This window comes from Eucyclogobius newberryi, unplaced genomic scaffold, assembly GCF_026437365.1.
Source record: "Eucyclogobius newberryi isolate DKJ021-1_F unplaced genomic scaffold, fEucNew1.0.hap1 SCAF_16, whole genome shotgun sequence".
Classification (NCBI taxonomy): Eukaryota; Metazoa; Chordata; class Actinopteri; order Gobiiformes; family Gobiidae; genus Eucyclogobius; species Eucyclogobius newberryi.
The window spans coordinates 15,844,431-15,916,243 of NW_027315790.1; the positions used below are offsets into that span (position 1 = coordinate 15,844,431).

Here is a 71,813-nt window from a genome sequence, read left to right on the forward strand (position 1 = left end):
CGAGTGTGGGACAAATAATCGATGCAAAATGTCGTTATGTTTTCTGCACACTTCGTCTTATAATCACAGAAGAATATAAAATCCTTTAGTGTGCATCTGGCCTTACATAATTGAGAATGTGTAGCTTGGAGGGCAAATGAAAAACAAACATGCATTATTCATTTGTTTACCATCCATGGGCAACAAAGAGAGTAACTGGAGAGGGAGATTATTACAAATATATGTGTGTGTTTGGGAATCCAGTCACACAAAGTGAAGAAATATGCAAATAAAGTACCTCATTCTGAAGCAAGCAGATGTTAGCATTCCCCAAAATGGCTGCAGTGCTCAAGGTCATCATGTGCCCACTCCAAGGCCAGTCTCCGAGGAGCTCTCTGTTGCCAAAAGCAAGGGTAAATTACAACATTACCTCAAATCTGAGAGCCAGTTTTACATCATTTTTACACAGTTGTTTCCAATGTCAGTACCTACATTCTTCTCGGAATTTGGGCTAATTTATTAACCAACCCCATCTGGGGACCTCGCCGATGGATGGTTTAGTGCGTCAGAATTCCCAGTGGACTCGAACACACCTATGTCAACAGCTGGAGTCCTGGTGGCGCATCTGCATCACCTGGCACCAGAAGAGTCAATAAACACGTGGGTCCAGAAGTCAAGGCTGGACCTGCAACGAAATAGAATGCAAATGTAGAACAGATGGTGGGAGCCATGACGTCCTCGAGTGTAAACAAATAAACCCTAATTAATTTGATGTGATATTTAATGTTAGGAATATATTTTGGTTTGTTATTCTTAAGTGTTTGCAATGTTTCCAACCCCAGGCCAATGCTGTTATTGCTTCAAATTATGGTTTAATACGTTGAGTTATTACCTAAACTAAAGAAGTCATCAAAGTGGCCTAGTTATTGGCATTTTATGTTTGCTGCATCATTCACATACTCTGGGATGCCATATATAGAGGAGACAAACACTTTTATTTGTACTTTGACTGATGTGATTTCATGGTAAATAAATGCACATATCAATCGTCATTGGTGAATCTATGTTTGGTTTGGTTAGATTTACTTCATATTTGAGGGCATAGAATGTTATTTGATAATGTCTTTGATGGTTTTTGAGTATCAGATTCTGCATGGATCATGATAAGGACCGAAAAGAAAGGTACAATTGAAGGAGTGGTTCAGGACAAGCTGGTTCATGTGTTCTTTAGAAAAACAGACGATAACTTCTGAAATGATTGCTTAAATCCTCCTGCATCCTGCAAGTGCGCATGTAACCGCAGCCAGTTTTGACCTTTTTATTTATGTATTTGATAGGGACAGTGCATATTAATGAACACATGTAAATCACAGCGTAAATTTGCCAGATTTGATGATCACTTCCATCTGTTGTCCCTTGGCGGGTTACATAGAAGACAATTACAAGCGTCACAAAATGAAAAGAACACAGGAAAACAGTTTGTTCACTCTTCAACTCAAAGCTTTAGTTGAGTTTTAATACACTAAAAGCTTTAGTTGAGTTTTAATTCACTAAATGACGAGAATTTTGTGAGTCAAAGAGCAAATGCACTAGCTCATCATCGCTCCATCAGGAGAGCCTCCCCATCCCTAACACCACGCAAGGCACACAGCCAGAATTACTGATATTTGACTATTTTGCTGATCTACTGTTTCATCTTTCTGTGTTGTTTGTTGCTTAATGTTTTTCTTTAAATTATTGTTATTTAAAGCATCTTGGATTGTGCCACTCAGAAGTGCTTGGTCCTCAAAAAATAGCTCACATGCGTACTTCCTGGTTAAACATTTTTGAATTATTGACAAGTGCGTCCGATATTTTCTAGAAATACAGACAACCTCAATTAAAGGCCATTTAAAAAAGAAAAAAGAAAGCTTCAGAATTCAGCAACATCATTACTTCAGACATTCAGACTTCCGTCAGACTCCTATTTGTCCACACCCAACTATCTTCTCATAATATCTCCTAAAACGTTCCTCAAAAACCTTTGGCGTGCCTTTTCTGTCCCCCGTCCCAGCCCTGTGGCGCTGTGTGTCCACGCCAAAGCCTCCTTTCCCCGCTTGACCCGGCGCTGCCTGCTCTGCCTGCCTTCCCCGGGCCTTAATCCTGATCAAGCATGTCTAGACCTCTTATTACAGTTCCATAATCAGAGGAGGGGATGGGCTGGAGAGAGGGAGAGACAGTGAGAGAGTGAGGATGAACGTCATGTGACCCTGACAGTGACCCGCGCACATTCATTCCACTGTTTACACCGTGCATAAACAGAGAGACGTGTCCCAAAGTCAATACGCAGAATGCAGCCGGGATGGAGGAGCGAGATATGAGGCAGGAGCTGACAGAGACCAGGCGTAAACTCGGGGATTAGACGGGGAAAGGCAATCCGCTGCAAAATGACTCTTGAATCCATCTCAAATTGTGCAAAATGGTCTTGAAGGAGGAAAGTCTAAGAACTAGGAAAGCAGAAACTGTGACTAAACTGTGTTGGCTCCCATAAACATTTCCTCTATGGTAAGAAAAGTCAGTTCATTGTCGAATTTCAAAATGACCGAAGACAACAGATCAAGAAATGTATAAATCTTTACTTTTCCCCCGTTTTGAGAGGTGAATTTTCTATACTAAAGTCAAAATGCCTCAAAAAGTCAAGCTTGATTCAACACTGTACTCTATAAGCTTAGATTAGTTAGTTGTGGGAGAAGGATGGTTTGTGGGACGGAAAATGAATAAATAATGTATACTGTACTGCTATAAGAATACATGCTCACACTTGTTATATGAGCACAAAAAAGCAATAAACATGAATAACAATAAAGTATAAGGCAGTATATATTGGAGACCCTAAACCCACTGTTTTTCTTTTATATTAACAGAAAAGAATGTACACCATTTTATAGCAAACATACATGTTCTAATATGGATTATTATCAGCCCCTATTTCTTTTATTCAGGTTTAGGGCTGGCAGAAAACAAGGTTTAAACAAGACATTTTCAAAGAGTCAATTTTCAGGTAATTAGACAAGTACTTCACTGTGTTATCCCATAAACCGACATTGTAATTGATGTGACAGGCAAGTATTCCTCTCAAAATATGCACCAAACTCGCCAGCATTGAGTATAAGAGGAGTTACTACCACTTGTGGAGGGATTATGTTTTGTTAAATATATTGGATATTACAGATTTGACCTGTTCAGAGGTTTTTCTTATCCAATCAGAATGTGAGTTTGAAAGTATTAAAGACAAGTACTGTTCAAGACTTGAATCTGCTATCGGCATAGATGTTTCTACATCCACATCGAACACGCTTGTAATTTAGAAAGACAAGACCTTATTCATTGACTAATGCAATTTGAATGGATTTCATTGCCGAAGGAATCTTGAGCATTTCAAACATCACTAGTAATGAACTGGAATATGTTACTAATTATGTTATAGGGGCCGCGTGTCTGGTTTTTAAGGGGACAGAGTGACTTAAACATGTATTTGCAGGGAAAAACAAAAAAACAGCAAAATACAATCATGAGACTGGATTTACTATAATGACTTAAATCCCATTACCGCTCATATCCTCAGTCTCCTCTAAGCCTGGGATTCAGTGTGATGAGTGACATGTCAGGATTATGGCTCAAGTCGATGTGATGGTGAAATGCATAAACTAATGAGCCATCATTCCCCAGTGAATCAAAAAGGACACTTTCAGTCAGTTCAGACAGATTAAAGCACGTGTCACTGACTTGACCCTTGCTTCCCCAGAAAGTAGTAAATCACATTCATAGTCGGCACCATTGACCATGCATGGATTTTAAGTTCATGGCTACTGCTCTGCCATTAAACTGCCTTTGTGTAAATGCTGCATGTTGTGTAACACTGAAGATGGCCTTTTATGATAACATTTTACACATCATTTCAACTTCTTGACCAACTATTAATTCTGCATACCTGCACTAAAATCTCATCCCTCTCACAGCAGCACTTTCCTGTGAATACTGCCAGTGCCTCCACCCTGAAATGGCTCCATCCAGAACTGCTGCAGAGGAAACCTCAGCTGGAACCTGAAAGCTCAATCTTATACGTTCCACAATGTGCGTCCCTGCAGAGAAAAGTCATTTCAGACACTCACGTCCTCCATATGAGGCTTTTGGCTCATGGGCATAGGTGAGCGGTACTGATCCAATAACGAGAGAGCTTAGTGCTTTACAGCTCGGCATCTTTTCACCTGACAACACTGTTCACATGGCCATTAAGTGGATGCCACAAATATTTACTTGTTATTGCTGCTTTACATCGAAGAAGTATAGTAGAGCCATATACACGGGCATTGCACATAAAAAAATACATTTAGCAACTGATGGTAATTGTATAGGGTTGATTTTTGCAGTGATTCTAAAAATCACCACCTAAAAAACATTCAGCCCAAAGTACCAGCAGGTTTAAACCAGGTTCATAACAGGATTATGCCAGGCCTGAATTTGGGCTAAGGAAATATTTAGCCTTCAGAGTACGGCCAGTTATAAATCACATCCTTATCTAGGTCTAAAACAGGGCTACATGCATTTAAACTTAAATAAATATTATATTGATGGCTTTATATATATTATATTGATGGCTCTCGCCACCCGTGCGACCGTCTTCCCGTGTTTTGATCGTGATTTCCCCGACACTGCATTCTCTTAGACTTTATTCTTTAGACTTTATTCTTTAAACCCCCTCCTCCCTGTACCTCCGTCACCTAGCAACAGAGACCTGTCGCTAATGCTGATGCTAACGCTAATGCTAAGACCACGGCACGAGAGGAAATGTTCCATCAAAATAAAAGAGGAAGAGGAAGTGAATGCATTCATTGCGCCTCTGCTGGCCAATTGTGAAAATACACAATATCTACAATGCACTTTTTTCATGGCGTCTCGAGGAGAATATAAACCATGAGTTTCAAACAAATCAGACAATGTTGAGTTTTTCACACAATGGGTAGGTATGATGTTAATTGTTCCCACTCAGACCATAAAAACGCATTAGTGAGTGAAATATGAGCTTCGTAGATCAATTCCATTAGGCGTGACTTGTCCTTGAAAAAACAGGAAATTAAGCCTTTTTTGAGGGCGTGTTACGCGGAGACCGTAAGGAATATCTTTTTTTTTTTTTTTGAATATTTACTAAATTTCAATGTCTTTATATGCGAAAAGTGTTGTTTTGAGCTCGATCGGACGAAAAACCTAGGACAAGTATGATTTTGAAAAAAAAAGTCAAACGTGGCGGTGCCACTTTGATTCAACATGGCTGACTTCCTGTTTATCATAGAGCGATGCTGCCAGGTGTGTTTACTCGTCAAGGGTAGCTCTATCACTGTCCCAAGTCTCATGTTTTTTCTTTTTTGAACTAGTCGGCACTGTTGCGACGGGCGTTCTCGCAACCTCCATTTTATTGGAGTTCGGCCTGAGCCGATCGCGTCTATGTCCCATGTGTGACATTCATCAATGTTCAGGGTCAAAAATGCCCGAGTTGTGGCAAAATGACCATGAATAATAATAAGAAGAAACCAGGCAATAACAAAGACTCGTCGTATTCCATTCCATGGAATGACTCGAGCCAATAACATTTAATTTTGAAATTGTCTCTTTACTCAAAACCGCACATGCTTTTACTGTAGCTCAATCAAATAAAAAGACCCAAGCTGATGATTGAAATTAGATGAATTACACAGCCCTAAACCATGCTTTAATGGATGTTTTCAGCCATTGTATTCTTGTATTGTGGTGAGTGTCTGAATCTTGGCTTTACAAGAGACAGTCAGGCAGATGGTGTATATATTTGTGCATCCTTTCAAGTGCTCTAGTGCATACTAAATTCACCACGGAGCGGGATTTTCATCAAGACTGAGGCGCAGAACTTTCTCCTCCCACGCCCGCACTCGATCCCTGCCTGGTGTAAGTGATCAAAAGGAGTCAGCCTGGGGTGTGCACCTGCATACAGTCCTCTGCTCCTGCCCCAGAAAAAATACATTCAGAGCTGTTAGTCTGCGGTGGAAGCTCTACCTATGTCTGCCAAACGTGAAGGACCGGAAATGCAAAATAAACATGGATTTTCATTTCACACAAAGCTCTCAAATATGTCAGAATCCTTGTAGATTTACCCTAAATGGTCATACTTCAGAACTTTCCTCAAGATTGTTCTAGAATGTACTTGAAGCCAGTAGAAGAGAATGAACTAGTTTCATACGTTTGGAAGCTGATGTTCCAGTGATTGCGAAGACTTGGACATGAAATTAAGTTTTAGAAGACTTTTCATATAGATTGAATTAAGTCATGATAAACTATAACCTGCTCCAGAAGTCAATACAGCTTCAGAGAAAACCGGTCAATTGCTCTTTAGTCTTGACTGATTTCATAGAAGAAATCATTAGCCCAATTGCTTGGAGTATTTTTGAATTTAGAAAAACAAAGGTTTTGATTAAATAAATCACCACAAAGGAATCATTACGATGGAACAGTTTGGGATACTGGGATTGTTTTGAATTAGGTGAGGAGCGATGTTCCTTCTAATTCTTCATGTCTCTGAGCAAACACACAAACTCCCTGAGCGGCCCCTTGGACCCGAGCAACATCAGACGTGTGCACTGTGGTCACGCCAGTATCACATCGGTCCAAGTTACATGCTGTGTTTAAAGAATCTAATTACAGCCGTCATTTCTGTTAGATTACTTCTGTTAGCGTGTACCTTTAAACATCAAACGGCCTCATTTCACCTGAGGAGCTTAATGTTCTGTGGGCCTATAGCCTATTCCAGGCATGTCCAAACCAGGGCTCGGGGGCCAAATGCGGCCCTCAAACCAATTTTTGTTGGCCCTCCAGCTTCCTGCTATATTGGCCCAAACAACAAAAAATAGTCCTTTTTACTGTGAAATTGGGAAAATTCAGGCATATTGATGTTATACCAACCTAATATTAATGTTCTAGGTCTAATTAAAGGTGCGGAGGCTCATCGCAATTACATCAAATGCTATTTTTTTAATGATTCACCTTCTCTTTCACAAATTCGACATTGTCAAGTTGTTTGTGGCCCTCTGCCCCGTTTAAAGGTGGTATGGACGATTTTTTTCAGCAAATTTTTTATCATATTTCCTCGTGGCGTGGATAAATCATTTGTCCTGCCACGTATAAATCATAAAACGCACCTACCGCTCACCTGCAGCCGCGTCAGGCTCGTCCCCATGTTTCCGCGTGCCTAAGCGCATGGATCTATCATAATATAGTTCCCTCAGTGTACGGGGCAAAACGAAGACGGAGAAAGACAGTTCGAGCTGACGCAGAAGTGGACAGAAATCTACGGGAGACGAGCGATGCGATGCGCTCCGTTGCGCTAATAAACAAACGCACGTGTGTGTTGTATCGGTCCGCATGGGGGAGTGGGCATGCGCACTTCCGCCTGCGTTCTCAAATCGCCGAAAAGTCGTCCATACCGCCTTTAAGTTTCAAAATGCGGCCCTTGGTGAAAAAGGTTTGGACACCCCTGGCCTACTCTCTGTGGCCCATTTGTGGACCCTCGTTTGAGAGCCACTGTTTTAAACCAACTTTGACATACACTAATGCAGAGGACAGCTACAAATAGGTCTTGTATTTGAGGGCTATGGCCCAGTCCGATCATTACTGCAAGGAGACAGTCCGTGAATGGCAAATGTTTAGACAGCTCTAAGCTTTAGACCTTCATGGGACGGTCTTTAGATACATAAACTTAACTAATCCCACAGACACAAAAAAATGTATGAGACCAAAAAGCTCATTCACAGACTCTGCTGCTGCCACGCCTCTTGCATTGCGCTCAGCATCATTCCTAAACAAGCATTATTATCTTTACTTAAATTGTATCTGTCAAGTTTTAAAGGTTTGCTGATGGTACAAATATGTATCCATTACGTGAGAACATACAGCTGCTCTTGTCAACTATCATCGAAGAATTGGTTTAAACAAAGTTTGACAATAGCTTTCATTTACCGGTAACTTAGAAATAAATTGAAACCATGTCATTTGGAAACTGCAACAAAAACTCTCAAATGGAAATACAAATTGACAGCGTAAGGTTTTTAAACTTTTATCATGACAAATACATACTATATTCACTGAAAACAAAAGAAAATATAACTGAAGTGAAGGTTACATTTTAAGGAAAGTTTTTCTATTTCCATCTGTGGAAATGGAACTCCTGGAACATAAAACATTACAATAAAATGTGTATTCTTAGATGTACAGGCAAGTTTATATTTGATGTGTACATATAAAATGTTTGGAAATGAGCACTTGTTACAGTTGTTTAATGCTTCAGTCATCTTATTTTGTGATTTAGAGTTGGTTCTGCTTACTTTGACTGTCCGTACGGTCTTTAGATTGAGAGTGTATTTTTACTGCCACAGATATCAAAGTACACATGAAAGAAGAGCTGGGTTTTACTCAGTTGCAAGTACTGCACTTGAGTACCTTTAAAAAATAAGAGGAAGAAGAATAAATTGTACTTTTCAGAGTCGTTTTCCGACAGCATACTTTGTACTTGAGTAACATTTTATTCGAAGTAACAACATTCTTACTTAAGAAAAAGTTTTGTTTGTCTTCCCACTGTGAATAAATCTAACTACAATAAGCTTTATTGTTTGTTTGAGTTTTGAATTTTTGTGCGTTTTGTGAGCTTTGAAGTTTTATGCCCGTTATTTAATGTTTTATCTGTCCGATTACATTAACCTATACATTATAAATCAGCTTTCTAATAGATGTTATTACTTAGGGCTCAAGTAGTACTTTACTTTACTACTCATTCTTATTTGTGACACATTATTTTACTTCTACTTTTCAAAGTAATATTACAATTTTTGGCTCCGCTACCCATTTCTTCTTGAGAGTGACAAGGTGACAAGTTGTCAAAAATATATTAACAATAACATTTCCAAATGATAAAGTTGTAGCTTTATTCAGCTTGGTTCTTTGGCAAAGTTGCAGACGATATTGACTTTCTTAGAAGCTTCTTTAAAACCACCTCATACCTCCCGAGCCACTTGCTGCTCGTACCTTTCCCCGTCAAGAATGACCTTTTAGAAACCCAAATTTTATTCCATTCTCTGCTGCTGCAGTGATTACTTCGACATGCTTTTATCTGTCAGCTTGGGTGCCAGTGCTTTGGCCATTTCTCCCCCAGCTTTCGAGTGCATTTCTTACAAATTCTTGGACCTAATTTACATATAGGAGGGTTTAGACTGCCCTGCTCTAATTGGCTGTCTGGTTTGTATTCTCTGTGTTAATAGCTTGTCTACAAAAGTATCCATACAAGATTTGACAAAACCCGAGGGAGGCGTTACTGCCTACTGCTGTCACTCATCATAGCCCACCCAGAAAACAAAGTAAATGCAAGACATTTCTGGCATTAAAAAGCTAAAACTGTTATCAACCCAAGTCAAATGATTTATTCTGCAGCGTTCCGTCATAGTGTCAGCGGTGTATGTGGATCCAGCCTGTGGTGTCTGTGCATACGGGGAAGGCATTTGCATATCTTTTCAAAACATATCAAAATGTAAACATGCCAGCGTGCCGGGCCAAGAGGCAAAACATTTAAAGATTAGATGTCAGTCTTTGTGTCGGCGTGATTGCAGCATCTGATAGTGGAAATGTGGAATGAATTTGTCAATCAAGCTGCCTGTTTTAAAGCACACGTTGCTTTTAAATGAACAATCATTTCCATTATAATCCGGAATAGGTTTTTATATCAGTTGTAGTAGCATAGGCAGTTACAATTTCAAATGTGTTTTAATTGAGGTTCTTATGTCATGTTCATTTTGTATGTAGCAATTGTAGAAAAGGATTCAGTTGTAGTCCTCTGGTGCACATAATAGAGCATAATAATACAGTACATTAGGTAGTCAAATAGATATAATTACATTTCTGCATTGAAAACACACATTGTCAGTTACACCTTCATTGGCCTTAATGAGGAATCCAGAAAGACTTAATTTATAATGAACAATCTGTTTATTCATAGTTTATTAAGAAAGATTAAGGCTTAGTAACTACTCATTCAAGAGGTTAGGAGTTGGGGTTAGGGTCTTAATTAAGTAGTTACTAAGCTTGAATTATTCTTAATCAAAAATGTTATTAAGGTGTAGTTATTACAGAGTTTTACCCAATTGCCACATTGGCCAGAAAACAAAAAAGCTACAAATGAAAAAATGAAAATTAATCGATAAGATATCTTTGCCTATTAGCAATTAAAATAACATAGGAAAATGAAACTTAAGAAAACTCTCACATTCCACCCCACTTGTGTGCAGTGTTATCTTGCTCTTTTTCATAATCAGCAGAATTATGCAAAAATATGGTTCTAATCAAACATAGGCCAAGGACAAAGCTATTACATTTTGGAGCAGATCCATAAAAAGTTCCAACTCTAAGATTTATGATGACACTAAGGGAACCTTTAATTTAATTCTACTGGCAAGTTTTGCAAATGCCAACCTGAACATCACTTCCCCTCGTGGCTCTTTCACCAAGTGAATAATTCTTTTCTTGCTCCATGACCCACAACTGCAATGCTTTTTTGTATTTAGGGAAGTGTTAGGAATTCTTTATCCTGCCTAGAGAAGAAGGTCTATTAATAAGCAATGACAAATATGAATAAATCTGTTTATAATGTTTTGCATTAGTGGAATTATTATATTCATATATTATGCTTACAACTCCGATAGGTGTTTGTATGTTGGTGATTTGATGGTGGTTACATAATTGTTTTATACTAAGCCATTTTGGTCTCGCTTATGACAAGGACAAAAAGTGACTATTAGAACATAAAATCTTAGAATACCACACAATTCAAACATTCTGAATTATACTGTAGATGCACTGGCATGCATTTAATGCTTTGTCAGGAATCTTCAACTGTTTTGAAAGTTATGCATTCTAATGTGGGGGTCACCCCTCCACAGATCTGACTTGTAACTGTTGAACATTTCAAGCAAAGTAATAACATATATAACATATGACACATATAACATATAGACAGAGAAAACTATATACCGGTAGTACTTTAAAGAAATATAATGCTTTTTCTGTATTTAGTTCTAAACTAATACATGGATCATTATTTAGCATTTTGTTCATTGTAAACCACATTATTGATCTAAAACAGCTTAATGATGGGAACAGGTCCATTGACTTCCTGTTCAAAACCACAGAACTGATCAGTTCACTTTTCAGCAGATTTTCATTTGTGTTTTTTTATTGTAGAAAAATGGCTTTGTGACATTTTTGAACCCTATATGCATGACACAGAGTTGGAATGTTTCAGAATAATTGTAGTACAGTGTAGTGGGCGGGGATAAGGGGTAGGTGATCCATACAGGATTACTCAAACATACATGAATGAATCAAAGCACAAATAATATGAAAGAACTCTTGAAAGACCATGTTGCATATTTTCCCCTTTAAAATGACTTTGCTATGGATGAAGTCCTAACTACCAGTACTTCATTCGATGCTTTGTCTTGGTGCACTACATTGTTAAAGAACAGGATTCAGCGAGGACGGGCACTAAATCCCGTTTGCTCATAGTGCACCAGGCGATAATGTAGTAGCAGGATGAATGCGCACAGCCATCGGAGCTCGGCGCGTCTGCTGTTTACCTTGCAGCCTAAAAAGCAAGTCATTATCATTCCCCTCACTGTTGTGCCGCTTCCCAGACACGAGCCCTGAATCTCAATGGGCTTTTCATTGAGACAGTCGGAGAGTTAATTAGCTTATCTTGCTATTGGCGATATCTGCTTGATGTTGTTGTTGTTGTTGTTGCACCAAGGCAGGCCAGTGCACTTACAAGGGAAACACAACAAAGAGGAAAAGCTGGAGAAGTGCTAAAGCTTGTTGGATGCTGATAAAGTCCAGCATCCAACCGTAAAAAGAGACTTCACAGGGACTAATGTATTGCAATGTTAAAGTTCTGTGTTGTAAAGTACACATATTATGTTATGTAAATACATGTTTATTCGTGTTATAGTGGTTTTCCTTCATCATTATCTTATTCAACGTTGTATTTTCATTGATTCCTGCATGTTTGAGTAATCTTGTCCTGTCCTGCAACTGAGGCTCGAGTGCACAGAAAAGTCCAGTTTTCACCTACCCCTTATCCCTGCCCACATCCCTGCACTAATTGTAATTATTTGAAAAAGTACATGTACAAGAGTCATACATGTAGAATTCTCCCAATGTCACAGCCACTTTAAAAATTAAAATAAATATAAAAAATGTAAATTACAATCTCTTGTTGATACAAGCACTGCTCTCCTGCACTTGTAGGCTGCAAACAAAGCATCCACAGGCTCTCTTCCTCATCTCTGGTGACTTTAACCACGCTTCTCCCTCTTCTGTTCTACCAACATACACCCAGTATGTTACCTGCCCCACCAGAGAGAATAGAACATTGGACTTGTTTTTTGCCAACACCAAGGAGGCTTATTCCTCTTCCCCCCTTCCTCCCCTGGGCAGCTCGGACCACAACCTTGTACATCTGAGGCCTGTGTATGAACCCATCGTGCGCAGGCAGCCTGTGGTGTCCCGTGAGGTGAGGATGTGGTCTGCTGAGAGCGAGGAGGCTCTGAGGGACTGCTTCAGCACCACTGTCTGGACTGAGCTTTATGACCCACATGGGGAGGACATCAACACCATCACAGAGTGCATCACGGACTACATCAACTTCTGTTTTGAGAACATTGTTCCCTCCCGGACGGTGCGGTGTTTTCCAAACAACAAGCCATGGATTAACCGTGAACTGAAGGCTCTGCTGAAGGAGAAGAAGAGAGCCTTCAGGTCAGGGAACAAGGAGGAGCTGAGGACTGTGCAGAAGGAGCTGAGGAGGAAGATCAGGCAGGCTGAGGCCGGCTACAAGAGGAGGATGGAGGAGCAGCTGCAGCAAAAGAACATTCAGGGAGTGTGGAGGAGCCTGAAAACCATCTCGGGCTTCAAAATCCCCCCTGCCCAGACAGAGGGGGATCTACAGTGGGTGAATGATTTAAATGCTCACTTCTTGAGGTTTGATCGGTCACCCGCCCCTCCCCCTGCACAGCTGCATGCTCCCTCTTCCACAGCTGGACAATGCCCTGCATCTGTTCCTCTTCGCTTATCTGCCCCGGACCATCAGCTCCCCACTTCGCCTGGACTCACCCATCCCCCCAGCACACAGTCCCCCTGCCAACCACTGACTGTCACAGCAGCACAGGTGAGGAGTGAGCTGAAGAGGATTAAAGTGAGGAAGGCAGCAGGACCTGATGGCATCAGCCCCAGGCTCCTTAAGTCCTGCGCAGATGAACTGTGTGGAGTTATGGAGCATGTCTTCAACATGAGCCTGAAGCTGAGGGTGGTACCACAGGTCTGGAAGACCTCCTGTCTGGTACCTGTGCCTAAGACACCGCGCCCCAAAGACCTCAACAGCTTCAGGCCAGTGGCTCTCACGTCCCACCTGATGAAGACACTGGAGCGGCTGGTCCTGGACCACCTCCGCTCCACCGTGAGCTCAGCCATGGACCCGCTGCAGTTTGCATATCGGTCTGGCATCGGAGTGGAGGACGCCGTCATCTCCCTACTGCACCGCTCTCTCTCTCACCTGGAAAAGCCTGGCAGCTCTGTGAGGATTCTGTTCTTCGATCTTTCCAGCGCCTTCAACACCATCCAGCCGCTGCTCCTGAGGGACAAGCTGGAGACGGCTGGTGTGGAGTATGACCTGGCAGAGTGGATCCTGGACTACCTCACAGACCGACCCCAGTTTGTGAGAGCCCGGAACTGTGTGTCTGACACTCGGACCTGCAGTGTGGGGGCGCCCCAGGGCACTGTCCTCGCGCCCTTTCTCTTCACCCTTTACACTGCAGACTTCAGACATGACACGGACAGCTGTGTCCTGCAGAAGTTCTCTGACGACTCTGCCATCATCGGACTCATCACGGACGACGATGACGCGGAGTACAGAGGACTGGCGCAGGACTTTGTGGACTGGTGTCAGCGGAACCACCTCCTCATCAACGCGGGGAAGACCAAGGAGATGGTGGTGGATTTCCGCAGACGCCACCCCACTGCCCCCTCACCAGTGAACATCCAGGGACGGGACATTGAGAGAGTGGACTCATACAAGTACCTGGGTGTTCATCTGAACCACAAACTGGACTGGACTCATAACACAGACGCACTGTACAGGAAGAGCCAGAGTCGGCTCTACCTCCTGAGGAGACTCAGGTCTTTTGGAGTGACAGGGCCACTCCTGAAGACCTTCTATGACTCTGTGGTGGCATCAGCCCTCCTGTACGGTGTGGCCTGCTGGAGCAGCAGCATCACAGAGAGGGAGAGGAGGAAGCTGGACAGAGTCATCAAGAAGTCCAGCTCCGTCCTGGGCTGTGCTCTGGACTCGGTGCAGGAGGTGGGGGACAGGAGGGTCCTGGCTAGATTCACATCTATGCTGGACCATGAGTGTCACCCCCTGCAGGACACTCTCTCCGCTCTGGAGAGCAGCTTCAGTGAGAGACTGATCCACCCTCGATGTGCGAAGGAAAGGTTCCGTAGGTCTTTCCTTCCTGCTGCTGTCAGACTTTATAACAAAAACTGTTAGTACTGAACACTCGCAATAATGACCTAACCTAATACTGATGTGCAATTCTGTCATATGTGCAATTGCTGTTGGAATTCATGTGCAATTACTGTGAAATTCATGTGCAATCTATGTGCTGTCGTGACACATATTCATGTGCAATTACTGTCGTGATCACATGCAATGGTATTTATTTATTTGTCTATGGGAGTTTTTATTTATTTATAGGAGATCTTCTACTGAAAGTGTTTTTCAGACTTCCTATAAGTGATCTGTTCTTCTGTATCTACCTCTGTATCTACCTGCGTTGCACCAATGAAATTTCCCCATGTGGGACAATAAAGGAATATCTTATCTTATCTTATACAGTGAGGGGGGAAATCTATTTGCAATTAACAAAATGAGAAATCATGTCATAGTTCAATACTTCAATCCTAAGTCCTTGAAAAAAAGCATAACAAACCTGATTTTTCAATTCATTCAAGATAATACTTTAATTCATGTTAATATATATATATTTTTTACATTATTACATTATGATTTACCTATAATGACTCAATATTTTCAAATCGATGTGCACTAGAGCTGGAATATTCATCGTACTGTAAAATCACCCAGGATACAAATATTTAGGTATAACAAAAACAAAATTATGAACTAAATATTCAGTCACATTCAGTTTAAAATATATACTCTGAACTAGGGCTGGGTATTGTCTAGTACCTCGCAATAAAATACAACACAATAAGTATCCCGATACAGTGTCCACAATACAATATGAATCATGATACACAGAACTTGATACAATCCTGATAAATGAAAATATCCTTTAAAACTTGTGTTAAAAAAGTTTACTAAAATGATGTTTTGATAAAGAAAAACAAAAGCATGTATTTCATATTCACAATGTCCTCAATATCAGAATACAACAGTCCTATGATGAAGTCACATTTTCAGCTCCTCAGATTCAGCCATGATGCACCAGTCTGTGGGTTATGAAGTGTAGAACTCTGAACTATTTAATGACTTCATGTTAATAAAGTATCACAATACACATCTCTGTATGATGCACGTATTGCCAAGAAGCCCGTCACACTAGATCCCGATATTGATACACTGAGCACAGCCCAATCTGAACTGCATCTTAACTTCAAAATATAAGAATCCCCGACACAGACATGCGCCTCCTCCCCCGACATCTCCCCGAGCGATAATTGAGCAAAGACCCCCCCAACAGATAAACAAGACCTATTGATTTGGTGCAATTCGACTCCGTGGCTGCCATATAATGTCATTACAGGAGTGGAGAGGAATAGGTGTTGGCTCGCCATAGTCAAGGATGATGTGCTTTTTTTCTTTTTCAGCCATGCCGGGGGAATTTAGTGACTTGATATGAAATGGAAAATAGAGATTCAGGGGATGAGAATAAAACAAGCGAGGGAACTGCCAGCCAAGAAGAAAAACGCAAGCGACAGGCGTGTGAAAGGAGGAGTAAATAGATGAAATAGTGTTTAGTTCATGGGCACACTGCCATAAATACTGTCTAACTCCCCCGCCCGATCAATGAGCCATCAGAATAATGTTTTACTTGCTAATCAAAAAGAGGCACGAAAGAAGAGAAGATAGACAGAAGGTTTTAGTCGAATTTCGATCATTCCCAGTCATCCCGGAGTTGGAGTTGGAATACTGATTTCGGGAAATGCTAATGAGCCATCTGTTGATCCCAGGCAGCAGATCAAACCCGCCTCATGACTTTGGATGGCTTTGCATTTTCAGGGAGATCATGGACCCAGGGCAAATGAGGAATTGACTCTCAAATCTGTCAAGGATTGTGGCCAGTTCAACGACAAACATACTGATTACAGCATAAGATACAGTGTGTAATAAGAGTAATTTAATAATGATTTCAGGAATTAAAAGAGGCACTACTTTTTGGTTGATTTCTAATTGATTGGATTCAAGATAGATTAATGTAATGCTATACTGTGGAACATTCCAGGCTAAGAAATCTTCATAGGGACAAGAAAGTGTCAAAATCAGAAAAGCACCTGTAACATGCAAACAACCTCTAGAACAAACAACTAGATGTTCTTGTTTCCCCCCATCTCTACCCTATGGTAATCCTCCAGCTACAGGTACTCGTGAACAGGATTCTGGGTCAAATGATGAGGAATTTCTCTTCATAATAACGTCTTACATAGAAAGTATGTTTTTTTGTTGTTGCAGGAAACAGTTGCACAGCAAGTTTCTGACAGTGGATGTCCTTTGTGCCTAACTAGCCACAAACTGTAATGGATTATATGGTTGGAGTGTCTTGAAAAGAACATAAAACAGTATTGGGAGGGTCAAATGATCAAATGAGAAGAGTGTCAAATGATGTGTTTAGATGCAACCTGCGTAAAAACCTGCACCATTCTCACGCCAAAGTAACAGTCCAAAAACATTGGCTGTTTATAATATAAGGGTGAAAAACTCAATTACCTAAATATTGGGATACTCAGAATCACGATACTGGTACACTCCGATATTATATTTTGATGACATCATCCATATTAATGAGGTTACATTGTTGCCTGGATTTCAGCTCATTTCTATATCAATACTGGGACAAAATGGGCTGCACTGAACCTCTTAACACCCATTCTGACGGCTTTAAATGATTGTATTTATAAGAAGTGACAAGTGGTTTATTCATTTTTGGAAACAGGTGGATCCTGTGATATCAAGTATCAATATGGATTAATTCAATACTTTCAAGTCATTCAGGATTAATAGCAGAGTGTCTATTGTAGCTGTGTCTTATTTTATGACTCAAAACAAAACAAAAAGATTGTTTTAATTTTGTGAAATGTCAAAGTCAAAGTAAAGTCGCAATAGGTCGTCATTGTCATCAGTGGATCAGGGATATATGTCGTGAAATATCGTATCATGACATGTGAATCATGATATGTATCATATGGGCAGATTAGAGGCAATGCACGCCTCTAATAGCGTAACGTTGACGTTTAAAACATGATATAACATTTGTTTTCCAGGCTGAATAGTCTCAGAAGTGTTTTCCTAAGCATTTAGCAAGTAGAAAAACTTCCCTCATCACACTTCATCAAAGGTGTGGCATTGGCAATGGAATCACATTAGGCACCAACTGTGAACAGCAAAGCACCTCGGTGGAACAAAGGCTTCATATGATTTGATTCAACTTTACTGCCGTTGATAAAATGAATATAGAAAGCCCAGTTCTTGTCGTGTCATGCTGATGAAGGCTTTTCTGATGACTGATGAGTTGGTATGGTGCCTACAACAAATTTAATGCAGCCCATTTACAACACATCAGGTCTGTTTCTTGGCAAGGTGGACACGGTCCCGTAACAGCTTTTAGATAATTGTACTCTAAAGCCCAGCTAAGCCGTAGTCATAAAATACATTTATGGTCGTTTTGTAGAATCCAATCAAAATCTTACACTGTTCACCAGAGCAGAGATGGAGATCACATTTATTGATACATTTGCACCTAACAGGTTTTGTCAAAGCACATTTTTAAAGGCGACATATTATCTGAAATCAGACTTGTTACAATGGTTACTCATTCGCTCAATGGTGTATTTTGAATAATTCTGTACTGTCCTGCAACTGGGGCTCAAGTGTTAAGAAAATTCCTGGTTTCTACCCCCTATCCCACCCGCATTCCTGTACTTAATTCAATAAGACTGCGAGTGATAAGTGTAGGGTTCTAAAATGTCATATAGCCACTTTTCAAAAATAAATATCAGTTCTCCAGTTTTGAACTGTATGGACCAACACCATCCTCCCCGCTCTTCTCCAGGACAAGCTCTTTCAGCTCAACGTGCCTGACTCCACCTGCAGGGGGATCACTGACATCCTGACGGAGGCAGTGCGTGCGGCTGGAGAAGAATGTCTCCGACACTTTCTCCCCTGCTCTTCTCCCTGTACACAAACTGCTGCACCTCCAGCCAAGACTCTGTAAAACTGATCAAGTTTGTGGACGACATCACCCTCATCAGGCTCATCTCGGACGGAGATGAGTTTGCCTACAGGAGGGAGGTGGACCGGCTGGTGTCCTGGTGCAGTGGTAACAACCTGGAGCTCAAAGCCCAGAAGACAGTGGAGATGATCCTGGACACCACTGTGAAATCCACTGTGAAATCCTTCCGCTTCCTCGGCTCCACCATCACCCAGGACCTCAAGTGGGAGCTCACCATCAGCTCCCTCATCAAGAAGGCCCAGCAGAGGATGCACTTCCTACAGCAGAAAGCCAAGCTGCCAGCGCAGATGATAGTGCAGTTCTACACTGTTATGGTCCAGCTGGACCAGAACCTCCCGCCACAAGAACAGTTTCTTTCCCTCTGCCATTGGTCTCATGAACACTTCTTAAACACTGTCACTTTAACCATAATTTAATCCCTCATTACATATGTAAATTCAACTGTAAATGTTGTGTACATAGTAAGCCTATTTTTATTTTTCATCCTATAGCCTATTTTTTATTTTTATCCTATAGCAGATTTTTTTTTTTTTTTACTTATATAGCTTGTTTTATCATTGTTTTATGTTGCACCGAATCACCAAAGCAAGTACCTATGTTTGTGAATTATATTCATTGAAAATGGCAATGATCCTTTTCTGATTCTGATTCTGACAATATGTCTCCTTTAAAGTAGAGTAGAGATAATTCAGTGTAGTTAAAGCTGTGCCCCATTTGTGTGTGTGTGTGTGTGTTTGCACCAGTACACATTTATTGGAGACGCATCTATTTGGGTTCAAATTAAGCTGTCTGCCTCTAATTATCGACTGTTTTATTCTCCTCAAAACAGGAAGTGCACATGTTTGTTAGCTTTACCATGACGGCAAATTCTGCTCTGGCTTCTGAAAGTGAAAGGCGCCTATAAACTCATCATTAGGATGCTCTGAATTCATCAGGTAAGTCAGAAATACATTTAGACCCCTGCAATCCATATTAACTGAAATAGTTAGCATATTTTTCTAATTGTTCTATAGCAGAACAATTTTCAGGCACACTCTCTCCATTATCACTGTGTTACTGTGTTTGTGTGCTGCTTTGGGAGCCACCAAACCCCTATCGGAGGCTGTCAGGTGGACTTCCTGTGGCTCAGACGGGCTCCAGTGCAGAGCTCAGGACCGGTGTAATTGGTGCCACACATGAATCTGTCAACTAACAGCACATGTAACTCCTGACAAAGGGAAGAAGACAGTTTAGACGCAAACATACGCCACACGCAGCAGTGACAATGAATGTGGCATGAATGTGATAAGCTAATATTTAATGAGGCCCCCATTATCTCCCTTATGTCGTGTATTTATAGCCTTACATAACAGAGTCAATAAAAGCATCAGGTGGAGGCAACATGTGAGCAGAAGTGACGTGGATGTACTAGGCAACACTTATATTTCTGTGGTGGAAACTGATGCTGCATGAACTGTTATGAGTGGTTATTAGCTGTTAGTTAGTTGCCATATATTAAAATTGAATCTTTATTGAAACTAGAATAAGATAAAAAGGATAATATTGAAGAGATAATAATAATAATATTGACTATGTTATCATGTAGTATGGAATAAGATTTAATTTTAAGATATTTCTTTATGGTGGAAAAACAGTTTTTCTCTAAAATGGTTGTCAAATATTGATTTTGTTTTCCATTTGAATTTGTAGGTGTTTCTAAAGGTTAAGGGAGGTTGCCAGTAAGAGAAATTAAAGTTTTTCTGTATATTCAGTAGGTGTCTGGACATTGGACCAATATTATGAAGGAAATGCATCAGAATTCAGGTTTGGTCAAAAATAATAGAACATCAGGCCAGAATTTATTTTGTATGAATAAAAGGTGACTTTATATTGTGTGTCAGGTAAGTGCTCTTTCCTTCTGTACTCCAAAACATTCTGTTGCACCCTTTTTCATCTTCCTGCTTGAACATAAGAACAGATACTTCTACGAACTGTAATACCGACTGGTTTAGTAGAAAAATATTGTTTTTGTCACCTGAGACGTGTTGTCTATGCCTTTAAATCTCGTGCTTGTGGTGCGGCCCGTTCTCTCACCTGCTACCAGAGCACCCTTTGTTTTCTTATCTTTCTCTTTCATTCTTCACTACACTACACCTTATCATCTCACCATACACCCCAACCACACACCCACAAACAATCTATTTTTATCTTAGGTTTCTGGATCCATTTGGATGTCCGTGAAACTGGTTAGTTTTCTGTTTGTTCTGTTGTCGCGGCCCAGATCCAGGTTGTGACACCTGCCAAAACAGGGCAGCAACACTCATAGGCCATATATATATATATATATATATATATATATATATATATATATATATATATATATATATATATGTCCCTGTATGTCCCTGTTCACCTGCATCCCGACCTCTGATGCAGTAGCAGCGGTGAGGATCAGACTGCAGGAAGACACCACCCTACAGGAAAGGACCAAACTGACACCTGAACACATATGTAAACTGTTGGACATCTGTTTGAACACCACTTACTTTCAATTCCGGGGACAATTTTACAGACAGATTCATGGCTGTGCCATGGGCTCGCCCGTCTCTCCCATAGTGGCCAACCTGTACATGGAGCACTTTGAGAAGAAGGCACTGTCCTCATTCTCAGGCATAGCCCCAAAACTGTGGCTCCGCTATGTCGATGATACTTTTGTAACAATCAAGAAACAAGAGCTGGAAACCTTCTCTGATCACATCAATGCTGTGGACCCACATATCAGGTTTACAAGAGAAGACGCTAAGGAGAATCGCTTGGCCTTTCTTGATTGTTCCACGATCAGAGGAGAGGACGGGAAACTCCAAATAGAAGTATATAGGAAACCTACACACACGGACCAGTATCTGCTCTTTGGCTCCAACCACCCACAACAGCACAAGCTGGGTGTGATCAGAACCTTACAACACAGAGCTCAAGGTGTGCCCACCAGCTCAGAGGGCAAGAAGAAAGAGGAAAAACATGTCCGAAATGCCCTCTCAGCCTGTAGTTACCCCGCTTGGGCTCTCAACAGAGTGAAGAGAACCAAGAAGCAGGACAAAAGGGAAACTGAACAGAGAAGGAAGGGTGTTTCTATCCCTTATGTGTCTGGCCTGTCGGAAAAACTGCAGAGAATTTTTAGACAACACGAAGTCCTTGTTTATTTTAAACCAGGAAACACTTTAAGACAAAAACTGGTTCACCCTAAGGACAAGTTGCCGACTCAAAAACAGAGCAATGTAGTTTATTCGATCCAATGCAGTGAAGAAAGTTGTAAAGAACGGTACATAGGTGAGACTAAACAGCCTCTACACAAGAGGCTCTATCAGCACAGAAGAAATACAAGTTCAGGACCACAGAGTGCCATGCATCTCCATCTTGAAGCCTCTAATCACTCGTTTGAAGACGGTGAGGTGAAGGTTTTAAGCAGGGAGAAAAGATGGTTTGAAAGAGGAGTCAAGGAAGCTATTTTTGTTAAAAAAGAAAGACCTTCTTTAAACAGAAATGGAGGGCTAAGATTCAATCTTCCTGTTATTTATAGTGGGATACTGAACCCCTGGAAAGGTAGAGGACCAGGACCAGGACATGTAGATGCTAATCAGGTACTCAGGGTGGTTGAGCCAGGGTCTCACAAAGACAAAGAGGATTCTAATAGCCCATTAAGATTCTGAATAGGCTAGCTCGGTAGATACAAGGGGGAGTTTCTGTTGAAACAAACAACTCTTTCTACTTCAGGAAGGCTCCGCCCAATGGGCGGGTCTTACCACAGAACAGTATTAATATCGGAGTTCTCGATCTAAATTCTTTTATTGACAATGACTCTTGGATGAGAGTCGAAACGTCTATTTTTTCTAACTGAGTCCAGATGACTACAACTGAAGCTTTTTCTACTATAAAGGACCAACAATATAATTGGAAATCTAATTATTTTTTAACAAGCAACGACAATGTTCCCCTGTCTCTCCAGCTCTCCTCCCCCAATCCTTCCAAATCTGTACATTTCCAGCCTGTGCCAACAAACCATGGACCATATTGCACGTACATACATCCATACAGTAGATTACGTTCGCTCCAAAATCTCCCTCCCAAACGCGCGTGAGCCTGGCACACGCCCAGGCAGCACTGGGTACCGCAATCTTTACTGTACCAACTCTCCTGTCTCGCGCTCCACCAAGCAGCCATTTCCACAGAATTAGGTCAGCGCTCCTTCGCGGCACCCTTCTTTCCTCTCCTCTCTCTGTCTTCACTGATTACCAACTCATTTGCCACGTCTAGCTAACGTTGTTGCTCCTTTTTAAATGTTTTAATCAGCAGCAGCCATTCTTCCACCATCCCCCATTGGGAAACAAAGTCTGATTTTTCAAGCACAAAGGAGAACATTTGGAAAACCATTGGAATCTTATGGAAATTGTTTTGCATACAGAGCAAACAGATCATATTTGAAACGGCGTGTGATTGCTGGAGGGGAAGCAGATGTTCAGATCCCAAGCAAATTAATTATTCCACATGGTGCGTCTAGTTTAGCAAGCTATAGCAGTTATTGAATCAAAGGGGGGGGGAGAAGCCATCTTTGGAGTCATGTTGCAGTTCACTTTGCAGTCCGGGGCATAGCGAGCGATGTCTCTCTTCTCTCTCACTCTTTATCCCCCCCTTCCCCCCCGTTCACTGCTGCTCCATGTGCCAGCCTGGAGGGGGAGCTGGGAGGGCATCAGTGTGTGTTACCACTGATGATGCCAAGGACTGCCTCTTTACTGTAGCGCTGTGGGCTGTGCTTCCAGTATGAAAGGCAGTGAGGTCGATGTATAGTATGCAGTTCGAGACATCTCAATTTTGGTCTTGGTTTTATTTGCTTGGGAAAAATCCTTAAACAGGGTGACACTGCACTCTGTTTAATGTAGTTAAAATATAACCAATAATATCTGTTGGTTTGACTCGTCTTATTGGAGAGAGTAAAAGAGGTGAGTTTGGTTTGGTCTGGACTAGAAAAGTGACACATCCAATAGTGACACGGGAGGCAAGGTGGGTTTAGTGTCTTAGTGGAAGAAGGAGTGCGTATAAAACAAAAGTCAGAGTGAAAACGCTGTATATTTTTGCAACAGACGGGTAACACAAAATATGCCAATTAAAGTATTTTTTTACAATATTTCTCATTGTCTGTTTTATTCCACGTCGTCCTGATAGGTTACATAGCAAAGGAAAATTTGACTTAAAAATGATACACTCAAAAAAAGACTTTCCAATTTAACTCCTTATAAGTAATTCATTCATCATTTGTTTTATGTAATAAACTAAAATCTTGTTTTCTATGGACTAAGGATATACTATAAAAGCAGCTCTTACGGTCACGTTTTCAAGACGGTAAAACTCAGGTAAAAGTTATTAAAAAGAAAAAGAAAAAAAGAAAAAGGAGTTTTAATTTGCTGAGCAGTGAGCACTATTAATTAATCAATCAATCAATCAATTTAATTTTACTCATCCCATAGGGTCAATTTAAGCACACACAGCTAAAGTTAAAATTCAGCAATAATACAATTACTCAAACACAGGTCTCAGTGGAACATAATGGGGGAATTTGTCAGGTATGGTCAGCCAGTAAGTAATAGCCCTCAGGACAAAAGTGTTCCTCCTTTGTGCCCTGCAGCCCGGGCATCACAGCCAGCGTCCTGGGGAAACAGGTGAACTCTGGATACATAACCGGAAAGCTCTTTTCTGAACCTCACTCAATTCCCTTTCACTATTCTATTCTGTAAATTCCATTTCCAACACCTAAATATTTCATTCGTTTCAATACATTTATATAAAAAATCCTTCTCACTACATTTCCCATTAATTCAGCCTTAAGGTGAGGGGGGGGGGGGGCTTGAATCAACATAAACATTTGAATAAATCAGTCAAATAGCTCCGTACGATCCATCAAAATCTTGATAATTACAGTATTGTAAAGTTTGGTGAATGTGGGCACAATTTTACAGAAGATCTTTATGTCTCTATGAAAAATGCCCTTTGAAATTACACCGCCCCATTTGAGGCGGGACACTGCAGGCGAATAGGAAAACATCTTAAATTTAATACATCAATTTGAAACTTGTTTTTCATCATGCCATTTTTTCACATGCTTGTGTAAAATTGCCCATAATTGGGACATTCAAATCTGAAATTGACAGAGCCAGGTTTAAATTTCTTTCTTTTTTTGTTGGGGATTTTGGAAATCTTATTTAGTTTTTGGGAAAAATATCAGACTGAAAATGTCCCTACTAATACATTTTTTAGACTTAAAACTTCAAGGCTTGGAATGATATATGTATAAATCCTTCTTCAATACAGGGTTTAAGTACAGGATTATAAAGTTTAGTGTGTGTAGGTGCTACTTTAAGTGGTTGTCTTTATGTCCCCTATAGCAGAAAATGCATTTAAAAAAAACAGCCTTTGAAGTTAAAATGTCACAAAGAAATCTATGAATGTGAATGGATTAAATGAAATAATAAAACATATTTAGGTGCAGAATGGACAATGATGTTGCTTCCACATGAAAGTAAATCTGTTGAGAGAGAAACTGAGCAAAAACACACACAAAAATGAAATAAATTGGAATTTCCTGTAGTGTCTCACCTTAATTGTACCACGCTACCACGTCTTTTTGCCTAAAACACATTCCACTTGTGTATGACTTCACTGCCTGGACGTCATGCGGACCACATACGGAGTAAAAGCAGCTCATTCTGAACTAGATGCACATTCTCCGCATTCCATGAAAGATGTGTGACCCTTGGTGTACCCTGGGGTGAGAGCAACCGAGAGGGCATAGTGATGGTTATGTCTTGTGTTCACATAGGAAACCTTTTATTCCCCTGCACCAGCTGACTACTGACTCCTTATCTTATGTAAGCAGTGATGGCCTGGTGCACCCATTTCACCTTTTCCTACTGTTTTATGGTGGGCTTTTATGACAGCTGCAAAGAAGCACTCAGAGTAATTAACACTACAGTGCAGTATGAGCAGGCCTGTCCGCAGGTTGCAGCAATAACACTGGTGTTCAATGATCCAGGTAAGTTTACTTCAGTCGGCTATGTGTTTTTGTGGACAGTTATAGTATATTAGGGGCTTTTTAGGGGCCCAAGTTTGACAAAATTTCTGTATTACTGTATTTCAAAAGCAATTACCGGTACAATATTATGAAATGCTACAATTTTGTATATAGGGCTTCTCTTTGGACGGATTAGTATTGATGATGAGTGATTTGTGTAATAGCCCGAAATAGAATTAGTTTATCAAAAATAAACTAAAAGATTAGCACATTTCTTTTACATTTTGGAGGGTGCCCGTAGTTGGTGGCTCTATGTATTTGCACAGTCCGCTTATGCTCAGAAAAGTGTTGTGTGTTTCTTCTTTGGGACAACAACACAACTTGCTAAATTGAGGATGATTCAGAATGATGGACAGAAATGAACATGGCATTTCACACTGTTGTTGACGCCACCATCCCACTCGACTTCAGAACTATATTTGGGCCTGAAAACCCCTGCCATGGACACGATATATGGATGCCTTTGGAACAGCTGGGAAAAAGGCATCACAAAAACAAAAAAGGATGACACAAACACGACGTTTAAGGAATGGACCAACATCATAATCGAATGGAAAAAATGACATATGGACAATTTACTGCACGTCCTCCCTTCTTTCTTATTCCCATTTCATACTAAGCTGTCCTGTCCAATAAAGACTACGGGCTAAAACAAAACTAAATGGGACTTTTATTTTGGACTTTGTGTGCTTTAAATTTCTTTTTCTATGGATGCCTCATTTTCTTATTTTTTTATTTTAAATTGTACCTATTTTTTTCTTCTAGTCTTGTCTTTTTTTTGTTGTTGTTTTATGTTTTTAATTTTGAAAAAAGAAAAAAGAGAATGATTCAGTTTTGTTTACAGTTCACAACATAAATCAGTGACGCTTCACTGAGTGTAATAAGGACTCGATTATGGAAATAAATTATCATAGTAATCAAAATTTAAATCACAATTATTCAAATAATTATTTGCTGAGAGACAAGGTTGATGAAAAACGCATTGTTGTTAAATAGAGTTTACTAGCACGATTACACTGCAGCAATACTGATAGACGTATTGTTTGTATTCAAATGTAATTGTTGCAATTATTATTTTACACCTATTATATTGTAAATATTTAAGTGAATTCTCCACTTAAACATAAAACAGTTGTATATATCAAAAAAAGACACAGAACATGGCCAGATTACTGAGGGGGAAAAAATCAACTAAAGACATATGAAGAAAATTAAGGCACATACTGTATAGTCCATTGTATACATCCCAAAGTTTGTTAAATGTATAAACATTTCAAATGTAATGTATTTATTTTATTGAGTGGTAAAGAACCTTTATATAACATCTTATTTCAGACTGTCAACTGCTTCCTGTATCCGCCCTGTGACATGTAATCTCTGCAGAGCCAATCAAGCCATGTGTCTGAGGTGCGGCTGCCCACTGCGCTGTGTTCACAGAGGAAAGTCTCCAGTGGTTTAAAGTGAAGGGGAAGTGTCAGGCCACCAGTGTCCACACATGGACCTGTCACTGCCCCACAGTCACATCACGTCCCACCTCTGCACCGTGCACTGTGAACGCTCTCCTCAGGGATACCCACTCCACCGCGATATAACTGTGTGTGTGTGTGTGTGTGTGTGTGTGTGTGTGTGTGTGTGTGTGTGTGTGTGTGTGTGTGTGTGTGTGTGTGTGTGTGTGTGTGTGTGTGTGTGTGTGTGTGTGTGTGTGTGTGTGTGTGTGTGTGTGTGTGTGTGCGTGCGTGCGTGCGTGCGTGCGTGCGTGTGTGTGTGTGACCTTTTGTTCTGTCGGGACCAAATACACTATGAGATAAATCATTCAATGTTAGATCAGTGACATTTTTTTAAATTTAAAATATGTGTTCCATTAGATACAAAGTTAGGTTTTAGGTTATGGTCAGGCAAGTAGTAACTATGGTTGTTATGCACAGTCTGATGCACTTGGAAGGTGTGGACAGGGACTTTTAATTAGATCTATACCTTGTCAACGTCGTCTCATAAATCAAACTAATTAGTGCATCACTGCGTTCTTTTTAAGAGTAAGTGTAAAGCTGTTGTGTTGAGAGTTTAAGGGTGCGTCGTTTACATTTGCAGTTAAAATAGGGGCTGAACTATAGGACTAAAACAGGACCAAATCAGAACAATAAACTGATCTCAAACCTGTACCAAACAAGTAACGAGTTGAAATAAATATATGAATGTACAAATCCAGGGCTGACAATAAAAAGGGAGCATGTGACATTTTTGGTGAAATTTAAATATGTTCTATATACATAAAAAAAATAATGAAACGCTTATGCAATGGTATTTATGTATTTATGTATTTATTTATTTATTTTTATCTTTATTATTTTTTCCCCTCCATCCCTTGTTGGGTATTGTCTATGGGAGTTTTTGTTTATAGGAGATCTTCTATTGAGAGTGTTTTTCAAACTTCCTATAAGTTATCTGTCCTTTTTCCTCTGTATCTACCTGTGTTGCATCAATGAAATTTCCCCATGTGGGACAATAAAGGAATATCTTATCTTATCTTATCTTATCTTATGATGAGTATCATTTTTTTATGTCCATAACATATTGCATATTTCAGTCTCTTGAAGTCTCTTGATTATTATGTACATATTAACCATAATCTCTACCATCAATCACTCAAACATCGCAGTAGACAGGTTTGAAGTGTCTTGCCCAAGGACAAAAAAATAATAAGCTGGTCAGAGCTGGAATTGAACAGTCACATTGTCTGGAACGCATCCAGGACTAACATGGAATAGCACAACTCATTTAAGTTTGTTTGAATTGCAAGTTGTTGAACAGTGTGACTCATGCGGCGAGACAGGACAGAACGACTGAAGTTTGATATCAATCAATAATCACGATTGAGTTGTCTGTCACACCAAGTTGTGCCTCAAACTTTTTTTTTTCACAGCTTTATTTAAAAACTGCAGAAAGGCAAGTCAATACACATTATTATTCTGCCCACAAAACCGCATAAATGTCAAATGAAACACTATCCAATAACAAAGCCAGTGAAAGAGACTATTATTTTTGTTCCCATTACAACGGTGATATTTCTCATGCAAATGTCTTCCAGGTTGTTTGGAGAAAAAGCAAAAGAAAAGCAAAAGCAACTTTGAATACAAACTCATAAAACAACTGAATGTGCTTGTTTAAAGAAGATATATACGGTATCATGCCAAATTCACTTTTGAAAGATATTAATCATGTTAGGATTGTTTTCCCTACTCATTAGGTTGTAATTACATTCATTCATGCATCTGTGATCTTTATTTTCCTGCAATGAAGACCCCATTGCCCCGAAAATCTGACCTTTCGCCGACTTTTGATACACGACATCGGCTCTGTTTACGGTGAAAGGGTGGACGCATATCAGCAATGCAGTTTTCATCCAGAATTCATCAGACTTGTTTGTCTTATCACGTTGTTTAGATTCATTTAGCAATTTAAATGTCAAAAATATAAAATAATGGTCCATGGGGGTCATAAAGGGTAGCAGACAAAAGCACAATATATCTTTGAGCTGGAATTAATGGTCTCAAATCACTCACAAGTAAACTCCTTCTTTTGACAAACTGCCCTTTTCAAGTCGATAATGACACTTTATTATCTTATTTTTTCTGTAAATCCCTTGTCATAAAATGGAGCAAAGTTGTAGTATAACATGATGTCAGCTATTTGTCGGGGTTATGCAGTTTGAAGTCATTAAAATGTCATAAACACATCATCACGTGACGATCATATGCCGACCGTACGGCTGCTTCTTTTGAGCCTCTCACCCACTGACAAGACGGTGACTAAAGAGTAAGATTTTGTGCTTTGACCTAAAAACAAGTCAGCAGAATTAGAACCTCTATGTTGTGAAATTCAGAATTGGGAAATGCTTCTTTTGAATGTATGTAAAGTTAAAGCAAGAAGAAATAAAGTGGTAAATGTAGTAATACTGGTATCAGCAGAAGTAGCAGCAGACTTTAATTATAGCAGTGTCAGAAAAGTGACTAAAGCCTTGTCCGAGTTCAAATCCGGGTCTTCAAGTCCAAGGCCGAGACATTAAATAAGGTCCAAGTCCTAGACCAAGTTTTCTAAAAAGCCAAGTCATAGTTACAAGTCCAGCCAACTTAAGAACAAATATAAAGCTCTAAATGGCCTGGCACCTCCATCTGGCCGAGTTTCTGTCTGTCCGAAACCCAAGCAGGGCAAGGTGAAAGTTTTATAGAAACATGGAACCGTTTCTTCAAATGTGGACACAAGAAAACAAAATGGTTGTAATACATATGTCAGGTTCCTTGGTGGCACAGTTGAAAAGTAACACAAAGAATATGAGCACGTGGGTTGTACACAGACAAAACAAACATGGCGCCTTCAGTACATATGAAATGGGGTTTGGTGCCATTGCTGTTGTTGCTGTTGGAGTTTGGTGCATTTGTCGTTAAGTAGAGGCAGGGAAATGATGTAACCTTCACAAAAAAGTTGCAGATACGTTGTAACAGCGGAGATGCCAGACCAGCGTTTTGAGATCTTTGTACTCTGGGACCTGAAACGCCTGCTCCAGGTGAATGATAAATGCTTAAGACAAAATATATTTGCGTATTTGCCTGAGTTTAGCTTCGTGTGGACCCACACACCACATTCACACTTCACACGCAAAGTGGCGGAAGTGTCTTGCCCAAGAATGTGATTTAACCAACCAACCATCCTATCAAACGTGCAGTTGTTTGGTTCCTTCAACTGAAATTAAAGCAATTATCAAATCAAATCAATTTATTTTTGTAAGGCCCAAAATCACAACAACAGTCGCCTCTGAGGGCCACAGGGAGAAATGAATCAACAATGTCTGTGGTGGCGATGGAGTCAGACAATGTCTGTGGTGGCGATGAAGTCAGACAATGTCTGTGGTGGCGAGGGACGATGTCCCAGGGTCCTCTGTCCTTAGACTCTCCTTCTCGGCCAGGAAAAACTACAAAAAAACCTCTTTGGGAAAAAAGCGTAGAAACCTGGAGGAGTTCCAGTGAAGGAGAGATCCGACTCTCACAGACGGACAGACGGACACGAGGGAAACTGGAGCTGGACCCACTCTTCAGGCAGATGAGGGACCGACAGAGGCGAACTGGAGCCACTCTTCAGGCAGATGAGGGACCGTCCACACGGGGCAGGGACCACTTCACCAGGAGAGGGGCATCTGGGTCCACAGGTCCTCAGGAGTGAGAGAAAGAAAAAGAAGGCGGTGAACAGTTTGCAAGTGGAATTAAAAAATAAACATTGTTTGATAGCATAAGTAGTCAGAAGAAGAAGAGGATACTGCTCAAGCTGTCATACTTCCCCCAGCATAGTTACTCCTAGGGCAGCGTAGCTAGAGCTGTGGGTTTATATTTCTGTTCCTAACTAGTCTGACCATAAGCGATTTCGAAGAGGAACGTTTTAAGCCTGGACTTAAATGAAGAGACTGTGTCAGCATATTTAACATGGGTCGGGAGCTGATTCCATAACACAGGAGCTTGGTAGCTAAACGCTCTACCTCCTACAGTACTTTTAGAGACTCTTGGCACCACCAGAAGGCCGGCATTCTGAGAGCGAAGAGCTCTGTTTGGATGATATGGTTCTATAGCATCTTTGAGGTAGGATGGGGCCATGTCATTTATGGCTTTGTAGGTCAAGAGTAGAATTTTGAATTTGATTCTAAACTCGACAGGAGCCAGTGAAGAGACTTCAGCACTGGCGTAATGTGCTCTCTTCTTTTTGTTCCTGTTAGTAATCTTGCTGCTGCATTTTGAACCAGTTGAAAGCTTTTATGGAGCTTTTAGGACACGCTGCAAGCAGGGAGTTACAGCAGTCTAATCTAGTCGCTACAAATGCATTGAATTATAGAATCAGCCATCAGTATTTGTCACTTCTACTTAATTATACCTTCTCAGTAATAATTATTTGTATCCCACTTCTTCTTTCAAGATTAAACTGCTAAACAATGGCTGGCTGTCAGAGCCTCGACATTTGTTGGAGTGCGATGTGTGTTTGGCCAGAGTAAGTGAATGCAGTTGCAGCATTAGTAGGTCACTATGCCACCCAACCATTCATCAGTCCTTGTCTTCTCTGTCTGACTCACCAGCCGGTCGCCCAATCCCCAGAGACTCACAGGTCTGCCTCCTTTACACGGTGTAATATAGTCCCACATCAATTCTTTGACATATGAAGACTCAGCTAATAAGACGCATAGTAGCAAGACGTCAGGTAGTTTAGTAGCTGAATTGTGCATGAATGGGCTGATTTTGACACATTTGCAGATTTGTCATAGCTTTGTGGCATTCCAGTGATTACAGTCTCCGAGCTTTAATTAGGAGAGAAAAAGAAAACATATAAATTTGCATTAACAGAATATGACAGTTGTTTTGTTTAACAGAATCAGAATAGCGTAATGCTATAGCGTATATAATATATAATTCTATAATTCTATAGTTCTGCTGATAATAATATTATATATCATAAAATAGTAGTTTGGGTGCTGCGGCGTTCGAGTGGTTAAGGTGCAGCACACATGCCAGGCTCCATGTGTAGTGTTGTGTGTTCAATTCCCTGACCATTTGCTGCATGTCCTCCCTTCTCTCATCCCCCTTTCACACTAACTTGTCCTGTCCAATAAAGCCTAATAATAATAAAGGGAGGATTATTATACAGCAGGGTTATTCAACTTAAGCCCCCCCCCCCAGGGGTTCAGTATTCCATTATAGATACCAGGAAGATTAAACCTTAGACCTCCGTTTCTGTTTAAAGAAGGTCTTTCTTTTTTAACAAAAATAGCTTCCTTGACTCCTCTTTCAAACCATCTTTTCTCCCTGCTTAAAACCTTCACCTCACCGTCTTCAAACGAGTGATTAGAGGCTTCAAGATGGAGATGCACGGCGCTCTGTGGTCCTGAACTTGTATTTCTTCTGTGCTGATAAAGCCTCTTGTGTAGAGGCTGTTTCGTCTCACCTATGTACCGTTCTTTACAGCTTTCTTCACTGCATTGGATCGAATAAACTACATTGCTCTGTTTTTGAGTCGGCAACTTGTCCTTAGGGTGAACCAGTTTTTGTCTTAAAGTGTTTCCTGTTTTTTTTTTCTAACTGAGTCCAGATGACTACAACTGAAGCTTTTTCTACTATGGAACACGCCTGGACGAATGAGGGATTACACCGACATATTAAAGGTTTAGATGACAAACAATGAACCAACTGTCAAGGACTGAGCTTGAATAAAAATGGACATTTATAAAATACATGAAAATGATCATACCCGGCCTAAGGCCCAAAGTCACTGGGATAGGCTCCGGTCACCTGCGACCCCTAACGGGAAAAGCGGTAGAAAATGAATAAATGAATGAATGAAAATGATCAGGGTCAATTTGAAGACGGACATATTTGACAATCACTGGAACAAATGGGACAAATATAATTATGTTCAGCGACAAGATAGATGTTAGCATGACCTTTTCAATCAGACAGTTTGATTTAATAAATCTGATAGAAAAATTAGATGTGTGGATGAAAATGAAATAAGGATTTAATTGGCTCAGTGGTTCGATGTGTATTCGCCCAACAACCCAAGTGTTGGAGGTATGATTCCAGCTCCAACCAGTGCATGCTGCTGCTGTGTTCTTAGGGAAGACAACTAGCCTAGAGCAAGTTGGTGTGTGAGTGAGTCATTGGTAGTATTTGGAAGCCTCTGGGTCAAATGCAGAGGACATTATTTCCAGTCAAATGCAAAACTAGAGCATAATGACCCTTTTATTCCAGTAATGCTTGCCCAAAACATACTTGTCACCGAGCTGATTATCAGTAATACCATTTCCCAACCCACAAGGTATTTAACTTCTCTGTACCACTTGAAGCAGGACTGATTTTAACTCCCCCCGAAACTAAATAAGGTAAATTCTTACTTGAACAAACACACATACTAATCCTGTTAGAGAACCCGCACAGAACTATGTTGGTTGAGGGCTTTGGTTTTTCTGTTTGCCCAGCTGTGCCGCTGCAATCTCCCCCAAATTCCAAGTTTATTATTCAATTTGCATTCATTATCTCGAGTTTGCATACTGGCTGCCCACTGCGATATGATTATTTGTTGAAAATAAGTCTGAATAATGTCAAAACTATTGTTTCTTATTTCGAGCTTTATGTCTCCTAGGCAAGATTTGAGAGGATGCAGGGAACAATTTACATTCAAAAGTGAAAAGAAAAAGCTATTTGGAAGAAATTCACATTATTTGGTGTTAAGAACTCACCTTGAGAGATGTTTCCCGTTAAATTAATGGTTTAAAATGCAATATCTTTAGTCTAGCCTTGTAGATTTTAAATGAGGGCTGAGTCGTCATTGTTTTTCCAAAATGTGCATCTGGGTCCAGGTTCAAAGCCATGCCATGCACAATTATCATATTTTACTCATTTAAAAGTTACGGCTCCTTTTCTTTGTTGTTATTAAATAGGCCTGCTACCACAAAGTAGGCATCAAAACAACAGAAAATAATCTAAAAGGACCAAATGTTTTTGTTTTATTTCCCAGGTGATCTATTCATGGCTTTCAGCTTCCCTTACATTCAACATTCAAGAATCTTTCCTATTAAAAAGATACAATATTCTGTTTTAACATTGTTATTCGCCACTGACCTAATATTTGATCCTGAAGAAAGGACGTGTATTATTTCCCATCTAGTAAAAATACAGAATGATTGGTATTCTGGGTCCTTATGAATATAACCAGCACATTAAATACTTTTCTCATTCAAATGGAATTACACCAACTATTAAGGACACAAAAACTTCCAAAATGGCTGCTGGTATTTGCTTTTCCTGAAGATTGCATGGAAATTTCACAGTGTTTCTCCTGTACATAGTTTTCCTGGCTTCTGTAATTCCTCCAATTCGTACGTCTCCTTGTTTCAGATGGATGATAGAGGAGGAAGCGCAGGCAGGAGAGGGGGCGGATCTGCTGAATGCACATGTATGAAAGAAGAAGCAGCATTTATTTTAGGAATAGTGCGTAGGCATGCTCAGATTTACACATACACACACACACACACACTTGCTCACTTGCGATGGAAGCGGAATCGCAAAAGCCTCGAGATATGATCCTGACCTAGCTTAGTATCAATCTTGTTTTGAAAGCTACAGACGGGAAGCTTTTCCTCATAAGACTTCCATATCCTGAATTCTCTCCCTATGCAAGAACAGGAAACTTCACTTCTTGCATTGTTTGTCATTGTATATCAATATCTCAACAGAGCCTCTGTCAGGAGCTTTTTTTTATCATCATGTTTTTTATATATATATATATATATATATATATATATATATATATATATATATATATATATATTAATAAGCATGACAAGGCCAGACAGGAACAAAATAGATTGTTTTTAAATTAAGAATTTAATAAAGAATAAAGTACAAAATAATTGTCCCATTTAGTCCTATTTCTGTCAAATTTGTCCATTTTCAAGTTGAGTGCATATTTGAATTTTTTTTTCATTGTTCGTATGTCAGTTATGGTATCGGTCCAATCTTTAATCGTAGGCGTTTGTGTCGTCTGTTTTTTTGTGATGGTCTTTTTCCCAGCTGCCAGAAGTATGTTCCAGAAGTATCCATTTATTGTGTCCACGGCAGAAGCTTTCAATGTATTTTTTTTATGTATTTTTTATGTCATAGAGCACATTTGAACATACGAGAACACTAAAATTTAAACTGCCGTCACCTGCATTTCAAATCTTTGTTGAGGTAAATTGGGTTTTACTATAATCCAAAAGAGTAGCTCCAAGCAGTACTGGAAAATAACAAAGTACAAAAGTATTGTAATTAAGGTAGTGGGTGATTTTCCCCTTCAAAAGATTGTATTCAATTTGTTTAAACAATAGTATTTTCCTGCATTTAGGTGAGTTTTGGATGCATGTTATGGTTATACTAAATAAGTCAGTAGGACATAACTGTATTTTGGGGGAGATTTGTGTAAGCGATGCAGTGAAATGTTTATTACACATATTTGCATTAGTTAATTGTCAAATCGTGGATGTCAGCACCAGGGAAACGGGGACACCTGTATTTATCGATCACGAGCAGATTCAACCAGTGTTTCCTGCATCTGCATCATCATCATCATCATCATCATCATCATCAGGGGCAGACAGCTGAAAAAAAAGACTCTACAGTTTGAAATGTGTGTGAGAAATGAACAACCAAGTGAAAGCATTTAGATGATTTGGTTTAAAAATAATAATTGTCCCTCAAATCGCCAACAGTGTTTAGGTATCAGGACTTTACTTAGGTAATTTGTACAATGTTTTTACTTTTACTTTACCACATTTGAGAGAAGGTATCCGTGTTATTTTTAGCATGTTCATGGTGACATTCTTTATGAAATTATTTGACTTTTACTTAAGTAGATTTTCTTTTAAGATATAATGAGATAAGATATTGTCCCACATGGGGAAATTTCATAAAATAAAAAAATAAAACAAGTTTTAAAATGTCATTTTATGTGCTACTTACACTTTTCCTTGAGTACTTTTTTTTTTGCATATATCTGTACTTAAGTAACTCAATTGAGTACATTTCCCACACTGGTTCTAGGACATTATTTCAGCCTTTGTAATTTGCTCTTTGCGAACATTCAAATTGCAGCCTTCCCCAAATACAAACCAAAATGGCCGACCGAAATCAGGAAAGAAAAAAACACAATGAAAAAAAAAACAATGTCACTTCTTGCATTGTACATAACGCACTGTTGTGTCATATTGTGTCAGCATTGCCGCGCTTCTGTGGTTATCCCGTAGAAAGCGTTGTCATGGTAATAAGGTCACTGGCATGCTCAGATGTCAAAAGGGATTTATACTGGGCTGACACCATTCCCAGTGCTGCATGTGCCAGGCGCTTGTGTGGTCATGTATTTATAATTCAATTTCCATAGTCACTAGTGAGGACATGACTCCCCTGTGGGATCCAAATGCCGGTTTCGTCCATGGAAAGCCTGTTTTCGGGTTAGAAACAAAAAAGTGGGTGTAAATGTGTTTTGAAAGGTGTGCCAGTGAAGATGAGGAAGTGATAAACAATGCAGAAGTTAATTATAGTATTAGGAATTAAGTGTCATTTTGTGTAGTTCCCAGTAGTAACTAATTATTTTTTTAAGTTTTCGTAAAGAATAGAAACTGTTTTAACATCATTATAGCTGTCAATACCACGGCAATGATGTATAATTCATTATTAGTTATTCTATAAACAAAATCTATTAATACATATTGTCTTTCACAAAACATTTGGGCCCTTTAACCTCTGTTATTTAGCGCTGAAATCAAGCAGAGTCGTCCAATAAGCACTTACCGGTACCTCATATGAGAGCTTTTGGTTAGTATTTTAACTTTACATGTAACATACAGTACACATGCTGCTTTCTCAAAATGTATAACGTAATAATATTTAAACAATGTAAGTTATGACTAGAAAATGCTTCTAAATATTATAATAAAACTTCATGGTCTTAAAGGAGACATATTAAGATTTGTTTTTATGTAACTGTAACACAAGTTGTGAACTGGCTTCCTGTTCAAAACTGATAGGTTTCCCACAGTAAACATAGTAAGAAGAGCATTTTGTTTTTTGTTTTTTAAGTGGCAAGGTGACATTTTACACTCGGAGTCTTCATTTTTCATATAATTACAAATACCGGTAAGCATAAGGATGTGGGCGGGAATAGGGGGTAGGTGAAAACAGGAATGTTCTGAGCACACTGGCCTCAGTTTCAGGACAATACAGGATTACTCAAACGTGGATGAATTCATTTAAATACAACTTAATGAATAAGAAATACTGTTGTACCAAGGTTAAAATCTCATTCAAGTTGATTTAGTAAAACGTGTAGTGGAATTCTACACGTGTACAACTTATCACTTTAGCCTAAATTGCTGAAATTCCACCGTTTTGTAATATGAATTGGTCAATATATGTCAGTAATACATAATGACACTTATCTAGGAAACACCTACACTGCCCGTCGATGCAATTGGAAAATCCCCAAGAGCCCTCCATCCTTTCATTTGCCTGTAAGAAATGCCCATGTTACAGGAAGTGTCACCAGGAATTCCCCCCATCACTGATTATAAATCCTTACCTTCCAGAAATCAAGAAGTCACAGACCAAAAGTGAAAGTGAAAGATCTGGATTGTAGTTGGCACACTTACACGCTTAGTCAATAGTAAGTGGAAAGTCCTAAATACAGAAGCAATAATGTTTTACTGACCTCGGTTTCCAGTCCCCATGGATTTTCATCATTTCCAGTAACATGGTTGTATTGTGGAGCCAAACTGCCTCTTTGTCACAATTTTAAACGTGACCTACTTAGTCCTCTGCCTTCTATCTGTCTCACTCTTGTGGCTCTGGCCTAACCATGACCCCTTCTGAACCCTTGACCGCTGAAACTGCTGTAAACTAAAGTCATGATTATTTTCTTCCTCCCTTCTGCTTTGTTGGACATCTGTCGGCTCAAACACTAAGCCATATGCTTCCTTTTGTCCCGACATGAGGTCTGCCAATGAGGGCTTTACCCAATTGAGTGAGCACTTAAGTGATATTGAACTGCAACAACTAGGCAAGTTTTGATTAAAATGGCTTCATCTAATCCAGGGATGAAGAGTGCATTTTTTGCCACAAATATTTATTCGATCATCTAAAGTCGACGTGCTACATCCAGGAATAGTAACAATCTGTCCGACTTGTAGCTTTCCAGTCATCAGCTCGGTTTCTGCTGACTTTAAACCCTGTAATCCCTTTCCCTACTTCATCCCGTCCATCCCTGACTGTTTCCCCCCCGAGTGAAAAAGCCATGTTTCGCCCCTCTTCAGCCCGCCAGCCAGACTTGTGATCCGTAGGTGATGAGGCGCCTAAACAATAGAGCCTCTGGGACACACCCACATGCTAACAGGAAAGAGAGCCTTAAAACATGGTTAGAGCCTTTGTGCTATTCATTCATAACATCAAAGGATTAGAAGCTGATTCAAACAAATAACATGCTGTTTTCATGTATCTGTCAACTCAGTCCCAGGAACCTTCTGTTTCAACTTCTAGTTCATTTCTAGTGAGGACTGACTTGATGCATGGCTGAATAAACAAGATCACATGAAATGAATATGATTTAATTGAAAACTAGATATTATATTGTTTGCATTTAGCCTTGAATATATAGCCGTAGCAGTTACTTGACTCTATTGTATATTATAGCCTGATGTTATAGACTGTAGAGTTTATTGTTCCAACCGTCTTGTTCTTGTATTTTATCATTTTATTTATATTTGAAGTTGAGTAAAATAGTTTATGTGTAAAAGTATTTGTCAATAATGTTCTTTTATCTAACTTATTTACCCAACTGGTAACTGTTACTCACTTTATCTAATCAGAAGTGAGGACTCTTTATCTCCACATTAGAAAAAATAACACATTAAGCCCTAAGCCAATTAGATCATCAGAAACTGATGTTTGTCAAGTAGGCTTGGTTTGTTGTTACTGTTTGTGTTAATGGTGGCTCAGGTTAGCTACTGTTTCACAATTTTTTTCACAACTGAGGCCATTAGTAGCCACAGGACAAATGACACTGGTCAGAAGAAGTCAACATTCCTACAAGAAGCGCAAATGCAACCTCGGGCAGAGCCACAAGTGATGTGTTTAAAGAGTGTCTGAAGGGAGGTCTTCGCAGGTCGTGGACTAAGAGTATTCCCTCAGGCAGAACATTTCAGATGTTTACAAGGTTACAGTAAGATGAGGAGAACATTAAAAGCTATGTGGGGATCAATTATGCACTCAAACATATCCCTTCAGGTTAAGTAAGTTGAAGTAATGTACAAGGTCAAAGAATTCCCCATTGTTGCTTTAAAATTGTGATTTATTACCATTAAAATAGCCTTTCCAAAATATGCAAATTGTCTAGTAGGTAGCGCTTCTGTGGAAGACTTTTAGGAATGTAAAATTGTTAAACATTTAGCAGAGAGGGAACTCATTTTCTACATTATTTAATATTATTGGCATTTGAATTGAGTTGAATTGTTTTGATTTCGAGGACATTGTAAGAACTTGGCTTCATTAAAAGCACCAGTATATTATCAAAAAGCTTTACGTTAAAGTTACTAAAATATGAATAGTTTTAAATATCTTATTTGTAATACTAAACAAAATTGCTCTTTGAATCAGAAGAAAAAGAAAAAAAAAGGTATTATTATGACTATTGTTTTAACTGTGATTACAAAATTACAGTACAAATGATGGTTTTTGTGTACAATTACAGTTCTTTTACTGCTAATACACCTGCGACCATAGACTAGAGGAGTATTTTAGTGTAGTGCAAACAAACATGAGGTGATGTTTGCTGAGTAAATACTCGAGGCAACTGTGGCATCCTTTGACTCCATCTGGAAGTGTAGGTGACTTCCAAGTTGTTTACGTACATCCTAATTTATGCAGCGACTCCTCCGTCCTGTCCCTGGAAAACCCCTGGACTCGCTGGCTGTCTCTTCTTTGCCTTCCTCTTGAACTGATGTACTTTTAATTTAACTTTCCTCCTCGGCCTCCACTGTCAGCCGCAGTAATTTGCCTTTACCTTGCATCTGTGGAAGACAGTAGCTTGTTAGTCCTTGTGCCATCTAATTCAAATATAATGGGTGCAACAACACATTTTATAAATGCCAATTAATCATTCTAATAAATGCAATTTTGTGCCGTAGCGTGCCAGTTAGATTGCATTAATTAAACGTAAACAGGTCTTTGGAGCGGGAAGTTAAGCACTTACCAGGGGGTTGACAGTTGGAGACTCTTCATCCTCCTCACTTCCTCTAGTTGAAGAGCAAGCCACTTGTATTTAAAAAAAAAAAACTGCGCTATTATCGTGCAATAAATCTTCCATGACAACCCAGTGGGAGTAGCAAGAGCAAGAAAATTACACATAAATATGTAATATGTTTGCCTGTAGTAATCAGCATTTTTCTACCCCAATAAAATATATACTAAAACACATTCCATTCTGGTTGAGTCATCTTACAAAAGAATACTGTATTGTTTTATTTTATTTTGCTGCGGTCACACTATCTATCTATCTAATATTTGATACACAAAAGCCCTTAGGTTTTTTCTTACAGTTTCCTTGAAGTTTAGCAATTTAGCAATTTTTGTCACTCAAGCTATAATCATTTAACTTTTTCTTATAACCAAACATTTTGAAATTCCCCTAAAACTGAAACCAAATAGACCTGTTCATAACAATACTTGGAAACTGATAAGATATTCTTTCTAATCTCCATCCATTCCAACTCTTCCTCATCCTCCCTCTTGCCCAGAATCCACTTGTTTTTTCTCTGACATTTTCGGGCTATCAGTGCCTCATCCCTTTTGTTTTTGAATACTTTGAATGTCCTATCTAAACACCAAAGTATCTGACTCTACCTCTTTTCCATCTAAGGCTTTTGACTCCATCGTCCTCCTCCTCCTTGCATTCCGCTGCACGTCTATATGAGCTCTGTCCCAGCTGATGCATTTTATGTCTATGTGTGCATAATATGTGCCTATGTGTGAAGGATCGCTTTTCTGTGCCATTCACCCACTGGACCCCGTGACAATGCTTCCCTTATACGCACATAACACAAAGACCCACATGTGCAACGTCGCTACGCGGAGAAGACGACGTGTCAAGCGCAACAATCGCTAACCCTCTCGTCATCACCGCCGCGCACATGAAAGAATGGGTTACTTGACGTGCGAACATGAGCAAAAAGTTAAGACGTGATGTTGTTTGGTTCTCGGATGGGCCGTGTACCTCAGGCCGGGGCTGCTGAAGAAGCCCATTGACAGGAGAAGATGGCCCGGGGAGTGGAGAGGGCCGGCGTGCCAGGCATTCCACAGTACACAGTGGACACATTATTATGACATTTACAAGGCCGAGCTGGATAGATACAGCGTGATACGTGTGTGAGAAAAGGTTATCCGCTCAGTGTGACTGCAGCGGGATGAGCACACAGGAAGATAGAGAGCAAATGAGTTAAAATAACACTAGTGATAAAGTCAAAGTAAGACATACGACACTATATTTGAACTTTTCAGGATTTGTGATTATGTGGATTGTCTGGGCTAATACTTAAAGTCTAAACGACAGGATCTCCTGTTTTTTTATCATTGATGACTTTATTTGGTGGAATACAACCTGTGGTAAATATTTATCATAGTTTAACATCTGTGAAGTGGCAGTTTATGAAGATTTTTGGGAAAAATAAACTTTAAAATGACAGGAATCCCTCTGTGATGTCATCAATGTGTGACGTGCCGTTGAAAAAAGAGAGACAATTTTACACTTAACTGACACTTTCCTAACAGTTTAAACTTTAAACAATCGTTCAACAAAATAAAGGTGTTATCGGGTCATTTTTATTGTCAAATCATAACTGTTGTGCAATTTATATGGATTCTGACCCCTTACAATGTGGTTGCTAGGTAACAGTTGCGGAATTACCTCATATGTCATATTTGCTGCACATTATTCAACCAGATAAACTTAAAAAAAATGTTAAACTGACGACAACTGGGTAAAATGTTTAGTCAAATCTCAAATATAATCATTTTAGTGAGATGTGTGTGGTCTAAGCTGTCATTTACACTGTAAGTTCAAATGATTCTAAACAACAACATAATTAATATAGTATAGCATAAAACATTTGTGTTCTTTTCGGTCTTTGTTTTCTATTTGCGTTTTCTTTTACAATTTTGCACTAGATAACTCTGGTGGAGGGTAAAGATGTTATTGCTTTGCTTGAAATGTTCCACAGAATGGCATTAAGCATATCCATTTCCAAGCAAGAGAAGCCACCTGGACAAAAAAACAGTTCAGATCTGTGCAGAGATAGGCCTTTTCACAGCAAGAATACATGATTTGAACGTTGTTTTATCAATAAAATATAACAATAATGCAAAAAAGGTAAGTTTAATGCCATATCGAGCAGCTCTCCAGGCAAAATAGTAACATATCCATGTCAGATAAAGTTGCCCTGTCTTTTCCACAAACCATTTACAAGGCCAAGTGTAGGTTTACTTAAATGTCAAGTAATGGGTTTCGCTAGTTTAGCATCAAGACTGGCTGCTGACATGCATTCCAATGTTCCCAGGTCTCGCAAAATCAATTACGCTGATTGGTCTCAGTGAAGATCAATTTGCAGCAACACTGAAAGACCTTTGCCGTTCATAACTCGAGATTTGTCGTCTTAACAGCTGTTACAAAGAATGTGCGTGGGAGCAAACGATCAGGGGGAATGTGCATGATCATCACATCGGCATATTTTACTGTTGGTATGTTGTTGACAAGCGGAAGTGAACAACAAATCCAGTCAGAGGGCTGTGTGGAGACAGCGTGACACAGTTAGACGCGACGCTCACTCCAGGTCACCAGTAAGTCAGCAGGCCCAGGTTCAGAAAGCTTTAAGTCACTATTGTACTCCAGTCACTTGAACAATGATCATAATGTCCACTTTTACTGCAGAGAATCGGAGGGTAGGTTCACGCTTTCGCACACAACGTATAATTGAGACTAAACTGGTACTAAAACAGGACCAGACCGGGACTAATCCAGTACTAAAACAGGACCAGAGCAAGTCTACATCAGGATTAAATAAATGGGCTCAATACGATCAAACCAAGACACATGGGAATGACAACTTAAAGCAAGACTTTCTGAAAGTGGCACTTCGCCTGCACAATTCCATGTAAAAGAAAGCTTCTAACCATTCCACATGTAGATAGATATGACTTATTTGCCATACTGTGGAATATTATTGGCAAAGGAATCAGGTTTGTGGAGATGCAAGTCCACGAACAGCAAGGACGCATGTGTTTCTGTGTTTATTTCAATAAAACATGCAAAAAAGAAGCCCACGTGTTTTGGCTGTTGTATACTTTTCACAGCGATATGCAAAACAGGCACAAAATAAGCTCTACATTATGCGAGCAGGTGGCAGGTTAGTAGGCCTGCTGCTGCTAAACTAACCAACAGGACAAGCCTTAGTCATACTGAAAACAAAACCAAAAGCGCTGCAAATCTCCCTCATGTGGAAACAAGCAAATGGGAAACTACTAAACTGTTGCCGAGTCAATGTCACAACACTTTATGCTTAGTCAGAAATGACGACATCTCTATAAAAATGGGCCACACATTCAGAGACAAGACTGCTAGTGAGTTATCATGAAGATAAAATATGCTGTTGAACGTATTAATCATTAAATTATGTTATCAAAGAGATACCTAAGCATGAGGATATTATGTTTGGATATTACTATGATGTACACTCGCCCTCAGCAGGATTATTACACTCAGATTCATCCTGTTTATTTGGAATGTATTAGTTCAAAGTTATTTCATTTATTTATTCCTTATTTTTTAAACTTTCGTGCATGTAAAACGTTGACATTTTGTCAAATTGATTCCATTGCTGGGGGTCTGAAGTGAATATAGGCGGTGCATTTTAGGAACTCCGCTCTGATTGGCTGAAACAGGGCAAACTTTCCCTCTGCGCGGACGTGATTGGTCCGCCTCTCGCTGAGCCCGCCTACGGGAGGTGCCCTGAACCTGCTGTATGTTGAAGGCGCTGCGCTCAACCAGTGTCGAGTTTAGAGGGTCTCTCTCTACCAGGGTGACAAGTCTGATTTGGGGAGCCGCCGAGGGAAGGAACTGCCTTTTGAACCAGACGCACGGGCTACTTTGGGCTTTTCATCGCTGGATACTTACCTTACACTGGCGTTGGATTAATTTGCCCCACTCTTTTTTAGTTTTTCTTTTTCATTTGCTTTAGAAGACGCACTTAAACTCACCGAAGACAATGGGGTCCCAATCATCCAAGGGAGAGGTGGCCACGGAGGCAAACGCCGCTGCCGCTGATGCTGCCGCTGTCAAAACCAATGGACAGGTAATTGCACATTTATTACTTCATTTCAATGGCAATAAAGGCGCGCAATTGAAATCGTGTATTTTTACTACAGGAATTCATGCATTTGAGTTGATTTGTTTTTTTCTCCTCTTCCTCACTGTTGAATGTTGGGAGTTTGAGAGACAGGTGGGTTTGGGCATCACTTTGAGCGTGTGCGCGATCGACGCTCCCAAGAAAAAACGCCCGAAAGAAGCGCTCGTACTGTGCGGTTTTATGCATAAATAAAAGCTCCACCCGAATCTGTCATTTGTGAGTGAGGTTTAGAAGTGTGCACAACGGGTTTGATAGTGGCATGAATAAAAGGGGGAGGGGGGCACTTCGGGCGCACGTAGGCAGTCTGCTACTCCTCCCTGCAAAAAATGTGGTTTTTTACTGTCGTCTGTGTTGTTTTGACAAAATATGAATCATAATTGTGCACGTTTATGCCAACAAATAAAGAAGTCATGAATGAAAAAAAAAATATGACATCGAATTGTTACTCGTATTGCCATTTTTAAATCTAAATTCGATATTCTATCAAAAATAAATTAACTGTTCCGGTCTGAGCTCGTACTTACGTGGTTGCATTTTAGATACAGACTTGAAGCTGGTTTGTTTCTGTAGAATTATCTTAGAAATGTTCATTCTTCCATCGCTTAGCTCAAGTCTTTGTTAAGCCGTCTGTCTGGTCCACAGCGTATTTTGTGGTGAGCTACCGCCGCCTATCGCCTGGTTATGGCACTGCAAGGCGTCGCCTCCTCGCGGGCGACACGGTTAATTGATGAGCACGACGATGCTCAGGACTTCATATATGGAAACAATATGTTTTTGACTGTTTTAGCATCTAATGCATGCTGCTTACAACTGTGTTGAGAAGAATGATTAAAATCAATCAATTAAGACAAAAATGCAATTTGGTGACGTTTTTTTTTAAATCCTTTTTCCAGGAGAATGGGCATGTGAAATCAAATGGGGATGTCTCCAAGGCCGACGGAGATGCCGCTGCCACAAATGGCTCTGCTGATGCAGCCAAGGAGCCCGAGGCTGGTGCAGGGGGCGATGCCATCGAGCCTGCACCTGCTGCAGACGGTGAGGCTGCCAAAGCTGAGGGCGATGGAGCAACTAAAGAAACCCCCAAGAAGAAGAAGAAGAAGTTCTCCCTCAAGAAGTCCTTCAACTTCAAGCTGAATCTGAAAAAGACCAAGAAGAACGAGGCAGTGAAGGAGGAGGCAGCTGCTGCCCCAGAGGAGAAGAAGGAGGAGGCAGCAGCTGCAGAGGAGAAGAAGGAGGAGGTGAAGGAGGAGGCTGCAGCCGCTCCTGATGCTGCTGCTGCTCCTGCTGCTGAGGCTCCTAAGGCTGAGGAGGCTCCTAAGGCTGAGGAGGCCCCTAAGGAGGAGGCCAAAGAGGCAGCCGCTCCCGCCGCCGAGCCTACAAATCCAACAGAGGAGAGCAGCTCGACCCCCGCTCCCTCTGAAAAGAAAGAGTGATTGTACCTTCAGCTCACAATGAACTGGGTGAACTGTTTTTCAAGAGAGAGAGAGAGAGAATTTAAGAGTATATATATATTTATATATATGTGTATATGTATACATATGTATATGGATATATGTATATGTAAATATATACACATGTATGTGAGAGACTCCTTCGACGTGCCACTTTTCGTCATGATAACAAGACGACAGACTAGATTCACTAGATCACTTCCCTGGTTACTGCTCGACATCTGGACCTGGCTGAGTTTAGGCTGTGGGCTGGTCACTGTGGAGAATGGATTTTAAAGGCTGGAATGCGAGCTACTGACACCATGAAGTTTGAAAGAGGGTTGAAGGACGTTAACACCAATCAGAGCATCTTTTCCTTAAAATCTGCGACTAAGATGCCTCCGTGCTGAAGGAATGAAGCTTAACATGATAGTAGGACACCACCACCACTTGAAATGACTGTTAAATATTGAAAAATGAAATCAGAAATTAAGAGACTTGCCAACTTTTTACATTCCTATATTTTAACCCAAATTTGAAGTATTTTGTGGTGTATTATAGAGGACCATCTTAAAGATTCAGAGAAGCTATGTCTTGTTTGTTTGAAGTAAAAAAAAATAGACAATTTTGATTTTTACCTTACTATAAAAGAAGAACACTTAAGCTTGCTATGTTCACTGTTGCGGTTTGATATGAAGCAGAGTTGTTTATCTGTTGTGTGTGAGCCTGAATCTGCTTTGTCTCTGTAAATACATTGGATTGATTTCTGTTCTTTATTTTGCTAATGTTGACAGATGTTACTGGTTTTATTGTAAAGTTGATAATGGTAAATAAATGTTGGTTACCTGCCACTTTTTGTCTCCAGTTATTCTACAAGTTTTGACATGACATGTAGTTAATTAGACAAATGATATGATTCTTTAATTGATTAGAATGAAATAAAGTAAAAATGGTAATTAGTATTAAAAATGTACTGTGAAATTATTTAATTGCCAGAATATACTTGCCACTATTACAATTATTTCAACTGCCAGTCTTCAATTCATTCAAACTATAGTATTAAACCCAATTAGAGGTGGGCAATATATCAAAATTTAGATAACATTATGAATGTTATTTTGAAGATACGCAATATTTGAATATAAAGTGCATTCTTTATAATGGAAAATGCTACAAAAAGAGCTGATTAAAATAAAAATCTTAAAGGTTATGTTGTAATATTTCAAATAAGGTGATATTTCTGAACTTTTGTAATTCATTTTACAGACATTTCACATTTGTCTGTTAATTAAACCTCAAATAATACATTTCAAAACATAATGCTGTCTTAATATCGTTATCAGGCTACATGAAAAAGGTAGGAAGACCTAAAACCCAATAGATTACAAAAGACAGACACCATTGGATAGTTGCAATGGACATCCAGCTCCATTGACCCCTGACCTTCCATTACGTGTCCTTACCCTGGGATCAGCACTATTTCCAGTATCTTAAGACCCCCACATCTAACTCAGAAGCAATGCCATGAGCGGACTGACCTAGTTCACATGCTGATATGATGAGGGGAGATCTGAGCTACATTTGGAACCAGCCTTCGTACTAATATCAATTATTAAAGACGAGCTGTAGCTGCAAATTGGAGCGGCTCATTGACTCTGCAGGCGTATGCATTTGGTGACCTTAAACACCACATTATCCTTGCATTAAGAGACTGGTGGCGGGCCAGATCCCCTATGGCATACAGTACACAGCAGAGAGAGAAATGTCAGCATCCGTACACTCAAACTGATGGCACAGGGATGATAGAATATGAAGTGTTTTGATATGAATATCTGATGCAAAGTTGTATTTTGTGTTGTCGTTTTAGAGGTACAGCATTGCTCATTCAATTATTTGTCAAGCACAGTCAGATTTGGACATACAAAAAAAACTATTAAAACAAATGTGAGTGTAGACTGCCATCTGGTGAGCAGTTTCAGTATTGCTACAAAAACATGAAATATGATTAATCTGTGAGGTAGAATTTGAGTGTATTCCAATTCCTATTTTTTTATAATAAATATTTGTTTTTCAAAAATACCAATTATTTAATGAGATGTCTCCATTCCAGCTGTTCTTTATCACGCAGTTGTTTTCTTGCCAAATCTCTCAATCCTCAATTATCCTCACAACCAAGTCCCACCACCCATTCATTAATCCTCTTTACTCTTCTTCTAAACTCTCTGGCGAGTCTGGCAACTGTACACTCTGTCAAGTGAGAATTTCATCCCAATATGGACTCAGACTCTTTTATACAAAATATATCTTATACATTATTGTCATTCCAGAACCTCATCTTCTTCTTCCCAACGTCTGTCTCCAAACATAATTAGCCAAACTTTGCTTATTCTAATTCTATATTGAGAGAAGGAACATCATTACAGGTGCTTATGTTGAGATTATATGCAATTGATCCAAAACAATCCACCAGAGATTCAGGATCATATTTAAAAGGGGATCCTGACAGAGGAGTCGTTTAAGGAATATGGAAACCTATAGAACATGCAAACATCACACAGATTCAGCTTCCTTATTGTTGAGATGTGCTCTCATTTAGTGTCCGCCCGTGTATTATTGATTGTTGTTGACAGCCAATGACATGCTAATTTGCACCTGTAGTCCCTGAGCAGGTTGGTAGAAATTGTGAAATATGGATACAGATAAATATATATAGAAAAAAGGACCAGACACCAATTCAACAAATAATTATTCAAAAGTATTCTTACACCATAGAGCGATAAACAGATTTATCAGTAATGTATGAGGGGTCAAAGTAACAAAAATTAAACTGAATAAAGTTTGAGGTTTTACCTCAGCTTGTCAGGATGTTCTTAAATTAAAGTTTAGTTTTAAAATGTTGATGTGAAGATGACCAGAAGACATCAGCAGTTGAGGTAAACAAGGTCCATGCCTCTTGGGAGATGTCATTGGAAGAAAACCTTGCAGCCTACAGGAAGATGAAGAGCTATTAAAACATAATAAAGAGACCATTGGTTCACCTGCTCTAAATACATAGAGAAAGAACCAGAGGCATGAATTTATGTTGAATCATTGTTTTTTGTTTTTTTTTTCATCAGGAGTTACCGAAGTGAATTTGGCAAAAGGCTTTGTTAGTTTATGGTTATTCAGGTCCTAGAGTTTTTAAGCACTCATTAATACTCACTAAAGAATGCATACAATTATGTTTTTTTAGGCTTTAAACAATATTATAACATCGTTCCCCCATAAAAAAAAATACCTGAAGCTTCAGTTGTGCTTGTTTGAGGAATCCTGTTTTGTTTTCTCCCCTTTGAGCATCACAAAATACCAAATAGTCCAGATTTGTTACTTCATAGGTAGAGCTCCGGAGAGCTGTACTTTTAAATCGTCACACAACTCAAATCACATTCATGAGAACGGCATGCTTACATTAGTATGTTGGGGAAAGCTAGCTTTTGCAAATTCCCTCTGCTTCCAGTAGATTATGTGTTAACACTAATCCTGATTAAATAACACCATTTGGTAGAAGGTAATGAGGTGGTTTTGAATAGATGCATTATTTTAAGGCTAATGCAAAAATAATACATCTATAATACATATGTCCATTAATATCAATATATGTACCAGTAGTATAAACAGTGTATGTATGGAAAACGGGGACTAACTATTGCACTACAAGTCTAACGCCAACAGAAGAAAGTGTTGCATTTTGAAATGAGAATTCAGCAGCTTGTCAACTTGATACTAACAGACTACATTTACACATTACGTCTGAGCCTGGTTCCCCAGACCAGTTCAGCTTCAAAACTGATTTTTCTATTTTTTTAAACTATCACCAAGTAACATGCTATTATCACAAAATAATGTGGTTCTATCATGACATAATGTGAAAATATCACATTATTTTGGATAAAACAAGAAACTGAAAAAAAAAAAATGTTTTATTCAAGTGGTGGGGGGTTGGGGGGACAGGCAGTGTCTTTCCAACTAGGAGGAGTCTGAGTTTTTTAAGGACCCAGTTTAGAGTAAGTGTTTCGTTTTGAGATTTATACCACTTTGAGCGTTATTGTTCATAAATCTCTTGATTGCACCTCGTATTTTCACTAATGTTATTTCAGCTCCTACTTTTCATATTTCTCTTCTGTCATAACAGGCAAATAGAGGATGTTCAGGAAATAAATTATTTAATCTTCTTCTTTATCTCCTGAAATTTTAGAAAACACTTTTTGTGGAAGGATTCAAATGATGATTGAATTTTGTCTTGTTTGATGAAGATTATATCACTCTCGTAATTCAAAAATAGTTCTATTCAACTTATTGTTTTCTAAGTTTCCAATCTAATAATTAAGCATTATCCCCCTTCTGGAAAATTATATATTTAGATAAAGATTTCATTGAATTTCAAGTTCATCACCAAGGCCGATTCCACTCATACACAACTCTGATGTTCACATTTAGCGGATATTAATTAACCCTGCTTAGTACCACATAGTGCAGATGTGCAGGAGAGGTCCAATAGGCTTCTATTGCTTCGGTCATGTTGCATTTCAGGTCTCAACCCGATGGACCACGTACAGAACTGGGTGGACCCAGGTACCCAGACCTATTGTGGCCCCATAGTGTTTTGTTATGGTGCTTATAAAACAAGGGTTATATCTGAGCTGAGTACGCACAGAGCTGCATCATATCATGGATGGCATATGTCATCACTCATATAAAATTTAAAAAAGTCAGTGCTTCCCCAATGTGAGTGTGGTCTTGCAGGACAATGCAGTAACTAAGCAGGGTTGGACGGGTTAGACCTGATAAGTCCTTGAATGGGAGACAGCTGGGAATACCAGGTTCTGCAGTGTGCACCAAGGTAGTGCATGTTTTGTCCTTGGGCAAGACACTTCACCCACCTGACCCCGAACAGGCTAGACCAAACTTACTGAGGGTGCATCATACACAGATGATAATTTTCCATTAAATGTGTGTTATGTCCAGAAATGAGGGTGCAAACACTGGGGAGAACACCTTTGTGCTCAGTGCAGTCTAGACGCCGGAAGGTGCGCGTCTCGCTCGGTGGTCCCGTGGATCTGTCCTCGGTTTGCTCCTCCCCGCCGCTCTGTGATTGGCTGAGGCGGCACAGTGCGGCTCGGGCTCGGCAGCTGCAGGAGACAGAGAAACCGGCTGCGGCGGCGGTGGGCACGGAACAGAACACAACTGTGATAATTGGCGTAAAATGGCGCTGTCTCAAGGAACAAAGAAAAAAGTTTGCTATTATTATGACGGTAAGCACGGGTTCTCTGTATGTGCAGTTGAATTGTGTGTGGTTTCCAGGCCTGGTGAGGCGGGTCTCAAATGTGTGGCTTTTAAAGTGAGTTGAGGGACCAAGCTAACCGGTATAGCAGGCTAACCTTAGCTTGACAGGCGTATGTCGCGGCTAGCTGTTGTGTTAGCCTGGAAATGCGTGGAAGATTTTAAGACGTTCCTGCAAATGATCACGCATGCAGGGCCTATCCATGTTTGGTCTACAAATCGGCGATACACTGAGTTGAAATCCGGAGTTAATTCTGAACTTGCTGCGGACAACTTCCGAGGAAGTGAGACCGACACAGGGCGCACCAATCACAACTGTCCTGACAAATCAGAATCAGAAAAGGCTTATTGTTGTCATGGCCAATGAACAAAATTCACAAGCATAGGAACTTGCTTTTGTGATTCTGAACATACAACGATGAGCAAATAGGTTTACTATGTACACAACATTTACAGTTAAGGCTCCTGTCACGTGTCAAATATGCACCCTCCAATGTAAACAATATGGAGAACATCCAGCATGAGGTTATTGTGTGTTCAGTATTAACATTTGTCCTGGGCTGATCACCATGGTATTACAACATATGAGATTAAATATTGATTGTGTTTAATAATAAATGTATCTTCTTTATTTAGGGGATGTGGGGAACTATTATTACGGACAGGGCCATCCTATGAAGCCACACCGAATCCGCATGACGCACAACCTCCTCCTAAACTATGGGCTGTACAGGAAAATGGAGATCTATGTGAGTCATCATGGCCCAATATTGTTTTACTTCATTCTATAATTTAATTAAAAAAGTGTACACAGTTTTGGCTGTTGCTCATGAATTCACAAAGCTACCTGTTTGCAGAGACCACACAAAGCTAGTGGCGAGGAGATGACCAAATACCACAGTGATGACTACATCAAGTTCCTCAGGTCCATCCGACCAGACAACATGTCTGAATACAGCAAACAGATGCAGAGATGTGAGCATTTTCTGTTTAATGTGACCAATTGTTAACACAGTGAAGCAACTGAATACTATAGTCTGTTAATTTCTTCTTCTTTCTATAGTTAATGTTGGAGAGGATTGTCCTGTGTTTGATGGACTCTTTGAATTCTGCCAACTCTCAGCTGGTGGCTCTGTTGGTATGTTCTCATTTATGGCACAATTATTATTAGGCCCGAGCGCCACAAGCTGGCGAGAGGCCTATTAATCTCGTAAGGCCGTGCGAAGCACGGCTGCGAAAGTGCGCACGTAGTGCGCACGAAATCGAGCGCGAAGCGCTCGCCCACTTCCAAACACTCACTAACGCACTCCTTCACTCATGCACGCCCCGTGCATACTAATTAGTAGTAGGAAAATGGAACATTACCGTTGTAAATGGGCGAAGCCCGTGCAAAAGTGCGCACTAAACGAGCACTTTACATTGAGATGACGACCGCGAAGCGGTCGTCATCCCCATATAAAGCACTCATTTGCGCTAAGTAGCTCACGAATACGTTCCCCATCTCTTGCATGTTCCGTACATATAAGCATGTAATGCAAAAATTGAACATTATTACTGTATAGAGGGCCAAAAACACAAAGTGGGCGGAGCCCACTCAAAATTAACGAAAGTACCCGTCAGTGACCAGGGACCCACACCATGAGGTAGGAAAGCGCGAGCGCTTTCCGAAAATGTATAGTTTATGATATTTGAAAAATGGGAAACATTGTTTTCGCATCGGAATATTATTAGGCCCGAGCCCCAGCAGGGCGGAGGGCCTATTGCTGCCGAAGGCAGCGTTGCAACTGTCAGACCAAACATGCGGGCGCAGCCCGCATGTTTGGTACCCCGTCGCCCCTGGCAAGTACAGTGAACTAGCCCATGCCGAAGGCATGGATCATGCATACTTACTCCTGCTATGACAGAAATAGTCAACAATTTATGAATGGGCGTAGCCCATTCACAAATTGTTGACAACAGCAGCGCGAAGCGCTGCATTCCTCCAAAAACCCTCCTGGCATTGTCCTGTACGCGAGAATCCATGCCGCAGGCATGGGCCATGCTTGTATCTGCTCAAATCAATGGAAGTCTATGGGGAGTGGGCGGGGCATCCCGACGGAATGGGGAGTGACGAGCGCGTAAGCGCTCGTAATGATGATTCCACCCCATGGCGGCATGGGAAAGGCTTAGAGCTTTCAAACTATGTATAATTTGTTGTTATAGTGGAAACGGCTATATTGTTTTTGCTAAAAATATTATTATTATTATTTTTCTTGTTCTTCTTCAGCGCTTTGAACTCTAATTTGACCCCCTGAACATGCTCAAAAACTCACCAAACTTTACCCAAAATTCAAAATCGGCGAAAAATTTTGTTTTTTCTGGGCCATTTTTTTTTTCGTAAAAAAATGGCGCGACAGCGCCACCGACAAAAGTCAAAATACATTGCGCCTATGGGAGACGCCCCGAGGTCAACTTTGTCGTAGCGCTACGAAATTCGGAACACGCATTCCTCTCGTGAGGACAAAAAACAAATTGTGGCCACGCCCCCAGAATTACCCTATGCCCGCCATCTTCCTTTGAAAATGAAAACACGCTGTGTTAGCCATTTTGTTCACGTCAAACTTTGACGAACTCCTCCTAGGGCGTTTTGCCCACCGACTTCAAAATCGGCGGACGTCCTCTGGACAAGTGGGGCATCTAAAGTTATCCAATTTTTTGAGATACCTTTTACGGTCTGTGTGCGGCGCAGCCGCAAAGTTGGACAACTTATTTTGGGATATTGCAGATCTAAAAATTGTTCCCATTTGATCAAAACCAGTCCGATTAGGACCAAATTTGAATCAGTTGTTCAACCTTCTAGTTTGGACCAGTTTATGATGACAAAATTGAAATGGGCGCGATAGCGCCCCCTACAGAGTGACCTTTAAATTAACATTGAAGGTCAAAAATTAGTTTTACCAAAATTTTCTAAACTTTACCCAAAATTCTATTTTGGCGTCGCGATCAAAAAAGCCAATCAGACAAATGCCTTAATTTTTACGGCGTAGTCGTAGCGATGACATAAACCTCCCATGTTATCCCTATGGGAAAACCGCTAAATCTCTCGAATATCCACATTTTTATGTTTTACACTTTAACAAACTCCTCCTAGGGCGATTGTCCGATCAAACTCATATTTGGGGAAAATCATCTACACAAGCGGGGCATCAAAAGTTATCCATATTTTGATTCTAAGTGCTACGGTCTCTGTGTGGCGGACCCGCAAATATATGTCACAAATGGGAAAAACGCCAAATCCTTGAAATGTTCACATTTATGCTTCACACTTTAATGAACTCCTCTGTGGGCAATAGCTCGATCATGCTCATATTTGGGGAAAATAATCTACACAAGCGGAGCATCAAAAGTTATCCATATTTTTATTCCAAGTGTCACGGTCTCTGTGCGCTGGAGCTGCACATTTGACCGACATTTGTGTTCATTTGCACTGGTTAAGCACAGCATTGTACATGTCCAATGTGTCGCTGTCTTAGTTCTTAGACAATTGCGTTAGCGCCAACTCTGTAAAATGCAGAGAGCAGAGTCGGAAGGCCGGCGGCCCGCGAGGGCCGTTGGATGCCGCTTGCGGCTTTAATTCTTTCTTTCTTCTTCTTCTTCTCGGGACCAACCCCCCTATTTTTCACCCAGTGAACATTGACGAAAAGTCACAAAAATGTTCACACCTCTAAAAATCGTGCCTCTCTACATTCTGGCTATTTCCCTTTTCTAAAATAAAAAAAATTGGCGCGTCAGCGCCCCCAAATGTACCAAAAATGCATTGAGAGATGGGAAATGACCCAAAAAAAATCTGATCGTAGAATCATGAAATTTGGCGCCGAGGTAGATGGTGACAAGAGAAGTAAAAAATATTATTACGGCAACGCCGTCCGCCCAACCAAATGTCGGCCATATTGCTTCAAAAATGGCTAAACATGACTTCGGAGTTTTTCCAAACGTCGTACTTTTACGAACTCCTCCCAGGGCGTTGGCCCTAAAAAGCTGAAATTTGGTGAAAATGCTACTGAGGAGTGGGACATCAAAATTTATCCAAATTACATTGATACCTCTCATGGTCTCTGTGCGGCGAAGCCGCAAACTGTAGCTAGAATTTCAGAAATCTCCCATATTTAAAATTTCTGCCGTTTGCGCAGATAAAGTCCGAATTGCGTCAAATTAGAATCAGTTGTTAAACTCTTTGCCCTAAACCTACTTGAAGTGAAATAAATTCATTTGGCGCCACAGCGCCCCCTACAGATTTTATATGGAGGTTAAATGTTTAGTTTTGCGAAATTATATGAAATTTTACACACAACTCAATTTTAGCATCCCCATCAAAAAAGTCAATGAGACCCATGTCATAATTGTTATGGCGTTGCCGTAACGATGACCGAAACCTTTCATGTTATTCCAATGGGGAAATCGCCAGAACATGTTTACACTTTAGACTTTCACAAACTCCTCCCAGGGCGTTAGACATATTAACCTGAAATTTGGTGAGACTCATCTTCAGGGGTGGACCATCAAAAGTTATCCACATTTTCATTCAAAGAGTCACGGTGTCTGTGCGGCAAAGCCGCACATTTCGCCAAGAATTCAAAATAAAATAGCTTTTTGATGGTAAAACAAAGGGGAGAAGATGTGACAGCGTCACAGATTCAGCAGTAGGCGTAATAAAAGGACAATTGGGGCGCGTTAGCGCCCCCTCCTCTTGCGGCGTGGCGGCGGTGTGGCGGCGGCGTGGCGAGGGCCGATCATTGCCGCTTGCGGCTATATTTATTATTATTATCATTGTTATTATTGGTCTTTTAGTTACATCTGTAGTGTAATTATTGTGATTATTCTAATTAACAGCCGGAGCGGTGAAGCTGAACAAACAACAAACTGATATTGCCATTAACTGGGCTGGTGGACTTCATCACGCAAAGAAATCTGAAGCCTCTGGCTTCTGCTACGTCAATGATATTGTCCTGGCCATTCTGGAGTTACTAAAGTAACACTTTGAATCTAAGCATTTTTCATATGAAACAAACAGGCCCTGATCATAACTTGTGTGTTTGTTTTGTGTAGGTATCATCAGAGAGTGTTGTATATAGACATTGACATTCATCACGGTGATGGAGTGGAAGAGGCCTTCTACACCACAGACCGGGTCATGACTGTGTCTTTCCACAAATACGGAGAGTACTTCCCTGGTACTGGAGACTTGAGGGTTAGTTGCTTTTTTTATCATCTATTTTTGTTTTAATTCTAAAAACTATAATGATTCAAAATATCCCTTTTAAAAATTCTCAAGGATATTGGAGCAGGAAAAGGGAAGTATTATGCAGTAAATTATCCTCTTAGAGATGGCATTGATGATGAGTCCTATGAAGCCATCTTTAAACCAGTAAGTACATATTTACAGACCTCTATTGTAGCACCTGAGTCTTACTGCAGTAACCATATTGTGTCACCAGATCATGGCCAAAGTGATGGAGATGTACCAGCCAAGTGCTGTAGTTCTTCAGTGTGGAGCTGATTCACTCTCTGGAGACAGACTGGGTTGTTTTAATTTGACTATCAAAGGTAGTATTATTTTTATATTTGGTTATCCTAAATACTATACTTTTTATAACGATAACTGTGTCCTGATCTGTTTCTAGGCCATGCCAAATGTGTGGAGTACATCAAAAGTTTCAACCTTCCTCTGCTGATGCTGGGTGGAGGTGGCTATACCATTCGTAACGTGGCTCGCTGCTGGACTTTTGAAACTGCAGTGGCCCTGGACTCCTCCATCCCTAACGAGCTGCCCTACAACGACTACTTTGAATACTTTGGGCCTGACTTCAAACTGCACATCAGCCCATCCAACATGACAAATCAAAACACCAACGAATACCTGGAGAAGATCAAGCAGCGTCTCTTTGAAAACCTGCGCATGCTCCCTCATGCCCCCGGGGTCCAGATGCAAGCCATCCCAGAGGACGCCCCCCATCCAGACAGCGGGGACGAGGAGGACGAGGACCCTGACAAACGGGTTTCCAGTGAGTTATACTTATTGTACTTTATTACATCTACACTTTTCTCTTTGAAGTTATAAACTCGTGTTTGTGTTTCAGTCCGTTTCCATGACAAGAGGATAGCATGTGAAGAAGAGTTCTCTGACTCTGAAGATGAAGCAGAGGGGCAGGGAGGTGGTCGTAGGAACGCAGCCAATCACAAGAAGGCCAAACGAGTAAAGAAGGAAGAAGAGAAGGAGGGAGAGGAAAAGAAAGGTCAGGCCTCTTCTGAAAGTTTCTTTTGTATCCTGTGAAGTATTGTGTTCATATTTCTTATCTCTGTCTCATAGAAGTAAAAGAGGAGGAGAAGGAAGAGGAAAAGATGGACACATCTGGGTAAGATGAAGATGGTGCTTAAAACTATGTCAACACGTGTTCACACACTGGCCCCATTCCAGTTTAATAGTTGACTCTGTTTCTCTCTTAGATGGGGCCCACTCAGTTTCTTGTTTTCAAAACAAGTGATGCAAAAGTTAAAGTTATATTTCAATACTTAAACATTATGACGTACATTTTATGTCATACTTGAAATTAGAAGTGTATAAAATACAGTGAAACCATAAATCGTGGTGTGCAAAATAATTTGAAATAGTTTGAGAATATTATTTTATTTTTTAACATAAAAAGCTGTTTTTAACTTAACATACAAAATGAGTATTCTACAAATGTCAGTGCCATCCAATAGCTGTGGTTAACTTCCTCTGTGAAACATCTTGAGCTCTTTTAAGGGATGAATACATTTGGACTAAAACTGCTTCATAAAATGGGACTTTCTATTCAATGTTATACTGTTATCAGATTTATATTTTATTTTGCTTTTATTACATTGCATGTTACTTTACCTCATTGAAGCTTTATGAATGTTGTGTTTCAGACCAAAAGAGGAGTCCAAGACTACTTGAAGCCGACCACATAGTTGTTCTGTCCCATTCATCCTCCTGCTTTTGTTCTCTTGTTACATCATGTGTTCTTAATGGCAAACAGTCACTCGGTTTTAGTATTAATTTTATATGGACGTTTGGATTTTTACGTAAAAACAATAAACCCTAAATGTTTCAAGATAAACCCAGAATGCTCTTAAGACAGTATTGCCCGAACCGATACTGTTCCTGTCATCAGTACAGTCATTTTTGGAAGCGTCTAAACCAGCTCGACAGTTTTCATCAGTGAACGCATGTTGAAAATAATGTTGCCCCCAGCATGTACATATTCTTCACTTCAGAAGCAGAACAGAGCTCTCCTCTCTTAACTTATTTTAAAATTGAAGTGTGAACATTCAGCCCGTCTTCCTGTTTGTGGTCAGTGTTCCGTCTGTTTACTCCTGGTGTATGTATGAGTGAGTGAAAGCCTTCTGTTCGGTAAGTGACTTATTTTAGAGATTTTGTACCATTGCACATGAGTGGAGATGCCAAGTAAGCCTCCATGTGTTGTTCAAGGTTGTCTTTGTGAACTGTGGATTATACATTTGTAATAAACTAAGAAAACCATTCTTTTTATCTGATATTTTCAGCATTTATACATCAGATTACCGGTACTAGAATTAAATGTCAGTCCCATCTTGCAATAGGGTTGGTGGGATCATTTAAATGTGGGTTTATACAAGCATCGAACATCAACCCTAAACATTCCAATCTTCCAATGTCTTAACAGGGCCAGGTATAGAAATCACTGCATACATTATCAGGTTAACACACTAAGCAAGAAATTATTTTCCAACAGATTTTAGTTAAGTAATTGTTTTCTTTGTAAAAAAAAATACTCAATTCCATAGAAAGCAAATACCCAAGGCAAACAAACTTAAAACTATTACCATCCATAGTATATTCCCTATGCCTTTGGTATGATTGTATTGTTAAAACAGTATTTAGAAATGTAGATCTAAATAAGTTAGATGGAGAACCCACATGAACATACACTAAAGTCCAGTGAAGTAACACTGGAATATATGAGCATAATTATTTGACCAAAGGTAAGAATAGTCTCATACATTTTGCTTTTAAAATAACTGAGGTCAAGGGTGTGTCTAACAGATAAGGTGAAAGAGTGTTTGGGTAATTCGAACTAAACTGGTGAGATTTACTGCGTTTTGGTGGACTTTAGCAGAACCCAAACTGCTTTTTACTTGGATAACAGTTAGTCTATTCATTCCATTTTCAATAATCCAGATACATTTTCAAGGATACAATTATTTATTTATGGCCTTCAATCTAATTTTCCATGAGTTTTCACCTGTCTGGAAAACAGGTAAATTATTTGAGGAACCCTGATTCTGTAACTTTTCAGATGGAGGGTCTTTTAAGCAGGCTTTCCTCCCCATAGACACATGTGACCTGGTAGATTGTTTCCGTGGACTCTAAGTTTAATACCATACAGTTACAGGCAAAGTAATGTCTTCATAGAATCAAAAAGGTGGCAGACATCCACTCTAAAGGTTACATAGTGCACCTTTAACAGCCCTGCACAATCAGTAGCTTGTATTAATATCAAAATTAAAGAAAGAAAAAGTTGACGAGCAATTAATTGTATAAGCAACTTTATGGTGAGTAAAGATGGCATGACATCAGAAAATAGCAAATTTATCATGTTTTAGTATTAAATAATATGAAATTGGGAGTTTAAAATCCAGTCAAACCAAAGGACAATCCTGGTGGACAGAAGTCCTTGCTCTTTTTCTGAAGATTTCAACTTGATAGTGAATAAAACCGGTGTCCAGAAATTGACTGTAGACGCACTCTCGTCTGCGGATGCCTCTTGCTAGAGTTCAGTTCGGTGTCGGTTGAAGATGTGAGGTCGTGTGAGGCTGGCCTGGTTTTATGCCTCCAGCTCAAAGTCAAAGTACTGTGCGTCGAAGTAATGAATTCTGCCGTAACCATCCTCTCCACCACTGCTGTAACTGTAGACAAAAGACAAACTTATTAATTCCACAATAATACAATTGTTTAATTCTCTCCTTATCCATTGTATTAATTTTTGTCAATATGAAATTATAGGGGTTTAACTAATGATAATTTTAATAGTTGTAGCCATTGTATTTTTGATTAGTTGATTAATGATTTTTTAAAACAATAAGGGGTATATTCCAGGTAGATAATATTTACAAATTAAGTATATTATTACTGAAAATCTGAAATAACGTATTATTTTTTAGTAATTTTAATTTAATAATGTCACTCATTATCAAGCCCTTTTCGTACATGTTTTAGTCAAGATAATTATAATAATCCAAACCGACTAAAATGTTTACTTAATAGTCGACTAGACACAATTAGATGATTCATCATTTCAGCACTAGTTAATTATAGAAGTCAGTACAATAATAGATTAAATGAACATTGCGATCTTAATGGTTTAATTACTGTACCTCTTTCCATCAGGATGAAATGCCACGCAGTTAATGGGCCCAAAATGACCCTTCACTCTGCCAAACTCCTCTTCGTAGGCCGCGTGGAAAAACCTAGAGTGGAAAATACTTTTAGTAGACACTTCACTTTGACAACAATGGATACAAACTCTTAATGTGCTCCTACCTGGCCTCAAACTTTCCAATCCTGGTGGAGGTCGTTGTGACGTCCATAGCTTCTTGACCACCGCCCATCACCACCTGAACAAAAGAGAGAAGACATAAATAAATCCATGGAAAGCCTTCTAAACACAAAGATCGGGGCAGCCTTACATGATCCATGTTGGGAGAAATTGCAGCAGAGTTGACAGGTCTCTCGGTCTTGAAGGTCTTTATGTGATCCAGTGTTGCGGCGTCAAACAGCTGAAATCAAGTTTTTTTATTCTGTGTCAATATTTCATCTTGTATATACTTCCTACAAACAGCACATGGATGCAACTCACCTTAGCGGAGCAGTCTTTAGAAGCGCTGATGATCATCGTGAGATCGACAGAGGACTGCAGGTCGTTGATTTGTCTGCTGTGCTCCTTAGCTTTCTTTATGATCTCCCCAGACTGTTCACAAACATATCATTTTTTCAAAAATACATACAAATCTACACTTTGTTTGTATCTTTGAGTCTCAGGTCTTACTTTTGCACTGTACTGGTTGATCTCTCCGTTTTCATGTCCTGCAATTACAAACTCTCCCAGAGGGCCCCATGCTGCGCTGGTGATTTTCGTTTCATTGCAGGGGAGGCTCAGGTATGGCTGGTTGTCCTCTAAACAGAGCAAGTTGGAGAATAATGTTAAAATGGTAGTGTGTCCGAATATGAAGCAAACAAAATCTCTAAGAAAAAATAAAATAATACTAATGAATCAATCTAAATACAAAGGCATTTATAACAAATATGTACCAATTTGCTGGGGATCCCTCAGGTCGAAGAAGTTGAGGAAGCACTGGTAACCCATCTGCTTGTCTGTTGAAAACATGATGATGTTTCCACTGAAGTCAAAGCCACACGTCCTGACAGCAGAGTTGGTGTTGAGCAGAGCCAATTGTTTACCTGAAAACACAGGTGGACCCTGGTGAATTTAGAAGAATTGTCCATTTAACTAGATAAAAAGCGATTAAACCCAGAATAAACCGACCAGTTTGGCAGTCCCACAGCCTGCAGCTGTTGTCTGCGGATCCTGTCAACACATTTTTAGTGTCCCCTTAGAAAATACCAAGTTAAGGAATATTTACAAGACACAAGGACAGTCAACAAATGCAAGTTCAGTGTAAAAGGATACAGTCACAATCCACACACCACACAGCTCCTGTGTGTCCATTGTATGTCCCGAGCCGCTCACCGTTGACTGAGTACCAAACATTGGCCACCTACAAATACACACAATGTTACAGGTGACGTTTACTGCAGTACTGCATTAGGGGACATGGGTGACACTTACTGTATCTTTGGCCACAGAGAAGAGCAGGTCTCCTTCTCGGTTGTACTTGATCTGAGTGACGGACCTTTCATGGCCCTGGAGCAGGATGGGTTTCTGTGGACAATAGAAGTTAGCTTGTAGTCTATATCTGTCGTATAAACCATTAAGTGTTGGGTGACCAGGCTACACATGTGACCACAAAGCTTAGTTAGTGACGACGATGAAGCGGTCGCCTCACGCCTTTCTACAGTTCACTCTTATCTGCGGCTACATTAGCATACGGACTTAGCCATATCCGTGTTTGGCTCTTTTGTGTAAGAGCCACATCAAGTTTGGTCAAACATACGAACGGGGTTTCTTCGCTTAGATGATACTAACCATTCTGATAAGTTCTGCCAATCGGCCCAGTAAGTTGTACAAATCCCCGTAAAACGTGAAAAGATGCACACTCGTGTTTCAAGCGCCGGGTCAGAACGGAAAAGGAAAGCGTGCACTTCCGGGAGGCATAACAAGCAAGTGCGCCACATACCGGCCAAGGCTAGTTATGTTAATACTTTATTCTTAAGACTATTCGTTAGACTTTATCATTGTGTTATATGTAATAATATGCGTTTTCACCAAACACCCACACAGTTGACTTGTTTATTTATCAACAAAATATACAGATAGTAATAAGTAAAACAAATATCAAAAAGAAACATCTTTGGTTCCTTATCACGTCCAGCAGGCCTCCACAATCCTACTGAGCATGGAGGCAAGATAGTTGTGTTTTTCTGTTGATGATCATGTCCTTGGATGTTAGATGGACATGGTATATTCGTATGAAACAAAAAAATGAATTGAAAGGTTTTCTAGTATACCATGTATGGAAATAAACCTACATTTACTCTTAATCACACATTCAAAATCCCTATATATTCAAAGAGGAGCTCAATTATTGCGATATGTGTGACATGATGATACAGAACATCCATGCAAGATATGACTATACATTCACAGGTTAAGTGCTCGTTTGTTTAGAGTACTGCAAATTAGAGCCAAAAGGCAAGTTTTGGATAGAGATCTGTTAACATTCTTATGCAGTGAAATAAAACTTAGTGACTCTTATCATAAGTGGGAGACAATCTTAAATGGGTGGGATACAGGCAGCACTGTGTAAAATAGCAGGAATGTTGGGAACAATATCTGATCATTTGAACTGATTAACCCAGATAACAAGTGTGCAAATTAAACAATGCACAATAAGCCATACAGTATTTAAAATGACACAACATCTATATCAAATAATGAAAACAAAATAGTGCTGGAGAAATTCTGACAATCAACAGCATTGTTCAAGTTGCCTACATCAGTATCACATGGAGGTATTTCTTTATCGTACTGGAGAAAACAAAACAAAAATTAACTGCCAAGAGTGAAAACAGCATGTATTTAGGCGCAACTATCACTAGGCAACATTTAGCGGTGGACATTGCAGGCTGGTGGGCTTGTTAAACTATGTGAAAGAGCGAACGCGTGTTATTCATGTGTGGCGAGCGGCTCAGTGCTCGTGTCAGGCAGCGGGGCGTCTGTGCTGGGGGCGTCTGTGCTGGGGGCGTGTTCACAGTGGCAGGAGTGGGAGCAGGAGCTGGTCTCCTCCAGCAGAGAGTCTGTGGGTGGGGGGGACGGGGAGTCGGGCTCGGGGTCACCGCACGGCTCTCCACTCAGAGTCTGGACCTTCTTGTTCAGCTCGTTGCGTTCGACTTTTAGGGCCTTTCTCAGCTTCTCCAGTCTCTGCACTTTGCCCTGCAGCGCTTCGAAGTCTCGATCCCGGACCGATTTCTGTGGGGGGGAAAAAAAAAGTACATTAATTTGTTGAACTATATTGACAATTTCATCAATACAACATACATTTTCTTTCTGGGACGTAAGGCTGTAATGAAGTATAAAGATTGACTCACCTCTTCAGCCATTTCTAGCAGTGCTTTATTGCTGCTCTCCCATCTGGACCTGTACATGGCCGTCTCCTTCTCCAGCTTCTTGATCTTTTTAGTCATCTATACCAAACAAAAAAGTCATACATTTAGAACAGATCTTCCTCCATATGATGTGTGCAAATGATCAAGTCACCTTCTCCATCTCCTGTTTAAAAGTAGTAAAAACTTCATTGCTTTTGGACAACGTTGTTTGAAACTCCTCAAACTTCTCTGTGTACAGCGAAAGCTACAGAAGGGACAAAATATAGATTAATATCACATTATTCGTGAAATAATTCCTCTGGAGATATACTACAAACCTGTTGTTTGAGATGCACTTCCTGCTGCTTCATCAGTTCACACATTCTTTGAGACTCCATTGCGTCTTTCAGCAGCTAAGGATAAAGTACAAAAATGTTAAAATACACTCTGGCAAAAATATCATTCTCGTTTGAATGAACGTACAAAGTCTTTCTCTCTATCGTGCCGTTCCTCAGATTCTGTGAGGAGCTGCTGAGCCTGGTGGAGCTTGGCGTCGACCAGCTGCTGTTGAAGGTCCTTGTGCTTCACCACCTTGTCTATATGCTGGGAAAAGACACATTTGATTACATGTCTTTTCCATTCAAACGGGTCTTTTTGTTCGTCCATAGTGAAGCACACCTCCTCTCTGAGTTTGTACTGCTCGTAGAGTTTCTTGAGCTTCTCTGCCAGCTCGCCGTTCTCCTGTCGAAGGCTGGCGTTGCGTTCGTCGTGCTGCTCCATCTGGGCCTGGATATCGTAAAGAGTCACCTGGAAGTGCGACGTCACCTCCTTCCGTTTCTCCTCTTCCAGACGCGTTCTCTTTATACCCTCCTCCTGCGGAAACGACAGAACAGGGCATTTAACAAACTGACCGAGTCTAGAACTGTATCCAAGAAAATCTGAAATTTGCAACAGTTTGGGTTCATGTGATTCTAGAACATTCTAATTCAAGTAACTCTAAGGTAAAAATGTGCCTTTAAACTGCCCTAAAATTGAGTATTTTGTCTTTATAGCCGACAAGTAAATATTTCTGTAATCAAGCTGTAATTTGTTTGAAATTGCACAAGTTCTATACCTTCTCAGTCTGCAAAAATGTATTAAGGTGAAATAATATACACTAATACTGTAGAATTAAAATTACGTGGCATAATTAAATATAAAGAGCTGTTGTTGAAAAAATTGTGCATATTAAGTATCTCAGTGTAATGTATGTGACCCAAACTGCACTCAAGACACTATTTACACCAAAAAGTGAATGGAAACATTTGTATTAAATAAAAACAGCTGAATCTACACATTCTCATTCCTTGCTTTTGACCCATATAAATCCTTAGAATCTAAATACAAATTATTACATTTAAAGACGCGAGACGAATAACACCATCTTAAACAGAATATATGAGATTCAACATTTGCGTGTTTGTTATTAGGATAAAATTACAATGTATGATGACGAGGTTCTTTTAAAGTGCGAGTTGTACCTTGAGAGTTCGGTTGTGCCTCTGCAGCTCACGGCACAGACTCTCCAGTTTGCTGCGGGCCAGGATGGCTTTGCTGTGCTCGTTCCTCAGGTTGTCCTTGTCCTGCACGAGCTGCGTCTGCTTCTTCTGCAGCGCTTTCATCTGCTTCCCTGCGTTCCGGTGCTCTTCCAGCTGCGCACACAGTTACAGCTTTGCATTACGTCTGAATACTGTTATCGAAAAAAACTTTAGAAATCGATTTGCTGGAAATTCAATGCATGAATTGCTTCTATCAAAATGCAGGATTCGTAGGATTTGTGTTGAATATTTCATAAACGTGACTCATCAGAGTCCCTGGATGTGACGTAAACATGTTCGAATCAAATATGGATTTTACAGAGTGCAATACTGACCTAATCATGTGCAATTCTGTCATATTCATACGCGATTCTGTCATATTCATGTGCAATACTCATATTCATGTGCAATACCCTGACATCATGTCAATCATATTGGTGCAATAGTCTCCGTCCATATAACTGCTGTAAACAAGAGGGTTACTTTTGCTACTATTATTTTTATTTTACTCCTTATTAAGAATATAAGGAGGTTTTGTCTATAAGAGTTATGTTTTTAAGAGTGTTTCTATTAGGAGTGTTTTTTCTTAAAGTTTTCTATAAGTTATTTTACTTCTGTGCCTACTTGCGTTGCAACATCGAAATCTCCCCATTGTGTGGATATTAAATTATCTTATCTCAATAACGATACAAATACTACATAATGTGTGATTCTCGATGATTCTCTTATCAGAAAGCAGAATGACTACATCCTCACTTTGAGATCCGCTCTTTTTAAAACGGCCTTTCCAGAACTTTATCCTATGCTTACTATTTTTGTGTCTGTCTCTCACATGTAAAGCCTCTTTGGGTATCTTGAAAAGCGCTGTATAAGTGTTTTGTATTCTTATTATTTGTATGGTTCTCATAAACGATAATAAAAAGTTATAACTTACTAGTTCAGCATACTTCTTACAGAGTCCTCCCAGTTTCTCCTCTGGTGTGCTCAGCGTGTTCAGGGTCTGCATCAGAAGAGTGATTTCTTTGCCTTGAAAGATTAAAACAAAAAACGTGTTGAGGTGCCAAAGAGACCAAAGTGCCAAAGTGGGAGCAGCGTCTTACCCAGGCCCTTGATTTTCTTCTTGTCCTGGGACTTCTTCTGCTCTTTGGCCCCCTCCCTGCTGACTTTACCGCCCACTTGCTTGTCCTCGTCCTTGTTCAGCCCGTTGAACTCCGGGCTGTGCGACTGTCCGTTGGCCACTGCGCTGTCGTCTGATGCGCTCTCTCTGCAGTAAGTGCTGAGGATGTCCTCCAGCTGCCGACTGAGCTCCTCTGCCATGTCGCACTGGGACCGAGCTGCATCTGCGACTACGTTCACAAGCACAAGTTAAATGCAGACCAAGCGCTGATCGACCATTTTTATACAACACTGACAAACAGTACAAAATGTTAATCATCGTCGTTTTGCACCCAGTTTTGGGCTTATTTTGCTAATTTCATTTGTCACGATATATTTTTCTTTGGTATTATTAAATTGTGACTGTACTATTCACTGTGATCGATTAAGCCAGAGCTCCTCAAACTTGTTCTGGCACACTCCCCCTGGGAAATAAAAAAAAGTATCTACACCCGCCCAGTCTCTGGGACAGCCCATAATTGACACTTCCCTGATGTAAATACAGCACTTCAAGGAGAAAATGCACTCACAATACTTCTCTTCACTGTGGATCACTTTTACCAGTGAGGGTCCACAAGCATCACACACAGACAGCTTTCTGCGCGGATCTGACTCGTACCGTTGCGTTTATGTTTCATTGTCTTCTAAGCCCACGGGATCAAAGCGGAAAGGAATTGAATGCACACGCGTTCTTTTCGCATATGCTTCATATTGTCACATGAGCAGTCAGTAGCAGAGCAAGTTCAAAAGTTAGATTCTAAAAGGGAAGAGAGACCAGTGCAAAGGGAACCAGAACAGAACCACGTGCAGCAGGACAGTGGAGGGACAGAGGAAAGACAGAGGAGGGACAAAGGAGGGAGAGAGGAAAGACAGAGCAGGGACAGAGGAGAGACAGACCAGGGACAGAGGAGAGACAGACCAGGGACAGAGGAGAGACAGACCAGGGACAGAGGAGAGACAGACCAGAGACAGACCAGGGACAGAGCAGGGACAGAAAATATTGTGCATAGAGAAGCCAAAGCCTTGACTCGTTCTAAACCCGGGGCAGACGTGTGTGAGGGGCACAGAGGCAGGCTGACCCACTACTTTGTTACTCTCTCATATTTAGAGATTAACCCTGTGTTGGCACTGGGCATTTTTCTGCTGTTCAAAACACGTCCGTGCACATTTCTCTAAATATTTCGCACACCCTTGGCACAGCTCTGGATTAACCCAATCACTATTGGACAAATGAGCAATCTAACAGTAATTTCCAGTTTTTCTAGACACTCAAAATCCCTTTACAATTGTCCTATATTTTTATGTATGATTCGTTCTCTCCATAATCTGTGATGCAAGCTTCTTCTGTAGCCACAGCTGCCCTGGGATGGATTGATGGAAGAGAGACTGACAATCTGTGCCAACTGCCCCTTGAACCACCAATAGTCACTCACACAAAACTGAATAAAAAATAACTACTAAGAAATGCTCTATTGAAAAAGTTGACTATTTGCTTTGAGGTTAAACTGCTCTTCCGTAATATTCTTCCTGACACAACTTAAATCATAAACTCGTGGGCCAATGGGGCAGAGGTTATGATTGATTTTCCACCGTTACCTTCTGCAGGAGCATTCTCGGCCTGTGGGGGGGTGTCCGTCTGCGGGGTTTGTATTTCAGATTCTTTGGGGCTGGTACTGTCCACACCGTCTTTTGCAGGCGTCTCACTCTCTGCTGCTGAAACCGGACACTCCTCGCTCCCCTGTGCAGCAACCTCCTCCTCTGCGTCCTGCTTCTTCATCTTTAAAGAAGAATCAAAACAATAGAAAATGAGTTAACTGCCTTTCCCTGTTCATCTTACAAGTCATTTTTAAGATATTTCAAGTTTCAAGAGGTCAGCCATTAAAACATTAAAAATGTGTGTATAGTCAAAAACAAAGTATTAACAAAGTCTGAGACTCTGGCCTTATTTTCAGTCCATTTTATCAAGTTTCAAATGCAGGGGTTGTATACCAAAATACTAATCGACGCTGGAATATGTATTGAAATTAAATTCTTATTTAAACTAGTATTGATACTGTAAACAATTGGGCCTCCTTTTGAATAGTTTTAGAAATATCAGACAAGGCCACAAGGTTATATTAAAGAAAGTATTATGTTGTTTTGAAACAACTTTCTACTGTTGAATCTTGGGAGAGAAAGCTAAAATTCTTCAGTGAAATTTGCTGTTTAAATATCAGATTGTAGATTTGTTGGTTTATGGTTCATACCGCAGTAATTACTGGGCCTTTTCACATGAAACAAAAACTGTTCAACACCTTTTCTGTCGGCATAAATAAACTAAAGTGGAATCTTTTTTTCACAACAGCCTCAGAAAGGGGTGCAATTATTAAATTTCAACCGCATGGAGGACTTTAACCATTAGACTAATAAAATAAACCTGCCTGTAGAGCCAGTTCTTAACAAATAATGATAAGCAGTAAATCTCAGAGTTACACAGGCCCTTGACCACCATCTGAAATTATGACATCAAATTCAACTCTATTCATTGGTAAAATCAAACTCTGATTTCAGATTGCTGATAAATTTGCCCTGTTGCCATAGCGACTAACACTTTAAAAGAAAAAATATGACATATTTTGAATAGGAAAAAGTCGTCAATATGCCCATGGATAGATGTGATGGGGCAGAATGCAATCTTAATGCAGAAATAAATATGCACTGGTTTAACATTAGAAAATTATATGATGTACAGTTCACGTGTTGTTGGTCAATCTAACATCGCGATGTCTGTAGGTAAATACTTTTAAATAAGATTAAGAAAACGCAAATAAGTGTTGCTAGTCCTGTTTCCTTTGAAAGTTTAAGAAAGACACACAAAATACTGGACTTGAAACGTTTATCCGTCAACTGTCACTAACTTAACATTAACATTATCAGATTAAAAACACACACAATCAAAGCAAATCGTTTAAAAAAAGCGTGAATTGTATCTCAAAATCCTCATCTTAGCAACAGAGGCTAACGTAAGCGAGTCCAGTTTGAGCGACACTAGCCACAATCCGTGTCATTTCTATTGGTTCTGTCATGCTCGTTAAAACCGCAAATACATATGATCAAAGATATAAATATACCCGAGATGAAAATAAAGTCTTTACCGTTGAAATAAATAGAAACACAGCTCAGTGCGTGAATAGCAGCTTTGCGACAGCGTGAGAAAAACACTTCCGGAAATAACTTGAGTTCTTTTTCGCTCCTGCAGAAGCGCGCCTCTGAGGACCGTCGCCCCCTGCTGGACATTTAGCGACACACCTACATTTCTGCTGCACAAAACGTAAACTTAGATGATTATGCTAATTTATTAGGCCCGAGCGCCACAAGCTGGCGAGAGGCCTATTAATCTCGTAAGGCCGTGCGAAGCACGGCTGCGAAAGTGCGCACGTAGTGCGCACGAAATCGAGCGCAAAGCGCTCCCCCACTTCCAAACACTCACTAACGCACTCCTTCACTCATGCACGCCCCGTGCATACTAATTAGTTGTAGGAAAATGGAACATTACCGTTGTAAACGGGCGAAGCCCGTGCAAAAGTGCGCACTAAACGAGCATTTTACATTGACGAAGCGGTCGTCATCCCCATATAAAGCACTCATTTGCGCTAAGTACCTCACGAATACGTTCCCCATCTCTTGCATGGTCCGTGCATATAAGCATGTAATGCAAAATTGAACATTATTACTGTATAGAGGGCCAAAAACACAAAATTCACTCAAAACCCACTCAAAATTAACGAAAGTACCCGTCAGTGACCAGGGACCCACACCATGCGGTAGGAAAGCGCGAGCGCTTTCCGAAAATGTATAGTTTATGATATTTGAAAAATGGGAAACATTGTTTTCGCATCGGACAACAGCAGCGCGAAGCGCTGCATTCCTCCAAACACCCTCCTGGCATCGTCCCGTACGCGAGAATCCATGCCGCAGGCATGGGCCATGCTTGTATCTGCTCAAATCAATGGAAGTCTATGGGGAGTGGGCGGGGCATCCCGACGGAATGGGGAGTGACGAGCGCGTAAGCGCTCGTAATGATGATTCCACCCCATGGCGGCATGGGGAAGGCTTAGAGCTTTCAAACGATGTATAATTTGTTGTTATAGTGGAAACGGCTATATTGTTTTTGCTAAAAATATTATTATTATTATTAGGCCCGAGCCCCAGCAGGGCGGAGGGCCTATTGCTCCCGCAACGCTGCCGAAGGCAGCGTTGCAACTGTCAGACCAAACATGCGGGCGCAGCCCGCATGTTTGCTGCCCCGTCGCCCCTGGCAAGTACAGTGAACTAGCCCATGCCGAAGGCATGGATCATGCATACTTACTCCTGCTATGACAGAAATAGTCAACAATTTGTGAATGGGCGTAGCCCATTCACAAATTGTTGACAACAGCAGCGCGAAGCGCTGCATTCCTCCAAAAACCCTCCTGGCATCGTCCCGTACGCGAGAATCCATGCTGCAGGCATGGGCCATGCTTGTTTCTGCTCAAATCAATGGAAGTCTATGGGGAGTGGGCGGGGCATCCCGACGAAATAGGGAGTGACGAGCGCGTAAGCGCTCGTAATGATGATTCCACCCCATGGCGGCATGGGGAAGGCTTAGAGCTTTCAAACGATGTATAATTTGTTGTTATAGAAAAAACGGCTATATTGTTTTTGCTAAAAATATTATTATTTTTAGGCCCGAGCCCCAGCAGGGCGGAGGGCCTATTGCTCCCGCAACGCTGCCGAAGGCAGCGTTGCAACTGTTCGACCAAACATGCGGGCGCAGCCCGCATGTTTGGTACCCC

The 71,813-nt window shown here is 40.3% G+C and overlaps 4 protein-coding genes across 6 annotated transcripts; 2 read left to right on the forward strand and 2 right to left on the reverse strand.

Moving 5' to 3' along the window:
- The first annotated feature begins 44,345 nt into the window (after positions 1-44,345).
- On the forward strand, positions 44,346-46,994 carry marcksl1b (MARCKS-like 1b). Its single transcript, XM_072447715.1, has 2 exons — positions 44,346-44,659; positions 45,607-46,994. The coding sequence occupies exons 1-2, from the start codon at positions 44,573-44,575 to the stop codon at positions 46,144-46,146; spliced, it is 627 nt and encodes a 208-aa protein (XP_072303816.1). The 5' UTR covers positions 44,346-44,572; the 3' UTR covers positions 46,147-46,994.
- A 4,279-nt stretch (positions 46,995-51,273) lies between these two features.
- On the forward strand, positions 51,274-59,002 carry hdac1 (histone deacetylase 1). Of its 2 annotated transcripts, none has more exons than XM_072447721.1 (12): positions 51,274-51,434; positions 52,099-52,211; positions 52,320-52,437; positions 52,526-52,600; positions 56,332-56,470; positions 56,548-56,689; positions 56,774-56,866; positions 56,937-57,045; positions 57,123-57,503; positions 57,579-57,734; positions 57,809-57,854; positions 58,393-59,002. In XM_072447721.1, exons 1-12 carry the CDS (start codon positions 51,386-51,388, stop codon positions 58,418-58,420), a joined length of 1,449 nt encoding a protein of 482 aa, XP_072303822.1. In that variant the 5' UTR covers positions 51,274-51,385; the 3' UTR covers positions 58,421-59,002. The 2 variants fall into 2 exon arrangements, with proteins under 2 accessions (XP_072303822.1, XP_072303823.1); XM_072447722.1 differs by lacking the exon at positions 51,274-51,434 and adding an exon at positions 51,485-51,520.
- Positions 59,003-60,034: 1,032 nt separating this feature from the next.
- eif3i (eukaryotic translation initiation factor 3, subunit I) lies at positions 60,035-62,813 on the reverse strand. The gene is made up of 11 exons (XM_072447716.1): positions 62,709-62,813; positions 62,352-62,444; positions 62,193-62,280; positions 62,049-62,114; positions 61,814-61,963; positions 61,551-61,678; positions 61,362-61,472; positions 61,192-61,281; positions 61,046-61,119; positions 60,880-60,972; positions 60,035-60,411 (listed from the first exon to the last, which is right to left on the reverse strand). The coding sequence occupies exons 1-11, from the start codon at positions 62,709-62,711 to the stop codon at positions 60,330-60,332; spliced, it is 978 nt and encodes a 325-aa protein (XP_072303817.1). The 5' UTR covers positions 62,712-62,813; the 3' UTR covers positions 60,035-60,329.
- Positions 62,814-62,958: 145 nt separating this feature from the next.
- Positions 62,959-70,236, reverse strand: txlna (taxilin alpha). Of its 2 annotated transcripts, XM_072447720.1 has the most exons (11): positions 70,134-70,236; positions 68,596-68,776; positions 66,945-67,190; positions 66,779-66,870; positions 65,788-65,958; positions 64,946-65,140; positions 64,751-64,870; positions 64,606-64,680; positions 64,440-64,532; positions 64,271-64,366; positions 62,959-64,151 (listed from the first exon to the last, which is right to left on the reverse strand). In XM_072447720.1, exons 2-11 carry the CDS (start codon positions 68,774-68,776, stop codon positions 63,849-63,851), a joined length of 1,572 nt encoding a protein of 523 aa, XP_072303821.1. In that variant the 5' UTR covers positions 70,134-70,236; the 3' UTR covers positions 62,959-63,848. The 2 variants fall into 2 exon arrangements, with proteins under 2 accessions (XP_072303821.1, XP_072303820.1); XM_072447719.1 differs by having other exon boundaries at positions 64,751-65,140.
- Positions 70,237-71,813: the final 1,577 nt, after the last annotated feature.

Bases quoted from the DNA above. Each gene is read 5' to 3' on its own strand.
- marcksl1b (XM_072447715.1), top strand. From the start codon at position 44,573: ATGGGGTCCCAATCATCCAAGGGAGAGGTGGCCACGGAGGCAAACGCC. The intron at 44,660-45,606 runs GTAATTGCACAT...TCCTTTTTCCAG, and splicing joins CTGTCAAAACCAATGGACAG to GAGAATGGGCATGTGAAATC.
- hdac1 (XM_072447721.1), top strand. From the start codon at position 51,386: ATGGCGCTGTCTCAAGGAACAAAGAAAAAAGTTTGCTATTATTATGAC. The intron at 56,867-56,936 runs GTAAGTACATAT...TTGTGTCACCAG, and splicing joins ATGAAGCCATCTTTAAACCA to ATCATGGCCAAAGTGATGGA. The intron at 57,504-57,578 runs GTGAGTTATACT...TTTGTGTTTCAG, and splicing joins CCCTGACAAACGGGTTTCCA to TCCGTTTCCATGACAAGAGG.
- eif3i (XM_072447716.1), bottom strand. The intron at 61,964-62,048 runs GTCGGTTTATTC...CTGTGTTTTCAG, and splicing joins GCTGTGGGACTGCCAAACTG to GTAAACAATTGGCTCTGCTC. The intron at 61,679-61,813 runs GTACATATTTGT...TGCTCTGTTTAG, and splicing joins GAGGGATCCCCAGCAAATTG to AGGACAACCAGCCATACCTG.
- txlna (XM_072447719.1), bottom strand. From the start codon at position 68,776: ATGAAGAAGCAGGACGCAGAGGAGGAGGTTGCTGCACAGGGGAGCGAG. The intron at 64,681-64,750 runs GTACGTTCATTC...CTTTATCCTTAG, and splicing joins ACGATAGAGAGAAAGACTTT to CTGCTGAAAGACGCAATGGA. The intron at 64,367-64,439 runs GTGACTTGATCA...TGTTTGGTATAG, and splicing joins TTAAACAGGAGATGGAGAAG to ATGACTAAAAAGATCAAGAA.